The 72,089-nt window shown below is 45.1% G+C and overlaps 1 protein-coding gene and 1 long non-coding RNA gene across 3 annotated transcripts; one reads left to right on the top strand and one right to left on the bottom strand.

The window, feature by feature from the left end:
* Positions 1-15,525: 15,525 nt before the first annotated feature.
* On the bottom strand, positions 15,526-42,781 carry MINPP1 (multiple inositol-polyphosphate phosphatase 1). Of its 2 annotated transcripts, XM_020974965.2 has the most exons (5): positions 42,139-42,765; positions 35,188-35,385; positions 29,608-29,705; positions 27,530-27,663; positions 15,526-19,895 (listed from the first exon to the last, which is right to left on the bottom strand). In XM_020974965.2, the coding sequence occupies exons 1-5, from the start codon at positions 42,737-42,739 to the stop codon at positions 19,499-19,501; spliced, it is 1,428 nt and encodes a 475-aa protein (XP_020830624.1). In that variant the 5' UTR covers positions 42,740-42,765; the 3' UTR covers positions 15,526-19,498. The 2 variants fall into 2 exon arrangements, with proteins under 2 accessions (XP_020830624.1, XP_078006837.1); XM_078150711.1 differs by lacking the exons at positions 27,530-27,663; positions 29,608-29,705 and having other exon boundaries at positions 19,678-19,895; positions 42,139-42,781.
* A 195-nt stretch (positions 42,782-42,976) lies between these two features.
* LOC110199941 (uncharacterized) lies at positions 42,977-48,181 on the top strand. Its single transcript, XR_002322102.2, has 3 exons — positions 42,977-44,423; positions 45,304-45,575; positions 46,598-48,181. It is a non-coding gene; the product is annotated as an uncharacterized LOC110199941 (long non-coding RNA).
* Positions 48,182-72,089: the final 23,908 nt, after the last annotated feature.

Raw genomic sequence — 72,089 nt, forward strand, 5'->3', positions numbered from 1 at the left:
TAAATAGCTAGAGGAGAAGGAGGGAAAAGGCAAGAAGTCATTAAATCACCTCTGTCAACACTCACTCTTCTACCCTTAGGACTCTCGGCAAAATTCAAACCGTTGATTGGATGAATTTATAGCTGAAACACCAAGTAAACTCAGATGCCGTTCTGGTGGACGCTTTGGCGGACAGTCTAAGGCACGTGCTGAAAACGTCCTGTTTGCAATTGTTTTTGTAGCATTTCATGTTAAATTATTACCCTCTAGCGTTTAAAGATGCTTTGTCGTACTTTCCTCATCTTGAGACAGGGCCCATGCAAGAAACACATTAAATAGAAATGTGGGGCTGTTGAACTTTGGTGACCCTGCTCCACCCTGGACGAAAGTCGAGTTTTAGCCTCGGCCAGGTGTCACTTCACCTGGAAGAACAGCATTTTACTCAGTCTTTCTGGCCTTAAAACAGCCCAAGGGGCAGCTAGGTGGTGCAGTGAATAGAGTGAATAGGCCTTGGAGTCAGAAGGACCTGAGTTCAAATCCAGCCTCAGACACTTAATACTTACTAGCTGGGTGACCTTGGGCAAGTCACTTAACCCTGATCGCCTCACCAAAAAAAGCAAAAAAAAAAAACAAAACAAAACCCAAAACCAAAAAACCCAGCCCCAAACACCTTCTCACCACCTCTGAATTCATCAGTGGTTCCATTCAAAGATGAGGGTATGAAACAATCCTGGAATATTGCTGGTCACTCAGGTCAGTCGTGTTCAACTCTTTGTGACCCCATTGAGGGTTTTCTTGGCAGAGATACAAGAGTGGTTTGCCATTTCCTTCTCCAGCTCATCTTATAGATGAGGAAACTGAGGCAAACAGGGTTAAGTGACTTGCCCAGGGTCGTATAGCTATTGTCTGAGGCCAGATTTGAACTCAGGAAGATGAATCTTTCTAACTCCAGACTCAGAGCTCCATCCACTATGCCATCTAGCTGTCCAATCTTGGAGTGGGCACACTGAATCCCAAATGGTAATTACACTTAATCACGGGATTTTTAACCAGAAGGGAACTTCAAGGTCCTCCTGTCCAGACCCCTCATTTTACAAATTATGGAACTGAAACTGAGACTTGCCCAAGGTCACACAGAGAGGGGAAGGGCAGAGTTAGGATTCCAATCCAGCTCCTCTGTGCTGCCCTTGCTTTTAGAGAGGACAACACTCAACGGAGAGGGTCTGTGGTCGGACAGCCAGGTTGGTGAAGGGACTCAGATTGATGGCCAGCCAGGAAAAGAGGAGGTTCAAGGCAGTGGACAGATGAGGGCTATCTCCAAGTATCTGAGGACCTGTCATGGAGAAAGGCTCAGACAGCCTCTGGTGGGTCCAAGAGCCATGAGCGGAAGCTGCAGAGGCAGACTGAGGCTTAATGTCAGCAAAAGTCATCTACCTGGGAGAGCTGTGCGGGAACAGAGGAGGCAGCCACACGCTGTGGGCTTCCCCTGAGCACAGAGGCTAGATAACTACTCTGAGAGAATCCTATAGGGATGCATGAACCAACCCATATCATGCTCTCTCCCACTCTCCCTCCCTCCCTTCCTCCGTCTCTCTTTCTCTCTGTGTCTCTGTCTCTGTTTCTCTCTCTCTCTCTCCCACCCCACCCCCGGCTCAGAGGAGTCCTCAACTCTCAGGGATCACAATATTGGGGCCAGACTTTGTGTGAACACCAGCTGGCCCTACCGTACTTCAGAACTCCCAAACTCCAGGGATCCATTAACCCAAGCCTCCCCAGCAGCAGGACTTCAGGTGGCCACCACCATGCCTGGCCACAGAACCATTCTTGAAATTATCTTACATAATACAGTCTTTGGCTACAGGAGAACAGAAATGGCATCCACCACCCAGCTGGCAACACTCCCACTGTGCTCTGCCTGGGTAACGCCTGCAGAGCCGTTCTTCGTTCTGGCTGATACATTTTAGGAATGACATTGATGAGCTAGACCATGTCCAGAAATGAGCAGCCAGGATGGTGCGAAGGCTGGGGACAGGGGCATAGAAGGAATGGTTGAAGGGACACAGGATGTTTAGCTTGAAGAGAAGACTTAGGGGAGACGTGATGACTAAATGCAAATATCTGAAGGTCTCTTAGAGGGAGACAAGATTCGATTTGTTCATTTGGGCCCCAGACAACAGAACCAGGCACAAGGGGTGGGATCTGCAAAGAGGCACGCAGCCTTGATGGACGGAGGAAACTGCTGGCGATCAGAGCGATGCCAAAGCTGAACAGGATCTTCCAGAAGTGGCGGGTTCCCTCTCCTCAGAGGGCTTCAAGCAGCTGCTGACATGTTGTGAAGGGAATTCTCATTCAATAGTTAAGGGTTGGACTAAATGATCTAAGGGCCCCTCCAACTCTGAGATCCTGTTACTGTCCGATGGAAGCATCATGGTCCACAGGGGGATGAGTAAGCCTACAGCACTGGCGCTGGCCATCAGTTGATGAAGCTTGCCCATGACAGATGAGGCAATAACTGTGTCTCCCTCCTCCTCTATGAAACATCGTGATAGAGACACCATGTTCCAGCTTGGCCCCATCTGCATCACATCCCTCAGGTAGTACCAGCAATGAGCGAGGATGCCAGTGTGTGGGACAAGCGCAAGCTGAGAGGCGCTTCAAGAATAGGTGAGGAGGTGGCACACGCTGATCCTACCACAGATGCAAGAATAAACGGAAAGAACGAGCCCTTCTCTCAGGGGCCAGGAAGCCAATTGGGCATGTACAATGAATCTCAACTCTAACTGTGGGATAATGCTAATTTGCAAAGAGCATACAAAGGATAACTTAAACATTAAGTGTACTACTTCCTTAGCTTCTTCAGGGACATCTGAGGGTACTCCCTGTACCAACACCAATCACAGGCCTTCCACACCTTAGTCTTCCTGAGATGAGGGAAGATTAATCCAAAATTAGCTGTCTAGGATTTTATAGATAATACAATGAACTTAAGGTGTGCAGACGAACAGAGGTAGGGGGCTAGTCAAAATAATTCCTTGACTGGGCAGGTCAGCCCAGAGCCTATAAGTTTAAACCAGCTGAACCAGGGAGGAAACACAGCAGGTAGACACAAATACCCATTGCCCCGACCGTCAATAATATGAGATATGCACCCTTTGCAGGCGATATGATGGTATATGTAGAGAATCCTACAAAATCAAGTAAAAAACTACTTGAAATAATAAGCAACTTTAGCAAAGTTGCAGATTATAAAATAAACCCACATAAATCATTTGTATATATTACCAACAAAGCCCAACAGCAAGAGATAGAAAGAGAAATTCTATTTAAAGCTATTGGAGGCATTATAAAATATTTAGGAGTCTACCTCCCAAAACAAACCCAGGAACTATGTGAACACAATTACAAAACACTTCTCACACAAGTAAAGTCAGATCTAAATAACTGGAAAAACATCAGTTGCTCATGGGTAGGCCGAGCTAATATAATACAAATGACAATTCTACCTAAGCTAATTTACTTATTCAGTGCCATACCAATCAACCTACCAAAAAATTATTTTATACAGTTAGAAAAAATAATAACAAGATTCATTTGGAAGAACAAAAGGTCCAGAATATCAAGGGAAATAATGAAAGAAATGCAAGGGAAGGTGGCCTAGCAATTCCAGATCTTAAATTGTATTATAAAGCAGCAATCATCAAAACTGCTTGGTACTGGCTAAGAAATAGAGTGGATCAGTGGAATAGATTAGGTATGCAAGACACAGTAGTTAATGACCACAGTAATCTATTTGATAAACCCAAAGACCCCAGCTTCTGAGATAAGAACTCACTATTTGACAACAACTGCTGGGAAAACTGGAAAAGAACATGGCAGAAACTAGGCATAGACCAAAATCTCATATCATATACCAAAATAAAGCCAAAATAGGTTCATGATTTAGGTATAAAGGCTGATACTATAAGCAAATTGGGAGAGTAAGGAATAGTTCACCTGTCGAATTTATGGGGGAACAGAAGAATTCATGACCAAACAGGAGATAGAGAACATTATGAAATGCAAAATGGATAATTTTGATTATATCAAATTGAAAAGTTTTTGCACAAACAAAGCCAATGCAACCAAGATCAGGAAGGAAGCAGAAAAGCAGGAAAGAATTTTTACAACCAGTGTCTAATGAGTTATATAAATAACTAAGTCTAATTTATAAGAATACAAGTCATTCTCCAATTGATAAATGGTCAAGGGAAATGAACAGGCAGTTTTCAGATGAAGAAATAAAAGCCATCCATAGTCATATGAAAAAATGCTCTAAATCACTATTGATTAGAGAAACGCAAATCAAAACAACTCTGAGGTACCACATCACACCTATCAGATTGGCCAACATGACAAAACAGGAAAATGATAAATGTTGGAGAAGTTGTGGGAAAATTGAAACACTAATGCATTGTTGGTGGAGTTATGAAATGATCCAACCAGTTTGAAGAACAATTTGGAGCTATGCCCAAAAGGCTATAAAAATGTGCAAACCCTTTGACCCAGCAATAGCACTCCTAGGGCTGTATCCCAAAGAGATCATACAAATTGGAAAAGGACCCACATGCACAAAAATATTCATAGCAGCTCTCTGTGTGGTGGCCAAGAATTGGAAATATAGGGGATGCCCATCAACTGGGGAATGGCTAAGCAAGTTGTGGTATATGAATGTAATGGAATACTCTTGTGCTATAAGAAATGATGAGCAGGCAGACTTCAGAAAAACCTGGAAAGACTCGTATGGTCTGATGCTGAGTGAAGTGAGCAGAACCAGGAGAATGTTGTACACTGTAACAGACACATTATGTGATGACTAATATTGATAGACTTAACCCTTCCCAGCAATACAAGGATCGAAGACATCTCCAAAAGTCTCATGATGGAAAATGCTATCCACATCCAAAGAAAGAACTATGGAGCTTGAATGCAGATCAAAGCATACTATTTGCTATTTTTTTTTCTGTTTTGTTTTGTTTCCTCTTTCTTGTGGTTCCTCCTATTGGTTCCAATTCTTCCTTACCACATCACTAATGTGAAAATATGTTTAATAGGAATGTGTATGTATAGCCTATATCAGATTGTGCACCATCTTGTGGAGGGAGGTGGTGAGGGAGGGGAAGAAAAATTTTAAACTCAAAAGCTTATGGAAATGATTGTTGATAAATCAAAATAAATTAATTAAAAAAAGAAAAAACTTAATATGAGATATGGAATTAAAGCTGCACAAGGGCAGGCTAATGGCCCACAAGAAATAACAACAGGTGGGAAAACAAAGGAAAGGATTTCTAGGCTTTTGCAATGGCTCTGAAATCAGAGGGCCTTGGGTCCTGTCACTTACTACTGATATGACCTCAGCAAAGTCAGTGTCTATGGGCCCCAGTTTCCTCCTCTGTAAAATGGGGCCATTGGACAAGATGGCCTCTGAGGTCCCCTACATCTCACAGCTCTGAGGACTGTATGAAATAGAACTCCTCAAAAAGAAGGTCCACCATTCCTGACCAAATGAGGAACTACGGAGACTAGGATGAGTTTGAAATTTTCTTCCACAAATCCATCTGGGTCATGAAGTCTCTTATGGCGACCACGACGATCTCCATTTTGAAACTCCCTCCCTCCAGCCACCACCTCCTTATGCTTTACTCTTTCCATTGTCCTAAAAGCATTCTTTGTCTTCACTGTGACCTACAGGGTCTCTCCCCCTCCCTTCCTCCCAGGCCATCTACCCTGCCCTGTTCTCCCTCCCCTTTGGTCTGGGAGTTCAAAGGGACCTCAGGGGTGATGAAGTCCAGCTGTCTGTTAGACATGGCCAATAAGTGGCCGCCCTGCCTTGGTGGACAGAAGACCTCCAAGGAGAGGGAAGCCCTCCACCTCTCAAGGTGGCCCGTTCCAACTCTGCAGAGCTGGAGGTTCTGGAAAATGAAGCTTTTCTGGACACCATGCCTGAGCTTTCCTTTTTTTGGCCACCTTGTCCCATTGTTCCGGGTGGTACTCCCCGAGGCTAAACAGAACAGGTCCAGCCTCCTCCATGTGACAGCCTTAACACAGCCCTCTTCAGTTTGCTCTTCTCCAGGCTAACCAACCCCAGCTACTTCGACTGGTCACTCAGTGACCTAGAATGATCCCGGTTACGCTCCTCTGGACCCTCTCCATCTCATCCACAGCCTTCTTCAGCCACATTTCCCAGAAGTGACCGTGACAGTCCAGATGAGATCTCAGGAGGGCAGAGGACAAGGAAGACTACCACATCCCTCGGCCTAGAAGGAACGCCCCTTACAATGCAGCCCAAGATCCTATGAGCTTTTTGGCCACCATATCATACTGCTGACTTATACTGAGCTTGCAGTCCACTGAAAACCCTAGATCTTTTTCAGAACCACTGGTGTCTAGCCATCTCCTCAGACATCATTTAGAGGAATAAATTCTGCAGAGAAAGGGCCTACCACCCTCATGACCACCAACACTTAAGCATTTCAAGCTACCTGCTTCACATGAGTATCTTCCAACAAACCCCACTTTTCCTCCTCACCAGAGCTGCTCTCCTGTGCATCTTTGGCATTTCATTCTTGAACATGTCCCATCCCGGCTGGAATGACTTGCCCTGAAGCATTTTACTCTCTGACATCCTACCCACCTTTCCCCTGAACCCTTTGAAATACACTTGCCCAGAATCTAGGGGATTTATCATCCTAGTTCTGAATTTCTCCTCCTCTATCATGACTCTACATCACTTCCTCTGAGGGCTCTTATCATTTCCACTTTAGAAAGAAATTCCTCCCCATGGGTGAGGACCAGATCCACTGACTCCTCCAACCTTATGAAGGATGAAATTATACTACAATAAGTCAAGAAGACATTCTGCTTTTTGCAGATGAAGGACTCCAGCATCTGCCTGGATGCCCGAAGCCCTTTCTCACTACCGTACCCCATCCGGCTTGTGATGGGTTTCCCAAGCCCCTCCCCTATCCTTTCTTTCTGTGCACGTGGTCTGTAGCACATGTTCCAATGACAAAATCGCTTCTGTTTCTCCATCCTTTAATCTTCACCCCAATACTCTCCATCATGCTCCCCCCAACTCCTGTTCCTGGATTTTCTCATGTAAGCATCTTTTTGGGGTCTTGCCCATAGGTGTTTTGGCACTGTTGTCCTCTTCTGAGTTTGCGTCTTGGTCTTCCCTGTCACCATAATAACTTTCTATGGTCAGATTCTTTTTCTGTTGTTTTCTGCTCACCTCCCCCCCACACACACACTTTTTTTGGCCTTTTTCCTTTCTTTTAAATTTGAGCCCTGTGCCTGGGGTGGAACGGGCACTGTCTCCAGCTACTTGTGCTAGTGGCTGCAGGCCCTGGCTGTTTACCTGGTGTGGCACTGATGTTGCCCTGCGGCCTACAGGGGACCCTGTGTCTGGTGCTGCGCTGTGGGGGTGGGGTGGGGGTTGGCTGCTGCTGCTGGAGGTTGTAGGGCCTGGCAGCTTACCTGGTGCTGAGCTGGGGTCCTGGTGGTGGTGTCTGGCAGGTGCCGAGGCCTGGTGAGGTTTTTCTGCATTCCCCAGGGGCTACACTGAAACACGTGGAGATCTGGCTCCTGGAGGATGCACATTTGCCCTGGGCTGTGCTAAAGCACCTGGATGCCCCAGTGCTGGAGGACACCTGCCTGCCCAGAGCTGTGCTCAGAGTGTGGAGGTCCAACGGCTGTAGGAGCCCACTGCGGCAGTGAGGTCTGGCCACTGCAGGACGCTTGCCCTCCAGGGGCTGCACCAAAGCGTGTGGTGGTCCTCAGAGCTGGAGTCTCCCGGCTATGCTAAGGCACATGGGGGTCCTGGTGTTGGCATCTGCCTGCTCCACCACACTGGGGCTCAGGATCTCCCGCTGATTTGCTGAGGTGGGGCTTGCTGCTGGCTTGCTGGGGTGCTTCCTGTCCTGGACCGCACTCCCCTTTTTCCTGAGTGAAATGGACATTTTTTGCCAATCCTGGAGGTCTCCCGGGCTAAAAGATGGCTCCACACCGTCCTTCTGCTGGCTCCGCTATTCCAGGATTTGTTCTGGGGGCGCCATTTCATGATTGTTTGGAGATGAATACGGGAGAGCTACAAGTGATTTCCTGCTTACTCTGCCATCTTACAAGCGCATCTTTTTAATAAATAAGGGCTCCTTCTGGAAGCCACTTGTGCCCACGTGAATCACCAGACCTGAGCGGCTGGCATGATTGGGATGTCTGGGCAGGTTCTCTGTTACATCTTGGAGACACACAGGACCCAGAAAGTACCAGACCCCTCGGTGCAATTATCAGGCAGGCAGACAGCTTCCTCGGCACCTCCTAAGTGAGGAATCACCAGCCACCAGGACTCCTCTTTTCCTCTGACCCTCAATGGGTGAAGCTTCAGTGGCTCAATGAAGTCATTCTCAGGAGGACCAGAAGTTTCTTCCCCCAGGAAGCCTCTCCAACCTATTTTCAAGCTCTCTCTAGTTACACCTTCCTTTTCTCTCTCCATTCTTTATCATCCCCACAGGAGCCAACTGTCCCTTCCTCGCCCTTAGATTGCAGTTGTGACCACTGTAGCCTCACACAGGTTTCCTTTGGGAACACTGCCTTCTCCCTAACAACGTGGGCGTCCTTTCAAGTCCCTTCACCTTCTCCACTAGAAGGAAGATTAGCCTATACATGGAAAACAGATGAGTCACCTAGCTAGAACAGAAACACTAACATTGCATAACACACAAATCAATACTCGTCTTAATAGTAGAGATTTTTAGCCTCTCATCCACTTCTGCCTACTAACACCTCAACTATAAGCACTTCTTAGAACTTTTAAAGCAAATTTTCATCTCTCACTAACTTGGCAACCCGATTCTAATTCCTATGCTTTGTATCAAAAGCTCCCCCAAAATGTTACCTTTCAGCACCAGTCTCTCTCCTTAATTTCCCTTCTTTCAATTTGTTTAACTCTTGTATTTGTTCCACTTACCTTTTCTGACTTACCTTGCCTTGTCTGGCCAAGCACCCTCTCCTTGGTGAGTCTTCTTTTAGGTTCTATTCCCCCCTCCCCAATCTTCCAAATTGTCCTTCTCTCTACACTTCCTTCAACATGGCAGCAGATTCATTCCTTCTGGCACCAGCGGTCTGGATACTGTTCTTCAAAATTTTCTCAATTTGTCCCAAATTCTGTCAAATATCTTCTCTCTAAATTCAACCTTCAGCTACTTCACTAGTTGAAACCTCTCCAAGTTACTACCTACATATGACTTCCTTTTCTCTCTTCTTTGGCTTATATCCTTCTTCTCCCTCAAAAGTCAGAAGTAGACGAAATCTTAACCCTGTGGTTAGGTAGTTCATCCACACACTATCGGCTCCCTTTGAATACCCTACCCTTTATGTCAATGCCAGCAACATCTTGCCAAACCCCTAGCCTGGGGTACCCCCACAATCTAACTGTACCATTCCTGCTTATCTCTGAGTGAATATTCAAAGGGGCGTGGCTCTGATGCACTGAATAAGCTCACTATACATTAATGTTATGTAATCTCAATGAGCCCTCTTCATGTCAGGAGAACTCTGCCTTAATTAACTCCCCAAAACAGCTATTCTAAACCTTCTCAATCCTCAAACCCTCCTATACCACCTCTTGCTCCCTCCTTTTCTTTCATTTTTTTTTCATTCTATGTAACTTTTGAAAAATGTTTTTCCCTCCCCTTCTCTACTCCCTGTCTCTGATATGATAAGCAATCTGATATAGGCTATACATGTGCAATCATGTAAACATATTTCCACAGTAGTCATTTTGTGGAAGAAAGGAAAGGAAGGAAGGAAGGAAGGAAGGAAGGAAGGAAGGAAGGAAGGAAGGAAGGAAGGAAGGAAGGGAGGGAGGGAGGGAGGGAGGAAGAGAGGGAGGAAGAAGGGAGGGAGGGAGGAAGGAAGGGAGGGAGGGAGGAGGGAAGGAAAAACAGGCATGCTTCAGTTTGCATTCATACTCCATCAATTCTTTCTCTGGATCTGAGTAGCATTTTTCATCATGAATCCTTTGGGATTGTTTTGGAGCTTTGTATTGCTGAGAACAGCAAAGTCACTCACAATTGATCATTGTACAATGTTGTTTTTAACATGAATGATGTTCTCCTGGTTCTGCTCACTTCACTTTGCATCAGTTTATATAAGTCTTTCCAGGTTTTTCTGAAATCATCCTGCTCATCATATAACACAATACGATTTCATTACAATCACATACAGCTTCAGCCATTCTTCAATTGTTAGACATCCCTTCAATTTCCAATTCTTTGCCACCATAAAAAGAGCTGCTATAAATACCCTTGTATAAATAGGTCGTTTCCTTAACTTTCCCCCTTATCTCTCTGGGATATAGACCTAGTAGTGGTATTGCTGGAGCAAAGGGTATGCACAGTTTTAACACTTTATGCCCTTTGGGCATAGTTCCAAATTGCTCTCCAGAATGGTTTGATCAGTTCACAACTCCACCAACAATGCATTAGTGTTCCAATTTTCCCACATCCCCTCTAATATTTATTGATTCCCTTTTCTGTCATATCAGCTAATCTGACAGGTATGAGATGGTACCTCAGAGTTGTTTTAATTTGAATTTCTCTAATCAACAGTGATTTAGAACATTTCTTTCACATAACTATAGATGGCTTTGATTCGTCTGAAAACTGTTTATATACCCTTTGACCATTTATCAATTGGGGAATGACTTATAGTCTTATAAATGACTCAGTTCTCTACATATTTGAGAAATGAGGCCTTTATCAGAGATACTTGCTGTAAATTTTCCCACTTTTCTGCTTTCCTTCTAATTTTGGTCATATTGGGGTTTTTTTGTTTTGTTTTGGTTTGGCTTTTTTGGCAATTGGAGTTAAATGACTTGCCCAGGGTCACACAGCTTGTAAGTATGTCAAGTGTTTGGTCGGCAGCCGGATTTGAACTCAGGTCTTCCTGACTTCAGGGCCGGTGCTCTATCCACTGCGCCACCTAGCTGCCCCCATATTGGTTTTCTTTATGCAAAACCTTTTTAATATAATCAAAATTATCTATTTTATATCCCATAGTGCTCTTCCTCTTGTCTGGTCCTAAATTCTTCCCTTATCCATAGATCTGACAGGTAAACTAGTTCATGCTCCCCTAATCTCCTTATGGTATCACCCTTGATGTCTAAGTCACCTTTTATTTTGACCTTATCTTGGTGAACCGTGTGTGAGAGATTTTCTGCCAAAGTGTTTTCCAGTTTTCCCGGCAGTTTTTGTCAAACAGTGAATTCTTGTCCTAAAAGCTTTGATCTTCAGGTTTATCAAACACTAGATTACTGTGGTAATCTACTGCTGCGTCTTGTATATCTCATCTGTCCCACTGATCCACCACTTTGTTTCTTAGCCAGTACTAGACCGTTCTGATTACTTCTTTATACTACAGTTTGAGATCTAGGCTACCTTCCTTCACATTTTTTTTTTCCATTTGTTCTTTTTGTTTGTTTGTTTGTTGTTTTTGGTTTTTTTGTTTTAGGCAATTGGGGTTAAGTGACTTGCCCCGGGTCACACAGCTAGTAAGTGTCAAGTGTTTGGTCTGAGGCCGGATTTGAATTCTGGTCCTTCTGACTTCAGGGCCGGTGCTCTATCCACCACCTAGCTGCCCCTTGACCTTTCATTCTTCCAGATGAATTTTGCTATTATTTTTTCTAGCTCTATAAAATTATTTTTTGATAGTTTTTTTATGGCATTGAATAAGTAGACTAATTTAAGTAAAACTGTCATTTGTATTGTACTGGCTCAGCCTACCCATGAGCACCCCCTCCCTTTCAACAGAGGAACTGATTTTCTAACTTACTGAAAAAACAGAGGCCATGCTGCTTCTTCCCTACTCCTCAAAAATTCCCATTTTCCACTTTTGCTCTGATTTCACAGTGTTCAGAGGAAGATAGGTAGGATCCCATGGGCCAAAACTCTACAGGGAAAGTCTGCCCAGGAGAAATGGGAGATGCTCAAAGATGAAATTTTGAAAACACAAAGGGAAACAATTCCAATGAGGAAAAAAGAATTTCTCTAAAGAGACCAGGGAATGAATGAACCAACCTAGATTTTTAAAATAAATGTAGAGAAGATGGGAGCAAGGCTGGGTAACAGAGCACGAATATGAACCTGTGACACAGCCTTGAAACGAGTGTCAGAACGAGCTGAAGGTGGTGAGGGAGGATAGCAACAAAAAACTGTTTTGTTTTGACAGTGAATACAGAGTAATGGAATCCAACAGACTGAAGGGAGGGCTCCATCCTAATTCCGTTTCTGTTTTCTCTGTGAAGGAGAATGGTCTTTACACTGGGGGAAAACAGAACCAAAGATAACAGGCAGCTCATACTCAAGATGAGTGAGGAGAAAGTAAGGGGGCAGCTAGCTAGCCCCCCTCATCACTCCAAGTCACTTGGCCCAGATGGGTATGTAAGGGACCACTGGCTGAGCCATCGTCATTCCAAGTTGAGACATCATGACGATGGGCAAGCTCTCACAAGGCCGGATGGAGAAGGGCAAATGCTCCAATTTTCAAAAAAGAAAAAAAGGTCAGGATTCTCCTAACTCTGGGGCAGTGAGCCTAACTTCAATTCCTGGGAGAGTTCTAGAATATATCATTAAAAAGATGGTCATACACATATACTTACATATATATGTATATCTCCATCATGTATCTATCTCCCTACCTACCTATCTATCTAGTGGAGGGAATTTGCTTTTATTTATCTGTCACAATAATTTTTTTTCTTCTTTTCTTTGTCCTAATGGGATAAGGTAATGGAAAGGGAAAAAATATGGATTTCTTCTAATTTATCTTTTTTTTTAACAGAGACGGGCAGGGGATGTTTGCTATAGATGTGAAATGTGTGCACTTTCAGATGTAGTTACTGCATTATTAGTTTTACCTGATTGTTACAAGAAACATCTCACAAAGTAGGAGTCATCTGTAAATGTAATGTTAAAAAAAATCAATAAAACGTGGAAAAAAAGGAAACAACAACAAAAGCTGTTGGATGAACTGCTTTATGAAGAACTGGTCACGCCCAATAGCATCATTTCCCTTTTGGACAAGATCATGAAGCTGGTAGGTGAGGATGCTGCAGCTCTAGAGTACCCTGGTTTAGCAGAGCTTTTGGTGCATTATCTCTTATTAGTATTTGGGAGAAAATGAAGGTTGGGCCTAGATAATGGATGTCAGACTCAACTAGAAACAGAGGCCACTGCAAGGATCCCTGCGGGATGATACATACATATGTATATATACATATATATCATACATACACATATATACACACATACATACACACACACACACACACACACATATATATATATACATATATATACACATATAATATATACACATTGAGTTAGGAAACCATTTTTTATTTTTATTTACTTCATTATTATTTTAAAACACTTCCCGTTCTATTTTAATCCGGTTCAGGCTGTCCTTGGAAGTGCTGCGGGCCACACACCGTCTGTCCAAGGGCTACACATCTGATACCTCTGGACTTGATAACAGTAACAATAAGAACACTGATACAGTGCTTGCTATGTGTCAGGCGCTGTGCTTCACAATCATCTCCTTTGATCCTCACAACAATTCTGGGAGGGAGATGCTATTATTATCCTCATTTTACGTATGAAGAAACTGAAACACAGGTTATGTGACTTGGCCAGGGTCACGCAGCTGGAGTTGTCTGACTTCACATTTGAACTCAGGTCCTCCTGACTCCAGGCCTAGCACTTTCTACTGTGCCACTTAGAGCTGACTTGGTCTTCATCAAAAAAAGAAAGGATCTTGCACATATATAACCTACATCAAATCACTCACCATTTGTGGAAGAGGGGAGGGAAGGAAGGAGAAAAATTTGGAACTCAGAATCTTATAAGTTGTCTTTACATGTAATTGGGGAAAAATACCATGAAAAATAAATGAAACCAGGGCAGAGGGTGGAAATCTACCAAAGAAAACAATCCCTTTGAAGCATCACCAGAGGCAAAGGTGTCAGACTTGGAAGTCTTTCTGTCACCATTCAGGTGTGTTCCAAGAGCTCATTTCTCTCTATGTCAGCAGCCTTCAGCCTTGGGTCTAGATCCAAATCTAGCTATTTTCACCCATGACCTGTGACATTTGCTCCTAAATCTTCTCTCAGATCCTCCCTCTGGGCAAGCAGCTACATTCTTCTTTCAGCCACCTGGGCAGTTTTGCTTATAACCCCAAATTAAAGGCAGAGGAAATCGGCTGATTTTCACCACTCAGCTTTCCCCATCTTTGCCATTCCAGAAATGCCATAAAAGCCGCACTTACAAACTACTCTGGCCCAAGGTGAAGCACTTTCACCGGTATACGTGTGCTCCAAATTCCATTTCACAACACAACAGCAGCAGAGAACCAGACTTAAAATGTCCAAAAACAAGAGTAGCAATTGCATCTCTTCTACCTGTGTCCAGGGAAGTAACCATCTTTTTCCCCCTTTAACTTTCTTTTTGTGAAGGGAAGGACCAGCGTGTGCCTTCGTAAGCAGACCCTCTCCCCACATCCATACGTGCAGATGCACACCCACAAACTAGGTCTTTATAAGCAAGCAGAGTATACTCTCTCAAAAGCAGATATTGATTCTTGGCAGGGCTTGTTCCAGTGTTTGAAAGGCAGGAGAATACACAGGGTGTATTTTCTCCCTACACAGGGTGTAGGGAGAAAAGTTCAGAGGCAAGTAACAGGTAAACCATTCCATGCTCCCCTAATTTGTTTACGACACACCCTTTATATTGAAATCACGTACTCATTTTGCCTTTATCTTGGTGGACAGTGTGTATGAGATGTTAGTCTGTACCTAATTCCCACCAAACTGCCTTCCAGTTTTCCAAGCTTTTCTCAGATAGTGAATTCTCGTCCCAAAAGCTCTGATCTTTGGGTTTATCAAATGCTATATTACTAAGGCCTTTACCTACTGTATAGCGTGTACCTACTCTATTCCACTGATCCTCCACTCTCTTCCTTAGCCAGGACCAGATTGCTTTGGTGATTACTGCCTTATAATACAGTTGGAGATCCAGTATGGCTAGGCCACCTTCCTTCATATTTTTTTCATTCATTTCCTTGATATTCTTGACCAGATGAATTGTTATTAATTTTTCTAGCTCTATAAATAATTTCTGGTAGCTTGATTGGTATGGCACCGAATAAGTAGGTAGAACTGTCATTTGTATTATACTGGCTCAGCCTACCCATGAGCATCCCCTCCCTTTCAACAGAGGAACTGATTTCCTAATTTACTGAAAAAAGAGAGGCCATGCTGCTTCTTCCCTACTCCTCAAAAATTCCCATTTTTCACTTTTGCTCTGATTTCAAAGTGTTCAGAGGAAGACAGGTAGGATCCCATGGATCAAAATTTTACAGGGAAAGTCTGCCCAAGAGAAATGGGAAACGCTCAAGGATGAAATTCTGAAGACACAAAGGGAAACAACTCCAATGAGGAAAAAAAAAACCCAACAGTCCAACATGAAACATTTATTTTCAAGCTTACACAATATAAAAGGCTGTAAATTCTAACCACTACAAATTACATACAAATAACAGCAAGTGCTCTAAAACCTTCCAGGTCTATAAGGTGATTTGGACCTCTGCAAAGTCCCAAATACTAAATTGGTCTAAAAATACAGACTTTCATTTTATTTTGAAGGCTAAACTTAAAGCTTAAACACAGAGTAAACGTCAAACAATTGTTATCTGCACAACAAATTCAAAGTATTAAACATGTGAAAAACAAAACAAGCCAAGCTTTGCTTTTTTGGTAAACAGTACATTGTATCCACTGTACATGACTCCAGCTCATTCCCAATCTTGCATTAGACAGAGATGAGGATAAATGACTACAAGGCATTGAGAGTACCAATGTCGTTTCCAAAAGCACAATGGTGAGTTTGCACTGTCATACTCAGGTCACTCTGATGCAGCGAGGCAATGGCATGCCTTCTTACAACCCCAGAGGTCACACTGATTTATCACCATTGATTTTCATCACAAAATTCTTTCATTTCAGTCATTTCCAACAGGAGGGAGAAATAGCACCACAGCCTAGAATCCCCCAAGTTTGCTACAACAGGAGCAGCTTCAGTAACAGCTATCATCTCACTGTTCCCCACCAAATATCTCAAGTGCTAACGAATGCAAGCACGCTATGTCATCCTACTGGATCCTCAGGTCAGACAACCTGTACAAAAATTTTACATTTTTTTTAACTCATTCTCTAAAAAGTAAGCATTTCTAAATTCACTTTAAAGATTTGAGACTGATTCAATTCAATACTCCCACCTAGTCAAGATCAGTGTAAAGCCCCAACTTCATACTTGGTCCAAGGATTTTTGGAAAAGCCAGAAGATCTGGAAAAGTTCCATTAAATAAAATCCCATTGGATCCCAAGTTGTCCATTTATTCTAAGACAAAATTACATTCATCCCCCCTTTCAGCATTTCTCCACTTGATTAAATTTACTGGCCAGTACAAAATTCACTGGATTTTTAATCATCCCTCCTAATCACAAAACATGCACCTCAGATGAAGTGGATTATTCTCATGAGTATTTTGGACCATCACCCTTCAGAAAAATCTCAGCTCCTGCCTGAAAATGCCATCCTTAGGACCTACTTCATCCATCATTTCTAAGCTGCACCAAGGCCTGCCGGCCTGGAAGCATTTCAGATTAGTGCATCAACAATCCACGGCCACTACTGGCTTTTCTATCGACCTTTAATGGCTGCACAGTGCTTCCACCATAACAGCCATGCGAGGAGGTAGGTGGTAGAACGCCCCTCAGCGAAGCTCATAGGACAGCCGTGACCCACCCGGAGTCACACAGACAAGGGTCAGAGCCAGCACCCAGACCTAGGGCCTCCCGTCTTGAGGTGCAATGCTCTTACACCACCAAGATGCTTCACTGAATAGTTCTATCGTTTGTTTACTTTGGAAAGTTAGAAAATACAGCATTTTCTTCTGAAACTCTTAATTTTTTTTTTAAAAAGCAGTTAGCACCCAAGTAAATAAAAACCCACCTCTCATCAGAATGTGTTTTAAGAGGTGCTGCTAACCACAAGGACATAAAAGTCGATGCAGGAGCAGATGTAGAAAGAGCTTTTAATTCTTTAACTTTCCCTGTTCCCCAAGCCAATACTAATAAAACTCCCTTTGAACAGAATTTTTGCTTTGGCCCTTGCTACGGGAAATATTACTGCTTACCCGAGTAATAGGTACTTTAACCTAACAAGCCTTCTCAATGGCTGAGGCTGCTCCCCTGCCCCAAATCCTGAGCCTCCATCAGCCCTGAGCACTCTGATGAATATGCAGCTGCAAGAGGCAGGGAAGGCATGCCCCGACCCAGGATGTGTGTGGGAAGCTGGGCGCAGAGAGCTCACACACACATACACAACACCCCACCTCACGGTCCACGGGCAAGTCTCAGTATTTTCCCAGAGGTAAACTGAGCTAATGCATGGAAAGGTAAACTCCATGTGCTCAGCACCGAGTAGGCATCAAATGCATGTGGAATTGACTTGACATGGCTCAACAGGTGACACACATGTGTACACACATTCGTGTACACACACATGGTCTGAATGTAGCGCAGGATTTTTATTTCATTAGAATAGGGAAGACTGTGTGGAAATACCCTCCATGAAGGCAAATCCACAGCTCTCTTTCAACATGCTCCCCCATCAGAATGTAAGTTCATTCTACGGAGGGGCAGTTTCCCTCTCCACTTGCATCTCTAGCCTGGCAGATTCTGGCTTTCCAAGACTTGACTAGAGCACTGAGAGGTCAGGTGACTTGTCCCGGGCCAGTATCAGGGCAAGGACTTCCAGACTCCAGGGCCAGCCGTCTAGAGCCCATGGCCCCGATTTCTCATCGAGAAGGACGCCAGACTGCAGGGAGAGAAGGCATGGGTGTGAGCGCACGTACACGTGTGTGTACTTGCATATCGACAAGACGGATTTCTTTGGATTTGTTCCCTCTCTTCTTAAAAACTAAAGATTTTCATTAACTGCCAGTTTAAATCAATCACGGTTTTCTGTACCAAACCAAGAATATTAACAAAATGTTCACAAAAAGCTGTTTCTCACTTGAAAAGCGTTTGTCAATAACGCGATGAAAAACATTTTTTTTAGCATGTAAGATATAATACCATTTAAGAAAACTGATCTTACGATATAGCGTCTGGTGTCTGACTCTTACTTCACCATTCCTCAACTATCTTCCTCCTTCCACCCCTTCAGTGTACAGACCAAAGAAGAGGAACACTGGCAAACGGACAGCCAAAAATCACACAGAATTCAGGGGACTTGATAATTCTTCACTTGACGTGAGTCATTATTGGCATCATTATTATTATCATAATCATCACTGCTGGGGCAGCTAGGTGGCGCAGTGGATAGAGCACCAACCCTGGATTCAGGAGGACCTGAGTTCAAATCTGGCCTCAGACACATGACACTTACTAGCCATGTGACCCTGGACAAGTCACTTAATCCCACTGCCTAGCCAAAAAAACCAAAACAAAACACAATCATCACCATTATTATCATTCTTACAAACACTTTCTCGGCACTTAGCACAGAGTTATAAATTCCAATACTAGTTCAAATGAAAGAAGCTGGGCTAGGCAAAAATATAGCCTTAATTTAAAATAAATTATTTCTGTCAATGAAAATCATGATGATAACAATGATAAATACTTTTTTGAGAGATGCAAAATAAAGAATAGAAGCAAAAAAGCTAATCAAAAGATTGAGGAGACTCATTCTGACCATCCTCTGCCTTCATTACTATAAATGTAAAACTAGCATCACATTAAAGGCCACAAAGCATTTCATTTCCAAAGCATCAACACACCATAGGGATACTAATAACAAACAATGCTTATTCCTAATTTTATGCAGGCCAAATGTCGTCTTAAATGATACATAAAATAAATGTTTAACATTTTAACGGCTCTGGATTGGAGAACAGTTAGCTGTCTTCCACAGAAAGTCGTAATTCCAGTTGACTGATTTTTTTTTCTGATTAAAGGCCTACTTACAGCAGGATGATTTTCCCTGCTTAAGACATGAGAGCACATCAGCAAATTCAGAGGAGCTGAGTTCCTGGAATGAATTGATTACTTTGGCATTTTCAAGTATCATTCTGAAATCAAATTTATAAGCCAGCACTGGATTACTAATAAAATTTGAAGTTATTTGTGTAAACATTTTCAGCATCAGATGTGGCCTAAGCCAAAAATTATGATTTTTTTTAAAAAACATTTTCATTGAGCTACCTTGGTACAAAATTATTTTCCACACACACACAAATTCCAGGTCCATAATAAAATTCTCTATGAAGTCAGAAATACTCAGGCTTTCTTGTCAGTAGGGTAGTGCCCGGCGACCCGGTCGTGCCAACATGGAATCCTTCCCTCTAGAACCAGGACAGTCACTCAGAGCTCATCAGACGTGATGTTGATATTTGGTAAGACACACTCTTGGTCCGAGTGGCAGCTCTGCAAGACGTCTTTATAGTGGTCCTTCAGCTCCTGATACACAGCGACAGTTCCTGGCGAGTGAACAAAAGGCAGTGGCTCTTCGTTCAGCAGCAGCTGCACCTGGTACTCCCTGGCAGGCGTCTCGGCATGCTCACAATGGTAAAGCACAAATATGAGATTGGCCGCGTAGGGTACAATGTGGCCGCTCCGGAACTGACGGTTCATTTGCTCCTTGTAATTGTAGGCAGTGAGGGGTTCTTTGTCCTTAAAATAGCCCATGAGAGAAAGCAGTGGCAGCAGCGTCTCTGCGTGTCCAAAGTGGAAGATGACTGGAGAAGAGATGGGCTGAGACCTGGAGAAAACAACATGAAAAATGATCAAGACCCTAAGGCCAGGAACAGTAATCAGCAGTTCCTGGTGTCTTTTCTCTTAATCCTACTTCAGACTCCCTGACCACTGACATTCAGCCACATGTGGAATATGGCAGTGACCAAATCCAAGTTGGACAGGAATTCAAAGGCTGCTACCCCAGCCAATGACAATAAGAATTCCTCCAATGATGTGCCAACAAATGGCTAGCCAGCCTTGGCAGGAAGACGTCCAGGGACCTCACTCACCCCCTCAGAGATAGCTCTGAGTGTCAGGAATCGATTCCTTCTCTCTCTCTAACTTCCAGCCACTACAGCTACTTCTTTCCTCTGGTGCCACAGAAAAGGAGAGCTTCCGCTGGGAGGCAGAGAGCTTGGCTTTGACTCTCACCTCACACAAATAATAGCTGTGGGGCCTTGGGCCTCAGTTTTCTCATCTATAAAAAGAAGAGATGGACCTAACGCCCTACAGAGGTGCTTTCCAGCTCTAAAGCTCTGAATCCTATAGCCCCAAGCCTTCTAGTCCAAGTCAAACAATCCTTGGACTTAGCAGTCTTGGCCCCGTCCCTTGGTACACTGGCTAGCTTACCAATATCTCTCCTAAAATGCCTCAAATTAACCAATATGACCAGTCTAGTAATCATGTCCATGTAACTGTGACTGTTCATTACATCACATTATATCCCTTTAACCATTAATTCTATAATCTTGTTAGAAACTGTTCAGGTCCGCTGTCCTATTGCAGAACAAAATATCAGGGGCACAGCTGCCTTTCTCCAGCCTACAACACCCCTCTTATCTTTCAAGGCCCTTCCACAAGTTCTGAGAGAAGGGCTCAGCAATCACACCTGCCAGCTCTCCCAGTACCTTTGGAGGCTCTTGATCAGGGCCTAGTGACAAACTTGAATGTGAGCTAAATGTTCTATTATTTCCTTGCTGATTTTCAGTTGGGCAACTCAGCTTGTCCTGTACTCTCCTCTCCTCTCACTGGACAGTGTTCTGCCCAAAGGAAGATAAATTTTGATGGCCGAAAACTATCTAGCTAACTTGGGGTTCACTGGCTAGATTTCTTTCTCAAAGACCGAGCCCTAAACCCTATTCACTCAGGATATCACAGATTAGATAACAATAGCTCCCGGCCCAAGCACTACTTCATGGTTATTTTTTGGGACCTCCTGGCTCAGAGTGAACATAAATAGTAACTGTTTCTCTTCTGGCCAGCAACCCTGAGGGTCTTCCCCTACCAGTTTAATTTTTTTTTTTTAAATTAAAGAGACCATCCCTTGACTCACTTCTTAAAGAGTCCTATTCACTGACTGGGCATTGCCTCATTCAGAATGAGAACTTGAAAAGACCTTAGCTTAAAAAGGCCAAGGTCTCTCACTGCAACCCAGGCCATCTCCAGTCGTCCTGATCGATATCTAGCCATCAGACCCAGATGGCTCTGGAGGAGAAAGTGAGGCTGGTGACCTTACACAGCCCTCCCTCACTCAAATCAAAGTCAGTTGCAAGTCATGTTATCATCTCCCTGACATCATGGTCCTCTTCGAGAACAAAGGACAAACCACCACAATTTTCAGCTACAGCTCCCCCTGTTGGCCATTTTTGTTCCAGACTTTCCAGTCCAAATTCCCTGTCTTTGCACTGGCTCTTGTCTAGGTCCAGAGTGCCCTCCCTCCTCAGCCACCCTCAGAGTCCCTCTCTTCCTTCCAAAAGTAGCTTGAAGCCTTTCCAGACGTGCCAATTGCTAATGCTGCCCCCTCCAAACTACCTTGTATTTTAACTTCTTTGTGTATAAGTTTATATTTATGTTGTCTCTCCAATAGAATGTAAGCTCCATGTAAGTAAAGGCTGTTTCATTCTTTGTAACTGTATCCCCAGAACAACAGTTTCCTCACCAGCCTTGCTTCATTCTGTTTGACATGATCCTCCACATAAGTCAATATGTATCTTGATACTCAGTCACTGAACACAAGTATGGGCATAAAAGCAAGATGGTGAAAACACTGGGAGACATGGTTAGGGACCAAGAAAGGGAAAAACCCACAAGTCTGCAGACTACTTGGATTCTTCACAACTGAATAAAAAGAAAACTGAGGAGAAACCAGACACTACTCAACCATAAATACCCCAACACTACTTCTGTTCCAAACCCTTCCAAAGCTCCTTGAATCCCTGTGACCCAGAAACATCCCCGTAAGGCACGTTCCTCAAGGAGATCGGACACAAAGTACCATAACATGCCAAGAGGCTCATGGAAGCTCCATCTGATAGCCAAGTACTAGAAGCAAAGTAGATGCCCACTATCTGGAAGAAGGCTAAGCAAATCAGGGCACGAGTGTAATGGCACATTACTGCAACCGAAGAAGGCAAAGACTGAAGAGTACAGAGAAGCAAAGGAAGGCAGGTGTGTCCCTAGGGATGCAGTATCCTGCATACACTGTCCTTTCTTACACTCTGTTACAAAAATAGCTTGCAGAGTGGTGGAGAAGTTAAGGATATATTTGGAAATGAAGGTGTTGTCAAAGCAAGATATCAATTAATAGAAAGATCCAGTTTTATTCCCCACAGAATAAAGCTCACATTCCTTGGCCATGCATTCCAAAGCATTCCTACCTCTATAAAATTAAGAATGGTCTTGGCACACATCAACAGGTGGCCATGACTTTGAAAGGAAGTATAGTGTCCAGGTTTTCTACAGATCCCACCTGCTGAGTCACACCTTCCGACTCCAAGGCTGGTCCTGAGGTCTGCTACAGCACACTGACCCTGCTACCAAAACACCTGCTCAAGCTGGAAGGGGCCTCCCACACACTCACGAGAGAGGAGGACACTGACAGCCAAGAAGTTCAGTGAGCATAGCAGTGTCAGACCCTGGGAGCGCAGGAGCCGTGCTTTCCACTGCTGATGCTCACAACAGATGAGGAAGCCCAGGCCATGAAGCTCCTTCCCTGCTGACTCTCCTGATGATGCTTGTTTGCCCCTCCCCTGGAGGGACCACTCCCACGGCTTGAACGCTCATCCCACAGGCCTCACATCTGCCTGGCGCTCTGCCCTTCAGACCCCCGCATTGCCATCTAACTGCTGCAATCTGCTCAGAACTCAGTGGGCCTTTTTAGTCTGTCCTTCAGCTGCATTCTCCTATGTAAGTCATCTCTAATCAGAAATGTGAGCAGAGATGGTGTGAGCAGGACACAGCTAAGCACGCATCAGCTATGTGATACAAGAAAAAATGAAGCCTTTCCAGGGTGTGGCCTGAGTAACTGAAAGGATCAGCTCCAAGTGGACATGGCTTCTCCAACAATCACAAACACTTATGTCCACCACACTTTCCAGGCTAAAGGCCATCTTTGGTGATACAATGGGACCAGCCCCTACAAGCCAGACAGCCCGCCCTTCCTTCAGCTCTCACAGCTAGAAATTTCAGAATAGCTTTGGTGGAGCTGAGACAGAATAGCAACCCTGTCTGGATTCAGACTACATGTGCCTGGAGCACAGGCCGGCCAAGTGCCTGAGGGGTAAACTCTCTGAGGGGGGGCTGCCTCTGTCTCCCTTCCCCCTCCCCCAGGAGGCCATGTGACCTCCCAAAGGGTGGAAGATTCTAGGCTTGCCATGGGGGAACAGAAGGTTATACCAGGCCTGAGGCGACCTTCACAAGAATCACAATAATAATAGTGGCATTTACACAGCAGTTTAAGGTTTGCAATGTGCCTGACATGTTACCTGTTTTGATAGAGGAGCCCGCAAAAGGACCACACATACGCTCTGTACATTTAAGTCCACCTTTCCCTGGATTCTCGATGCACTCATGGCTTGAAAGCATATTTGTTCTTTCTTCAAGTTTACTGCTGTGTTCGTGCCACACAAAGATGGAAAGATCACCGCCACTTTCTGAGGTCTCTTGTAACAAAGTGAAAGAGTTAAGTAAAACTACCAATCGCCTCATCCTGAAGGGCAGCAGTACTCCACATCAGCAGCCTCTCCTCGCTATTTGGTCAATTAACAGAATCTATTTTCTCTCCCTTTCACCCCTCACCACACGGAAAGGAAAAGAAAAAACATCTTCTTGCAAAAAATACACAGAGCCAAGCAAAACAAATCTGGCAGCTGGGGACACCACAGTGCCCAAACCACCAGGCCTGGAGCCAGGAAGACCTGAGTTCAAACCAGCCTCAGAGACTTACTAGCTGTGTGATCCTGGTAACCTGTCTGCCTCAGTTTCCTTATCTGTGAAATGAGAATAATAATAGCACCTACCTCCCAGGATTGTTGTAAGGATAGAAAGAGGTATCCATTAAAACACTAGCACAGAACCAGGCCCAGAGTAAGCAATTCTCCTCCCACACTGATGGTATACAAAACTATCTGTCTCCTCCTGCACCCTAAAGCCAGCACCTCTCTGCCATGGATAATAGTCCAGTGGAATCATGGTCAGTAGACTGATTTTTATACCCCTGTTACAGCTTTCAAGCTTTCTTGTTTTCCCAGTGCTGTTGCTACTGCATAAACTATTCTCCTGGTTCTGCTCATTTCGTTATTCATTAGGTTATAAAAGTCCTTAAAACTGTTCATTTTGGGATACTGATGTCACAATGTAAACTGGTCTTCTGGTTCTGTTGACTTCATGGGGTGGTCACCACACAGCCTACCCTACTCAAGTGTGGTAAAATGGTGCCCTAGAATGTGGTTTGGGGTATAAACTGTGAAATCTCAGACTTAAAATCTTAACACAATTTCCACAGGAGACGATTACTTCATCACAAAAGCTCTCTACTAGATTATTAAAAATTTGACTAAGAATGCTCTCCTAACCCTCCCAAGTCTCACGCATCAGGTGACTCCAGTGCCTGTAAGTTGGTCATATGCAAACCCACAGACAAGAAGGCGGTTTTCCCCTCCCGCCTTCCCTCCCCAAGAAGGATCCGGCCTGTCTTCCAGCCCGCTTCGGACAAGTCACCACAGCTGGTTCCTCTCTGCAGGCCCCATTTTCACTGTCAGTGCAGAGGAAGGCTCAGGCCAGAATCTCTGAGCAGCCAAAATGTGCCTTTGCCAACAACCCCCCCCACCCAACCACCCTTTACCCCCCACGATCCTTCCCACTTCCTGGAGCTCCAGTAAATGTTTGTGGAGTGAACGATCAGCCCCTTCATCACTAGCACCATTCTGTCTCCTGAAAGGGCCAAGTCCCTCCGCCACTCCACACCGACCGCATCGAGCGTCCACCCGGGAGGGCCTCATGCTCAGGTGCTCTGTGTTCCAAAGTCACCTCTCATTCACCTGAATCAAACCTCCTGCCCTATTAAATAATAAATTCTATAATGAAAAACAGCTGTTTTGAACCTTACAGTTCATCGCATCTGCCCCGCTCCCTCATCCTAATGCTGTTTTCTTGCATCTCAGTGCCTTACAATCTTTACAAATCAAACATATTACAAGTGACAATGGAGGCAGGCTTTTCTCATTGCTATAGCTCTTAGCAGACAGAAAAAAAAATTACCTGTCACCTCAGCACAGAGCAAAAGAGCACTGGGTTTGGCGCCAGAGGAACTAGATTCAAATCGTGGAGCTCTGTGTGACCTTAGGCGAACCTGGCCTCCCCGGGGCTGCGCTTCCTCATCTGTGAAAGGACAGGCCTGCAGGGGAAGAGCCTGGAGGCTGCCCAGGATTACACTCTTCCATGGAACGGCAGCTGCCTCTGGTTTCTTTCACGTCCCAGATAAAATGCCTCTTTCCTAATCCTCCTTCATGGGAGTGCCTTCCCAAACTCCCTCCTCCACAGAGCTCTCAGTAGCCCCAGGCAACCCACCTAAAGCACTAAACGGTAGAATACAGTAGTCCCTGACCTGCACTGCCAGAGGAGCTACCTGGACCGACAAAATCGATAACTGTTTTTAAAGCCCCTACTACGCACCAGACACAATGGATGCCTCATAAAGCCCAATCCTATAGGACGACAGGCTTGGACCTGGCAGGGCCTTACATTGTACAGATGAGGAAACTGAGCCCCAGGCAGGCTAACTATGGTGTTATGGCACTTCTGACCATTTTAAACTATTTTTCCAAGAAGCATTCCTGTTGAGCTAAAAAGTTAAGTGTCTTTTCATTTCACATGCATGTACATATTTTGTACATTTTTAAATAGCAGTGATGAAACACATCATCTTAGGTTTTAAGCCATTGTCCATGTAAAAAATTTAGCCTACAAAATGTGCCAATGGGATTCCATCCACCTAACTTCACTAAGCAACTTCAATGTGGGTCACTCGTATCTTTATTTCAACAAACTACACAAAAAAATCAAAGGCTCGCACACTATTTGCAAATCAAATTGCTCCTTCTTTGAGCACTCTGATGAGGCCATGTTTATTTACTCACTGCTCAAAGGCACAGGGCTTCATTGCTAGGTCACTGACAGATGGAGCTTTTGTACCAAACGTTGATTACATATGGTCTCTGGATTCAATCAGTCAATCCCCCATGACACAACAAAGAACACTGAAGCCGAAGCTGGGCCTGGACAGTGGGCACTGGTACAAGGAGGGCAAAGAGGTCAGTTTGGAGGCAGAGACAGCAAGGACCGTGGCCACCAGCACAATACACAGTTGGACAGGGAGGAGAATGGCAACGAAAGACTTCTCCACCTGTTTCAAGGCCCTCCTAAGAAGGGACAAAAGAGCGGGGACCCTCATCCACCAAAGCCTGGGCAAGCCACATTACTTTGTCTGTAAAATCTTCAGTCTCCTTAGCAGAAGGTTATTTTCTAAAAACATGACAGGGAGGAGACAGGGAAATGTGTTTTTCCCCTGTTTCTACAAGGCCAGAGGTTCTTTAAAAACAATCTTAAAAGGGGGCAGCTAGGTGGCACAGTGGGTAGAGTTCTGGCCTTGGAGTCAGGACGACATGAGTTCAAATACAGTCTCAGACACATGACACTTACTAGCTCTGTGACCCTGGGCAAGTCACTTAACCCCGACTGCCTCACCAAAAAGCAAATAATAACAATAATAATAATAATAATAATAATTAATAATAATTTTAAAAGAAAGGAAAAAATGAGTCAGAGGCCCCAGAACTGAATACTTCCTTAGCTACTCGCTCTCTGTGTGATTTTGGGCCACATCATTTAATATCTCTAGGACCTGATGACCTCTTGGAGTCCCTCCCAGCTCTAAGCCTGTGAGTGTGGGGTCTCTCATGTCTGTCTGTCTGTGTCTTTCTCTCTGTCTCTCCCTCCCTTCCTCTCCTTCTCCCCCCAGCTCCGCCATCTGTCTCTGTTCTCTCTCTGTCTCTCTGTATCAAACTCTGTCTCTATCTCTGTCTCTGTCCCTCTGGCTTCACAGTCTGAACTTGCTACCGACTGCTGTTAGTATGTGACCACCTAATAACCCCTAGGGGAGGAGCACGCATTTCATTTACACTGATCCCACAGGATTACCTAAGAAACTTCAAAGGTATCTAAATTTAAAATAAGAGGTCACAAATGCACATGGTTAAGGCTCGTTGTGACAGACACTTCAAAAAAAAAAAATCCCAAACATGAAACAAAAATAATCTCATCATAACGCCAGAGAAAGACTGACAATTACTGAGGCATTCCTTGTCTTTCAAATGGACTTACCTTTGTCTCTGTTCAACAGCTTCGTCCAAATGATGAAATATGTCCTGGAACAGGCTGCAGCTGGACCGACTGTTGATTGCATAGCCGTGTCCCCTTTTCCAATACTGCTTCAGGTCATTCAGGTATTCCAGCACCTGGAAGTGTACATTTTAAAAAGCTCTGCTCTATTTTTCAAGGTCGCAGTAACTCACTCCCCTCACAGAAGAGCCGCTAGCAGGCTCCTGAGTGGCACATCCACGTGACATGGCTAAGCTGCAGAGGCGTACTGAGGACAGGAGCTGCTGCCTCCCAAGGGGGGTCAAGGCTCTTTTCAAGACCCTCCTGGTAAGGGGCAGCTCCGTTCTGTTTCCCCTCAGGCCTGACTGCCAACCATGCTCTTTAAGGAGAACAATGATAGATCACATGAATTACAGTTATGGAATTAAATTGGACTTAGGATCGAAACAATATTAAAGTAACTACCACTAAGCCATGCCCGTCCAATTTGAGGTCAATAATTTAGCAAAATCCAGTGTGTAGCATGTCCCATCCTGAAACTCTCCAGTAAATTAGGTCAGCTGCCCCCAGGAGGATACTTCAGCACTCTACAATCATCTCTGGCACAGCCTGGAGTACAGAGAGGTGACAACCATTTGCAAAGCCAGACTCACAGAAACCAGCACGACAAAGAACATGCTGCTAGACATCACCAGCATGGGAAAGTAGGGAACACCAGAAAAACCTATTGATTTTGCAGTTAGAAAACTATCCACATGTTAGCTGCTGCTTCTGGCTTGGCCTTGCTCATCTCCCTTCTGTGCTAGTGACTTCTCTTCCTGCCTGAGGCAGGTGTGACTTGCCTGAAGCTGTTATATTCATAGCTAAGATCTAAATGCAAAGTAGTTACCTTATTCTTCCTTGAGAAGGGAACCTGTGATTTCATCAGCATAAGGTTCTTCTCAATGAGTAAACTCCTCCCACTGACACAGGAGAGCAGATTCTCGCAGCTCCTCACCTCAGGTCTCCCTGCCTCCCTGGCAAGCTCTCTGTCCACTCCCCGATGCTGCCTCTCACTTCTATAGTCTCCTAATGCAATCCAGCTATATTTGCTTTTAATATTTCAAAGCTCCCTGCTACTCACAGAAACCAAAATCCTCCAAAACCCGTAACAGACTACCTTCATGAATTGCTGTGGCCAAAAACAATCCGCCACCTGGTGGTGAACCAGTAAAGTTATACTATAGGTTACATGGGCTTTCATGGGCTGCCTTGAAAAACCACACATCCCTTTCTTATCCGTTGTTTCTGTGGGAAACTATGTTTTGAGTCCCAAATAACCATTTTACATATGAACAAAGGAAAAGGATCCACATGCACAAACATATTTATAGTAGCTCCTCTTGTGGTGGTAACTTAGGAGGAAGGGGGAGGGGTGTTTGTCCATCAATTGGGGAATGGTTGAACAAATCGTGGCAGGTGAGTGTAACAGAATACTCTTGTGCCATAAGAACTGATGAAAGAGGCAGTTTCAAAATAACTTGGGAAGACACAGATGAACTAATGCAGAAAAAAATGAGGAGTACAATTTATACAATAACAACATTGTAAAGATAAAAAAACTTGGAAAGATTAAGAATGTTGATCAACATAATGACCAAGATGATGAAGGCTGCTGCTCACCGCCTAACACTGAGGTGAAGCACTCACTGTAGAATGTGACAGATTTTGGGGACATGGCAAATGGGGTATGTTTTGCCTGACTATGCATATTAGTTACAAGGGGTTTGATTTTCTTCAATGGAGACATGAAAAAGAAAATAGATTTCTATTAATTTTTTAAAATGAACTCAAAGTTTTATTTAATAATTAATTTATCCAATTGTCAAGAGTAAGTCACATATTACTTTCATTTTAATCCCTATTTAGGAGATCCATTCAATCCTTCATGGAAAAGAAGCAGAAACACGCAGTTTTCTTTACCGGGACCCTGGGTTCCAAGCTCCCCAGCACTAAGTCATGCTTTCCCACAATGTCTCTCCTTTTAGAAGCTGTGCCTGATTGAATGCTGAGCGGCTAACACAGCTGCACTCTGCACTTACCTGAGCATCCTCTGTGTCAAAGACATCGCACCAGGGGGACTGAATGTCTCTAATAGCCAAGTCAAATGAGCAGGAAAAAAAGGCGACTTGGATTAAATCTGGTGAAAGAAAGCAAAATGTTCCAAGTTATAATTTCTATTAAAAAAAATAGCAGAAGGTCAATAGTCCTTTGTAAAATAAAGGTTGGATTTGGTCACTAAGGCTCCTTTCCTTCCAGTTCTGAAATTCTATGATTCTGTGAGTTGCACTAAAGCAAGACTTTTTTTTTTCTACCAGGGGTCAATAAAAAAATGAAAAGTTATTTTAAGGTCAAATTCAAGGCTAAAAACAAAAACACACCCAGCTTAATTTGGCTAATATTTAGGGTTTTAGTTTTTAATTATAATTATATACATACACACATATATGGGGGGGTGGGGAAGAGAAAGGAGAGAAAGGGGAGAGAGAGAGGGGGGAGAGAGGGGAGGAGGGAGGGAGAGAGGAGGAGAAGGTGGGGAGACCAGCTGGGAGGCTATTACAACAGGTCAAGTTTAGGTGAGGACCTTTATCAAGATGGTATCTGCAAAAATAGATATTTAGAAGATGGATCTGCCACTCCTCAAAGGAAGAAGGAGGAAGGATGATGGGAGAAGAAGGAACCCAATAACCAAGGTGAGGAGCAAGGGTGATTAAGAAAATGATGAAACAGCCATCAGGAATGAAAGTAAAAAAAAAAATTCAATTACTTAGTGTTCAATTACTAAGGAAGTTATAATACTGAAGATTTGCACCCTTTTCTGGCTTTTTTTTGGTTTGTTTCTAAGTTGTTGATCTACTGACAACTTATTTAGCATAATATGTGTATAATATATAGTTTAGGAGGAAAAAGAGCAACACTCAAGTTAACAGATTGTGCTATATGAGGTTTTTATTGTATGTGCTTACATTCCGGAAAAATAAAATCTAAGTACCAACATAGACATATCTATGCTATTCAGAATTATGGTGGAATGCCCCTGTATCTGGAACCTATTCTCTGGGCAAATTGCAACATTTCTGGACTTCAGGTTGCTCATTTCTAAATGGATTCTGGGAAGACCTGAAGTAGATATGCATTTATTGCACCCTAACTAGAGTTATTTCACTCATATTTACCAAATCCTCTTCACTTAAAGACTAAAGCAAAGGGAACGAATTCCCTCCACCATTTCTACGGATGATTCTAGTTCTCAAATTCTATGACCAGTGAAGATGTAGAATCATGTCTGGTATTTCTTCATACAATAAAGGTTTTTATTCATCCAGCTGGTACTGGATTAAATTCAACCTCAAGGGAGAAAATGTCACCAAGGCACTTATTAATTGCCTTACAGCAATTTACAGATGTGTCAGCTCTTGCAAATGCTCTTTTTATAGTTAACAATGATCCTTTCTCTCAAAAACATGACCGTTTTTATATTTACAATGGGTTCTTTATATATCCAGGTAGAATTCCATTTAAAGAACAAAATGATAACCTAGAGCTCTATGTAATAAAGATCTCTTGGGGCAGCTAGGTGGCGCAGTGGATAGAGCGCTGGCCCTGGAGTCAGGAGGACCTAAGTTCAAATCCATCCTCAGACACATAACACTCACTAGCCGTGTGACTCTGAGCAAGTCACTTAATCCCTACTGCCTCGCCAAAAAAAAAAAAAGGATCTCTCCATTCACAAGGTCATAGTTAAAATTAATGCTACTTTGCTATGATTTTTAAAAGAAAAATTCTGTGTAAGAAGCTCTTCCCCATATAGTAGTCAATCTCTTCAATAACGATATTGCACTTTCAACATATTGCCATATTTCAATTCCTAAACAACAGTTAAACTTTGAAAAAAATTTCAGAGGGCTATAGAGGAGAGAGGGATGGTGTCTTCCTGTTCTGAGAGGGCAAAGAGTGCTCCCTTCTGGGAAAGGGGAGCTAAAGAATATCATGCGCATCGGCAGTGTTCAGCTCAAATAGAAACAGAGGGATACATAAATAAGCATCCAATCTGTGGCCCCCTGTTTTCTTAAGAAATCACACATTAACACTGTCTGTGTTCAACTGCATTATTACTTACTTAATTAAGCATTTCTCAATCCCACTGAGACCCGGTTCAGGCGCACTGCAAGCTGAGGGGTCGTAAGCCCTGATGAAGACAACAGGGTTCTGCCAGCGCTACACGTAGCGGGCATTAGTGGATGATGGCCTTCTGTATCTGAAATGCTGTTTCTAGGCCAGAGAGCATCGTGCCACCTGCTGCTGTGGCCAGAAGAGCTCCTCTTTTGATGAACCAGGTTAGTCAGACTGTCCACAGACTGTCCTGGGGATGCTATCTGTGCTTCTCAAAGTGTGGAGGCCTTGCGGGGGTGGTTCAGGCCCTCCTAGCACAGGCTCGGAGACTCCCAGGCTGCTGCATCACAACGAGGGAGGCTCTGGAGCATGACTTTAATGGAGAACTGTCACAACTATCATCTCATTACTGGAGGGATTGCCCACTCCAATGAGACCATATAATAAATAACAGGGCTTCGGGTTTGGGTTTTGTATTTTGACCCTTGTGATGATTTCATCAGTACAGAGAAATTCCAGTGAAGAAATCCCCTGGACTAGGGCCAGCTGGCACCCACTGTGCAATTTATACCCTCAGAGAGCAGCCTGAGGCACTAAGAGGATGACCGTCCAGCGTCACATGCCAGTCTGGGGCAGTCGACAGAAAGCTTCCTGGAAGTCGGAGAGACATCCGGGCTGAGTGACACTGCGTAGGAATAAGAGTAATAAATAATAACAGCTCACACGCTGAAAGACCACCAACCTCGGAATTGATTCCAGTGAGATTTTAGGAAGGTCCCAAGGTCTTAGGAGAGTACAAAATTTAACGGAAGGGAAGGGGCAAGAGGATTAGGAACGAGGAGAGGGAGTTCTCAGAACTAGGGGGTGCTGGTGGTGAGGAAGGATGGCACACACAACTCCAGGACATTCTAAGCACAGGAGCAAGCAGCAGCTAACGAGGGGGAACTAGGCCCTCCGAAATTCCTTTACTGAACTGCTCAGTAAGAATCATATCAATGATGCGCAAATGAGTGCCTCATCAAAGTGATTTCCAAATATTTTATTTTCTTAAGGGCAAAGAGATCCCTCCTACTTTTTTTTTATACCCTTTGCTTAGCAAACCTAAAATTTCACCCTTGTAACAAATTCCAAATTAGATGAGAATAATTACACTGACTGCCAAGCACTTGTTTGTAGTTGGGAATTCATTTGTCCCTCAGAGAGAACACCAGTTTCCTCATGTTACTCTTCAGGACTCCAGAGTCATGACAGAAAAGCCCTAAGAGGCAAACTTCAGCAAACAGTCCAAACCTGACTCTCCTCTATTTCTCCCCAAAGCAGCCGCACAGGTGACCTACGCCGAGTTCAAATCCAATAACCTTTTACTGGGCTCTCACCCTCCTCGTCTTTTCTGAAGCGACTGACTGTGCTGACCGCTGCCCTTTCTTTGATCCTCTCCATTTCCTTCCTTCCCAGAGTCTTCACTCTTTGACCTATTTCTACACCTTTGCTGACTCTGCTCTCCTCCACCCCCTTCAAGGGTCTGCACCTATCCCAGCTCCCCTCTGCTTTTTCTCTTGGAGACCTCATCTACTCATGTGGACTGAATTATCACCTACATACAAATCTATGTCTCCTGCTACAGCTACAGTCAGATAGCTCTCTTGGCAGGTCCCACTGGCATCTCAAACAAACTGGGCCAACAGTGAACTCCTCTGGCCTCCTGACCCATACCTGCTCCTCCCCCAAGCTCCAGCTCATCTCCAAATCAGTCACTACCATTTCTACTTCCCAAACCTCTCTCACCCATGCCCTCTCCCTTTCACTTCTCTAGCCACGCCCAGTGCAGATCCTCTTCACTGCTCACTCCGCTCATCTTATCACTGCCTAACCACTCTTCCTGCCTCTGGTTCCCCCTCCCCCAACCCATACTGTCCCCTCCTGCTCAAATCACTGTTTTAATCTACCACTCTGCTCAGAATATTTCTCTACTCCACAACATGTGGTGAGGTCTCACTGCCAATCACGCTATGAACACCTTTTAAACAGCCAACTTTTCTGGCCTACCTTCATGGGCTCCCGCCATCTTCCATGCCTGGCATGGACCATCCTCCCCATGTCTAACTAGTGCAATCTTTCCTTTCCTCCAAGGCCTGGCTCAGGTGCCACCACCTCCAGGCAGCCTTCCCACATTCCCCTGGCTGAAAGTACATCTCTCTCTCCTCATTTTTCTCACAGCATTTTATCTGGACCTCACCTGTGCACTTAGCATAAACCCTCCCCCCATCAATGATGGCCCTAACATTTAGCTATTCATACCTGCCCATAACCTTGTCATCTCCAACTTCTCCCTCTGCTCTAATCCATCTGACCAATCAATTACCAAATTCCATTTCCCAAGTCACTCGTGAAGACCCTCGCTCTTCCCACCTCTGGCTTTGGGGACCCACAAATATCACCACAGCCCAAATGCTAAGCTCCTCCCACCTGTGCTATTTTGAAAGCCTCTTAACAGACATCACTGCCTCTAGTCTCTTCTCGCATTAACCTATCCAACATACCATAGCAAATCAGGTGGTCTGATATGTATTGCTTACAAAAGACCCAACTGCTTAATGTGGCACTCACAGACTTCAATCTTCTCTCCTACTACTCCCCCTTATATACTCTAACTGGATCACTACCCATACCCCAACCATCCCACCCTTTCCTGTCTCCACAGCCTTACAAAGGCACTTTCTCACATGAGCGTACCCATTCTGCACTCCCCTCCCCCATCACTCCCTCCCTGTAGCCTCATCCCATTTCATATTCTCCATGTCCATTTGTAACATCCTAACCCTCTGTGCTGCACTTACATGTATCCATGTCTCCTTGATAGAATTTACCCTCCTTAGGCAAGGACTATCTTATTTATCTTTGTATCTCCCTGGGCACCCACAACAGTGGACTGCATAAATAAGGGTTCAATAGATGTTTGTTAAGTGAATGGAAAAATGCTCTTTCCCAAGGCTACTTGCTGTCAAAAAGTACCTTCCATAAATATAAATGTCCACAAAAATTAAGATCTAAGATTCTAAATATGAGGTACATAACTGAACCTCTAGGGCACAAAATATATTTACTTTCAGGTTCTTTAGCAGGATCAATCCTGAATCCCACCTGTAGTCCCAGGTACCAAGGAAGCTCAGGCTAAAGGATCTCTTGACCTTTGGAGTTCTGAGCCAGAGTGGGTCACACCAATGCAGACAGGACAAAGTTCAGCAGCTTAACATTAATATAGTGAGGGGCCAGGGGCAGAGGGAAGTTGCTCAGGGTGAAAATAGACCAACTCCTGCGACAATCAGTTCTGAAATCTCTGGTGAGTAGCTCCTGAACTTCCAGCCTAGGAAAGATCCAAAAATCCAGTCTTCTAAAATGAATGAGTGAATGAAAAAAATAGGATTAACACCGTAGGTTTCCTTGCTCATTACAAGGAAGTAACATTATTCGCTATTTAAAATACAAATAAATATAAAAAGGTACCTTACCTGCATTTAAATCACTTATTGGCACCTGCAAAATAGCTGCAACTTTTTTAATAATTTTCTGCATTTCTGGTCCATTTTTGAAGGCTTCTACCTGATGAAGAGCTGAATCATTCTTTTCCACCTCAGCTAGGAACTTTTCACAATGATCAAAAAACCTCATAAGTTTATCATTTATCTCAGGTGGCCCAAACTCCACATCTGAAAGAGAAAATAAAAAAAAAAGTTTTACAGCAAGGTACTGACACTTGAAATAATAATTTGGGAAACATTACTCAAATAATATTTAGTCTCAGTGCAGACAGTAAAAGCCAATAACTTATTAATTTGAATACCTGTATTAAGTATTCACTGATGATAGTAGAGCCCAAGAAGGCTCAGAAACCTAACTGTCCCTCCATTTGTCATCACTGTGATTTATTTATTCATCTGGTACAAAAGACAGAAAAAAGTGTAGTGTTTCTGGAGTGCACTGAGATCGCATAAGATGTGCTCTCTTTCAAGAGACAGACAGACAGTCCCATACAAATCTTATCTTGGTGTCTCAGCACGGCATAGAGATGAAGTTCTGAAGAGTGTGACAGGCTATCTGAGCAGGCAGGGCCTGCTGTTCTAGTGTGGCACTCCAGATGGGGCACCATCACCAGAGATGACTCACTTTTCCCAGTTGCCAGAAATTCTAAGGCAGTGACTGGCTATTACTGATAGCCTCAAAGACAAAGATGATATAAAAATATTAATTCATTCCAGCTAAAATTAATATTAACTTCATTTCTGACAACAAGGAAAGATCTCAAACCTTTAACTGGCTACAAGGATGCTGAGTAGTTCTCAAGAAATAACAGATTTCTTTCAATAAAAATAACAAAATTTTCCTTAAAATGATTTCTTTTTCTATCAAGGTTAAGGGGGGAAAGAAAGATAGCCTAGCCATCCAGATCTCAAAATGTATCATAAAGGGGTAATCACCAAAACAATCTGGTCCTGGCTAGGAAATAAAGTGAAGAATAAGTGGAATAGATTAGGTACCCAATGGCCATAGTAAAATAGTGTTTGATAAACCCAAACATCAAAGCTTTTGGAAAAAGAACCCAATATCTGACAACTGCTAGAAAAAATGGAAGATATTACGGCATAAACTAGGTATAGACCAACATCTCACACAAACCACCCACCAAGATAAGGTCAAAATGGACACAAGCTTTAGACATAAAGGTGATACCATAAATAAATTAGGGGATCATGGACTAGTTTACTGTCAGATCAATAAATAAGGGAAGGATTTATGACCAAAAAAGAGATAGCATTACATGGTGTAAAATGGATAATTTTGATTACATTAAATTACAAAAGCTTTGTACAAACAAAACCAATGCAATCAAGATTAGAAGGAAAGCAGAAGACTGGGGGAAATTTTTTACAGCAAGTGTCTCTGATAAAGGTCTCATTTCTCAAATATATAGAGAAATGAGTCAAATTTATAAGAATACAAGTCATTCCCCAACCGAAAAATGGTCAATGGATAGCAGTTTTCAGATGAAGAAATCAAAACTACCCGTAGTCATATGAAAAAATGCTCTATATCACTATTGACTAGAGAAATACAAACAAAAACAACTCTGAGGTACCATTTCACACCTTTCAGATTGACTAATATGATAGAAATAGAAAATGATAAATGTTGGAGAGGATGGGGGGAAACTGGGACATTAATGCACTGTTGGCAGAGTTGTGAATTGATCCAACCATTCTAGAGAACAACCTGGAACTATGCCCAAAGGTGTAAAAAACCCTTTGACCCAGCAATACCACTACTAAGTCTGCATCGCAAAGAGATTTTTAAAAAAGAAAGAAAGAAAAGGACCTATTTGTACAAGGGTATTTGTAGCAGCTCTTTTTGTGGTGGCAAAGAATTGAAAACCGAAAGGATGGCCATCAGTTGGGAATCACTGAAAAAGTTGTGGTATATTGACTGTGATGAAATACCCTGTGCTATAAGAAATGATGAGCAGGATGCTCGTGAAACCCAAAAGACTTACATGAACTGATGCAAAGTGAAGTAAGCAGAACCAAGAGAATACTATCCATAGTAACAGCAATGTTGTATGACCATCAATTGGGAATGACTTAGCTATTACCAGCTATACAAAGATCCAAGACAATTCTGAAGGGCCTGTGATGAAAAATGCTATCCACCTCGAGAGAAATAACTGGTGGAATGTAAATACAGATTGAAGCATGTTGTTTTGTTTTTACCTTATTTTTCTTGCTGTTTTTTTATCTGTGTTTTCTTTTGCAACATGAGTAATATGGCAATATGTTTTACACGACTGCACATGAATAACCTTTATCAAAGTTCTTGCCTCCTGAATGAGGGGGGAGGGGAAGATTCAAGAGAACCTGGAACCAAAATTTTAAAAAATGAATGTTAAAAATTGTTTTTGGGGCAGCTAGGTGGCACAGTGAATCGAGCTCTGGCCTTGGAATCAAGAGGACCTGAGTTCAAATCCAGCCTCAGACATTTAACACTTACTGTGTGACCCTGGGCAGGTCACTTAACCTTGATGGCCTCACCAAAAAAAGAAAAAGAAAGAAAAAAATTGTTTTTACATGTAATTGGAAAAAAATTTTTTAAAGAAATCTGGGGAAAAAAAGCTTTCTTTTTCTATGTTCACGAGACTGGATTTCCCATGAAAATTATATTGAAACTTTAATAGTATAAATAAATGAAAGAAAAAGCACCTTAAAGCACTTACAAGGTACAGGTACAAAAATATAAAAGCAAGACTCCCCAGCTCTGAAAGAGCTTCCAGCCTCTAGCGGAATGGGGGCCAGGAAAGGGTGAGCAAAAGGAAGGCTAGTGGGTGGATCATAGGTCCAAAGCATTATGGATTTAGTGCTGGAAGGTGCCTTAGAAGCCATCAAGTACAACATTCTCCCTCTACAGATAGCAAATTAACTCCTAGAGACCATCAGTTAATAAACGCTTTTTATGTGCCAGGCACTATGCTAAGCTCCAATGACATAAAGATAAGCAAAAAGAATAAATTTAGTGACTTGAGTCCTTGCCCTCCTGCCTTGTCAAACTCTTTCTTGTGGAAATCCAGTAAGCCAACTGACTCCATCTTCGGACTCAACTCTGGAGCTAGCTCAGTTCCCTTTCTATTCAATTATAGGTCTAGTCCAACTTCCGTTTTGTGAGAAAACTTTATTCAATTATAGGAGCTGTGAGAAAACTTTATTGCATTCTTTGAACTCAGCCCTGCATGGTTAGAAAGCTGGACTAGAAACCTGGTAAGATCCAAAGACTGTTGTAATGAGTTCTCTAACAACAGTACATCTCAAGCAATCCCTATGTCTTATCTGAAAATCTGCCTGTACTGGTCAATCAGTCACTGTTTTCGTGTTCCTCTGATTGTTCACAAACACTTGGGGGCTCAGAATACCTCTCCTCCTCCCGACTTGTAAAGTCCCTAATCTTTCCTCCAATTAGAAGTCAGATGACTTAGTCTTGCATCCTGCTTTCTAAGTGTTCTGTCCTCCCCTGTCTTTGGTGTCCAGTGCCAAGCTGAGGAGGCCTGGTTCCAATTTGTTTGGCAATTGGCACACATTGCAATAAAGTGATACACTCTGAAGCTCAAACCTTTGTTTCCTCAATTATTTCAGATTTCATCTTAGGTGACTCCCAGCCTTCCCACATCCTCCACCTTTCCTCCTATTCACATGCTGGAGAAAATCACAAAACCATCTGCTCTGGGCCTCTGAAGCAGCACTATCCCACTCCCCACCAAATCTTGTCATCTCCCTGCCCCGCCCCCTCAGCAGAGGGCCTCATAACCACCAAAATATCCTGAGACCTTTGGATGACAACTCACTCTTTGTCCCTTCTCCTTGCCAAGGAAAACCCCTCTCCATGCATCCTTGATCCCATCCCATCCTGTCTTCTATCGTTCCTCCACAAAACAGCAATGTCTTCCTATCCTGCAACCTACAACACGTCCATGGCTTCGCCAACTTTATAAAAGCCTCTGGATCTGACCACTGCCTTCTTCTACCTCCTCTCCTCTCCATAACTCCTTGAGAGGGCCTTCAGTGCCTCCACATCTTTTCCTCACTTTCTTAGCTCTCAGCAGTCTGGCTTCCAACCATATCATTCAACTGAAACTGCTTTCCCAAAGTTACTGCCAAGCACTGTGCTAAACACCAGAATTATAAAGAACAGCCAAAAACATTCAGGGCTTAGTTTAACTGGAGAGACAACATGCAAACAACTGTGTCCACACAAGAGAGATAACTGCACAAACTGGACATAATCAACAGAGGGATGGCACTAAGCTTGAGTAAGGCTTCTTGCAGAGGGTGGGACCTCGTGTGAATCTTAAAGGAAGCCAGGAGGTGGCAACAAGAGAGTTCCACGGAGGGGGGACAACTACCGAAAATGCCTGGAGCTTCGGGATGGAGTGTCTTGTGTGAGGAACAAGGGGGCCAGGGTCACTGGATCACAGAATGGGTGTGAGGGGTGGGAGTGGAAAATGGGAAGAGGTATGAAGAGAAAAGTAGGAAAGACTCAGGTTGTGAAAGCTTTAAAGGCCAGAGGATTTTTTATTTAACCCTGGAAGTAACAGGGAGCCACTGAAATGTATTGAATAGTAGGGTGACATGTTGAGACCTGAAGTTCAGGAAGATCACTTTGACAGCTAAGTGGATAATGGACCACAGGGGGAGATCACTGAGACAGAGATCAATCAGAAAGTCATTGCAGAGGTGTACAGGAATCTACCCTGACCTACCGGAAGACAGAAGGGGAAGAGGATAAGAGAAGGGGGTGACGACTGAGGGGAGGCAGATTAGGGAAAGGGATATTCATAATGCACACTGTCTTGGGGTGGGGGAGGGGTGGGATGGGGAGAAAATTTGGAACTCAAAATCTTATGGAAATGAATGTTGAAAACTAAAATAATTAATTTAGAAATTTTTTTTTAAAAAGTCATTGCAGGAGGTAATAAGGGCAGGCACCAGTGTGGCAGCTGAGTGGAGAAAGGGATGTGTAAGAAACAGAAGAAGAAAGGATGAGGACCTTTCAGCAGAAGGCTGAACCCATGACCCTGGCCTCACAGTCCATTAGCTTACTGAGCTAGCCAGCTGAAACCACAAAAACGGCAGTTTTTCAAGGCAATGGCAGTTTCTAAATCTACAGGGTGGAGGACCAAACATTGGAACAGCATGATAAGACACATCATTCTCCATTCAGACCTCTTAGAGCCAATAAAATTAGCAAAGTATAAAGGCAGAACATGGTAGATAAGGTAAAGAGGTGAACTGTAGTCGCTGCTGAAGTGTTAAGAGAACACCAAAAAAACACTAAAGAGTCAGGAGTAGGAATTAATATACATCCAGGAAAGATGAGGAAGGTGGTATAAGCATTAGCCACATAATGATTTGGTTCAAGTAAAATGACAAATGCACTGAAATTGGGTTTCCATCCCAGCTCCTCTACCTAATAATGGTGTGGCCTGAGGCAGGTGACTTCACACTTTGAGATTTAGTTTCTACATCTGTAAAATGAGGTTAACAGTAGCACTAAACTCTTCAGCCTTACATGAAGGCCCTCCATTCTGGCTCCAATATCCTTTCTCATGCTTATTCATGTCACTCTTGTCAGACCCCTCACCAGGAGAAGTACCTGGTGAAACAGTCCTCAAGGACTACATAACCATGCCATGATTACAACATACAAGCAGAGACCATCTTCCTGTAAGAAGTGGCGAGGAAACATGCAATGCTAAAAAGGCTGACCCAATAACAGAGTAAAATCGTTCATCACAAGTCCAAGATGCTCTATGAAGAATTTCTGGAACACTGACAAAATCTGAGAAGATCAAAATAGGTGGATGGGAAGTAGGCTATGTGTGTGTGATCGAGGCCTAGGTGGATGGGATCATAGATTTAAACTTTATTATCACTACTACTAATCAACTTCCCAAGCTTCAGCTTCCTCATCTGTAAAATGGAGATGACCACATCATTAACTAGGACCCAGGTGGGTGAGATCATAGGTCCAAAGTCTATAATTACTACCACTAATCTTCCTGAGCCTTGGTTTTCTCATCTGTAAAATGCAGGTGATCACATGAATAACTACTTATGGCACTGCCTTCTCAAAACAAGTTTATGAATCAGGCAGCATATTTTCACAGCATCATGTAAGTGAATTACCCTAAGTTTACAAAAGGATTAGAGGTTACTTAGCCAAGGTTACAAAGTGAATGTAAAGTCTTAAGCCCAGGCTCCACTTGCACACAGCCTCGCTCCCTCCACAGGGCCTGCTCTAGAGCTAAGGTTTTAATAACTGTTTTTAATAGGACTGCATTCTTGGTCATCCTACACGTTTTATTTTGTTCACTTAAAAATAGGATTCCAGGGGTCCTGGAGACTTCCTGAGCCCGCCAAAGGAGACAGACAGACAGACAGACAGACAGACAGACAGACAGACAGACACACACACACACACACACACACACACACACACACACGCCGTGATCTAGAGAGCTGGAAAGCACCTCCGAGCTCCTCAATTCCCCCAACTTCACGTCGGACACCGGAGACCGGCGGGGGAGGGCGACACCGGTCAGTGACAGCCCAGGGGCGGGAAGGTCGCTGTGAAGCGCAGGCCTGGGCGGACCTTAGCTAGAGCCCCGGAGAACCGCGGGCAAGGCCAGGACCGGGCCGGTGCCCGTGTCCGCGTCTGTCCCGGCCAGCCCGGCGTCCTCGGCACACGAGCCCTCAGTGGCCGGTCCCGGCCTCGCTCGGCCCTCGGTGAACTGAAGCATCTCCCGGCCGGCGCGAGGGTCTGAGGAAGCCGGCCACCCCGGATGCCCCGCCGCCGGTCCCGGGGCCGCCGTCCCCCCGCCCAAGGTCGCGGAGGGGGAGGGGAGGGAGGAGCGGCCGCCCTACCTGCCGGCTCGGGCTCCGGGCGGCCCGGGTGCAGCTGCGCCCAGAGGCCCCGTGCGAAGGCCACGGCGCTGTCCACGCAGCGCGGCTTGGAGCTGGACACGAGGCGCACGCGGGCCAGGCCGGCGCGGCCCAGCAGCGGCGGGAAGCGCGCGGCCAGGCGGGCGGCCAGCTGGCGCATGTCGCGCCGGCCCTTGTCCACCAGCTGCCCGTCCATCCAGTCCTCGTAGGCCAGCGGCCAGCGCGCCAGCGCGCCCGCCAGGCCCGGCCCCGGCGGCCCGGCGCGGAGCAGCAGCCCGTGCAGCGCCCGCAGGCGGCCCACCTGCTTGGCCGTGGGGTAGCGGGTGCCGTGGCGCACCAGGGCCACGAGCTGCAGCGGCGCGCACGACCCCGCGGGGCCCAGCCCCGGCCCCGGCCGCGGCCTCGCCACATCCTCGTAGCGGCTCTTGGTGCCGAAGTACGCGCTCAGCGCCGACGCGCGGCCCGCGGGCGCCCGCTCCGCCAGGGCGCAGGCCGCCACGCAGGCGAGCAGGACGGCGGCGCCCGGGACCCCGAGCCCCCAGCGCAGCAGCAGCCGCCGCTGCCGCCGCCTCAGGGGGAGCATCGCGACCGGCCTCGATCCGCCGCACCGCCACTTCCGCGGGGCGGGGCGGGCCTTCCGGGCCCGGGGCCAACCGGCTCCGCCTTGGGCTACACAGGCGCGGCTGCTGGCGCAGGCGCAGAGGCGGACGCGGGCGGCCCGAGATCTGCGGCGTTAGCCCCGCCCCCCGAGAGCAGCAGCGTTGGCCCCCCCCCCGTGCCCGCCCCCCCCAGCTCTGCAGCATCAGCCCCGTCCCCGCCTCGCGCAGGCTCTTTTAGGTGGGACGGGCCGGGGGCCCCCGCTGTGTTCTCTGTCTAGGACTCTTTCCCTCTCTCCCCCCCACTCCCCACTCACACATAAGCTCTTGGAACCAAAGCCCGTCGAGTCTGTCTTTGGAGCTCCGTGGCTGGCTACAGTGCCTGGCACAGAGCAGTGTTTGCTGAATGAATGACCCCGAGGGAAGTCCTGGGATTTAGAGCAGCAGGAAGTCCCAGGGAGCCGGCGAGGATGGCTGGTGCCTCGTCTGCTTCATCGCACTGGATTCTCCCGATTCTGGGATGGAGCTTCGTTGTTCTTGTTGACGACCGAGCCTGTGGTTTCGTCCCTGTGGGCAGCACCCGGGGAGGAACACCCCTGACCCTTGAAGACCCGCACCTGCTCTGCAGTTTCATCTCAGAGAACTGCAGGTAACATCATCATCGCCATTTTACAGATGAGGAAACTGAGGTTCAAAGAAGGGACCCAACCGTCTCCTTATAGCTGTCTGTGGCAGATTCAAACACAGGCCTTCCTGACTCCAAGTTTGCCACTCACCGTCTCGCCGTACCAACTTACCTGGTACAGGCATACTTTGCCTCATTTTATTCATGGGCAAAGGTCAGAGGAACACCACATTGCAACATAAAGCACTCTGAAATCAGGAGTCAGGGAACCTGGGTTCAAATCCTAGCTTTGCTACTTGTATGACCTCCTCCCGCAAGATCCTTCGTGCCTCTGGGCCTCTGTGTCCTGTGTCAAATGAAGAGGTTGGATTGTATATCCTCTGAGATCCTTTCAGGATTTAAAATCTACGAACTCTGCAAGGTTATACCACTACTAAAAGAGAGTATCTGAATTTGAATCCAAGTTTCCTGGCTCCAAATCCGCTTGGGATCTAGATCAGGAAGGGAGCTTAGAGACCGCTACCCCAATCATTTCAGAGGTGAAGCTGAGACCCATTGAGAGAAGCATGGCAAGTTAGCAAGCATGTGCCGCACACAGTACTAAGTCCTGGAAATACAAACCGAAGCAGAAAGAATGAGAAGCCTGCGTTCTGAGGGAAAAAGACAACGTGTGTACACACGCACAAAAGGAAATGGGGTTACCCACCCCAGGTCATGGCAGAGAAAGTCTGGGGACTCAGGAGTGCAGGCTAGACTGGAATGAAGAGCTGGCTAGTCTGGATATCTTCCTCAAAGGGAGGATCTGGGAAGAACCAGCCGTTCACAGCTTGGAAGAGGCCACAAGGCCAAGATGGTCCTGTTTGATTTGTAAAGAAGTTGCTGTGGCGGGGAAAAGTCTGGACAGTTAGGGGTGCAGCCTGCAGTGGCTGGAACCCAGGCTGTGGAATCAGAGACACTCATTCAGATCTTGATTGCCATACTGAGTCTGTGGCCATGGCCAAGTCACCTTTCCTCTCTGGGCCTCAGCTTCCTCATCTGTGAAATGGGTAGGTTGGATTTCATGATCTCTGAGGTTCCTTTCAGCTGTAAAGCTATGATCCTCTGGACTGTGCAGGGTAATCTGGGAGTAAGTGGCAGGATGGCTCACTGTACTCTGCCTCTCATAATCCAACCCACATGATAGAGACTTGGCTGTAGATTAGTGTGGGAACCAGCCGAAAATGTAACTGGAAAATATTCAACAAAATACATGAAAATACAACAAAACACAGATCACATTAATATATGGTTTTCCAAGTCATTATGTACCCTCAGGGATCTTTGAACAGCCCATTTCTATTTGAATTTGACACCACTGCTCTAGAGCAACCTTGCCTTATTGTAAGACCATTAAACAAGTTGCCACTAGTGAGGTCTAAGATTTATCCCATCTTCTGGTTTTTAGCACAAGACAAATGTCTGAATATCTCTGTGCTATGAAGCTAGATGAAACATGAATCTGCATGCCATGGGGACAGAGCAGGCAGGCAGATGTTGGGAGTGAGCCCACTGCATTGGCACATGGACGGTGAGGCGGGGGATACAGTGGAGAGAGCCTTACTCACTTCTTTCCTCGACAGTCTCCCTGTAACAAGCCAAAGTGAGACAGTATACATTTGTTATTATGGTGAGGCTCACTGGGAACAAGAAGCTGTGGAAACAACGTTGGTGGGACATTGGTTACTTTGACATCCAAGTCTTCACTATTACAGAGGGTTAAGCTGGAAGTACTGAAGGAAACAGGGAGGGGACAGGCCCTGAGAACAGCCTCAGGCTTTTAATAGCAAGTGATTTGAAATATACTATTACATATGTTATATGAAAAATCTCAGGTTTTCTAACTGTCTGCTCATGCACAATGTGAGTACCTTTTTTATCTTGTCACAGATTAAAGGAACAAAAGGTTTTGAGCTGAACGTGAACCCCAGAGAGCAGCTGGGTCTAGAGAAGATCCTAGAGAGATGACTGGCTGTCATTTAACACAGCCCTGTCGGTCTATGGATCAGGAAACAGAGACTCAGAGACAGGAAATGAACTCTCCAGGGTTGTTCAGGCCTGTTCAACTCTTCATGACCCCCATTTGGGGTTCAGATACTGGAGTGGTTTGCCATTTCCTTCTCCAGTTCATTTTACAGAGAAGGAAACTGAGTCAAACAGAGGTAAGTGATTTTCCCAGGGTCACACTGCTAGTAAGCATCTGAGGCCATACTTGGACTCAGGTTTTCCTAACTCCAGGCTAGGAACTCCATCCACCAAGCCACCTAGCTGCCCAACGTTACATACCTAATAATGATACAGATCAGAACCCTGATCTTCTAAGGAAAAGACTCCTGTTCTTTCCAAAGCATTGCCCTGAGCTGTTATGGCTTTTTTTTTTTTAGGCAATTGGGGTTAAGTGACTTGCCCAGAGTCACACAGCTAGTAAGTGTCAAGTGTTTGGTCTGAGGCAGGATTTGAACTCAGGTCCTCTTGACTTCAGGGCTGGTGCTCTAGCCACTTCACCACCTAGCTGCTCCCCTGCCGTGGTTTTTTTGTGACTGCTTCAAACTAAAACCAATAGTTTTGTCTCACAGACCAACCCCTGGACCCCATGCCATCAAATGACCTAGGGCACAAAACCACTTAACTAACAAGTAACAATGTTTCCTCAATTTAATACCGTTTATATAACAAAGGCGGATTTGATTTGGTTTTAGCTGGGAAGGAGGATTTTAAGTAATGTACTAACTCAGATTCAAATATAGGGACTGACTTTGAAGAGATAGTGCACCAATCCTGCATCCCACTACGTCATTAAGTTAACATCTGTTCATCTCTTCCTCTAGGACCTAATCTAGCTGCCTGCTTTCTTCATTAACTACCTTATCACTGTATCCTAGACATTACCAAAACTAAAGCAGTGTGCCAATACAATGTTCCAGTTCCAACATGGTTAGTGCCAATTCCAAGCATTTTCTTGGTTGAGAATCATTTCAAATTGGGCTCTAAACAAATAGGCCCTTCAGAGCCCTTTATGTTGAAGACTGCTATTGCCCAGGTAGTCAGAGTGATTTCCCTGGAGCCTTTTCCAAACTCGTCCTTCCTCAGCCACCCATTCCTTACCTTTACACTCTATAGACTAACAGCCATGATAGGATTCTCCACATTTTGCAGCTACTTCTAAGTGTTTCCTCCTTGATAGCTCCAGCTCCAGTCCCTTGAAATCCCTAAGAGACACCAAGTGCTCCCAGATACTCACATGATGACAAACCACCTTCAGACACAACCATTCTCTGCTTCCTGGTTGCAAAAAAGGCAGCAGAGTGCCCAGATGAGGGCATGGACATGGAGAGGTTTATGGAGGTGAGTTCTTCACTCATTTCAGAGGGCATTCTCCATTGGGATCAAAGGCAAGATTACATTTAGAGCTTTCTATACAGGGCCCCATTTTCTCTATAGAATGTCTCACTTGATGATCTCATCAGCCCCATGGATTCAATGACTGGCTCTATGCAAATGTTTCCCAGCTCTCCATCCACATCCAGGCATGATCTCCCTCCTAAACATCAGTTCCATATTACCAGCGGCCCTCTGGACATCATGATCTGGTCCCAGGGACATCTCAAACCCAACATGGCCAGAGCAGAGCTCCTTCACTTTCCCACAAAACTCTTCCCTCTCTCTGTCTTTCCCATTACTGTCAAGGGCCCCAGTGTTCCTCCAGTCCCCAGAGCTCCTCACTCCAGCTCACCCCACCAATCCCATTCATTGGCCAATCATGTTTCTACCTTCACAACATCTCTCATATACCCCCTCTCTCCTTCGACATTGCCGTCCCTCTAGGGCAGGCCATCATCGCCTCAAACCTGAACCACTGCAGCAGCCACTTTAAGCCATCTGCTACCCAACTGCCAAAATGATTTACCTAAACCACAGATCTGACCATGTCCCCTCCCTTACTCAGAAAACTCCAGTGACTCCCTATTACCTCCAGTATCCACCAAATATAAAGTCATCTAGAATTTGAATCAATCAATCAATAAACATTTATTGAGTACCTACTATGTGCAAGGCACTGTGCTAAATGCTGGGGATACAAAAAGAGGCAAAAATAGTCTCTGTCCTCAAGGAGCTTACAATCTTCACTACTCAGCCCCCTCCGATTTTTTGTTTAGCCTTTTCTTCCCTCCATATCTTGCCGTTTCTTGAAAACCAGCACCATCTCCCACCTCTTCAACTTTGTCCTGGCTGTCTCTCATGCCTAGAATGTACCCCCCTCACCTCCAACACCAACTTTCCCGGGCTTCCTCAGATCCCACCTTCTGCCAGAGGCATTTCCTTCTCTCTTTGAAAGCTCTCAGCCTCATTCGAAGGTGAGCTCCTTCCTTGGGGACACCTGGTATTTTGGCCTTTTTTGGTGTCCCCAGCGAGTAGCACAGTGTCAGGTACTCATTCACTGGCTAACTTGCCTGTTTGGGATTCCTTTGTCTCATTAAGTATGTGCCCTTAGGGTGCTGTAAGGCTGACGTTTCCCATTTTTATATACACACTGCCCCACTCGACGTTTATTAAGCACCTATGTGTATGAGAGGCTAGATAATGTAATGAATGGAGGCCTGACCTTCAAGTTGGCAAGATTTGCTTTCACTTCTTGCCTCTTCCCCATTACTTCATGGCTCTGGGCAATCTCTTGGTGTTCCAAGGAATTCTCAGTGACTGCAAGTTACAGAACTGTTCTGGGCTTCACTGGGGGGGAAAGAGAAGGGGAAGTTTCCTAAAGCATTCAAATCACAGGTCTAGGCCAAGTGTATGTGTGTATATGTGTGTGTGAATGTGTACATATATATATATATATATATATATATATATATATATATAATATATATATATATATATACATATATATATATATATATATATATACATATATATATATATATATATACATATATATATATATAATATATATATATACACACACACACATACACACACATATACACACATATATGTGTGTGTATGTGTGTGTGAATGTGTCCATATATACATATATACATACACACATATATATACACACATATATGTGTGTGTATATGTATGTATATCTGCATTTATGTATATATAATGTTTATCATACTGTATATTATAACGATATATAACATATCGTTATAATATATACTATACTATATACTATATATTATATATAATATATACTATTATATATATGTATATATATATAAATGATACAGAGACAAAAACTCAAACGATCCCTGCCCTCAAGGCACTTACATTCGGCCCTATATCCTTTTTTGTACATGTCCCGTCTTTCCAGGATCAAGATTGGGAATTATTCTCCCATCCTATCATTGTGTCTGACAGTGGGTCATAGTGGCATTACACATTCCTTATGTACTGACCTAAGCTACTTATTGGCATCCTCCATCACTCTACTGCCTCCGTCCATGGCACATCAACACAAATTGAGCTAACTAATAGCTTTCCAGGGTCCTGTGGTGACCTATTGGGAGCATTTAATATAGTCTACACACAGCTTTATGTCCTGAAAGACCTAGCCTAGATAACAGGCAAAGTCCAGGGAGCTCCAGAGAACAGATTCCTGAATAGAGCAATAGAACACTCTCTCTTTTAGTCCAGACTCAGAGGCTGAGGTGGATTTTGGCCTGACTAAGGCTAATTATGTGACACATGACTTTGATCCTATTGATGCCTATCTCCCTTGGGCTATGGCTTCATCCACAGTGTCCTCCCTCCCTGTTGTGGTATTTTTATTTTCAGCCTCTAATTACATAATTAAGAGTTTAGGGGGAAATTGCTCACAGGAGAAGAGGAGGAGAAAAAAGGGCAAGAAGCAATGACCTATAGGAAGAAGAGTAGGTGCTGTATGTCTACCTCATATGTTTTTCATTATCCCACATTTCTGTTCAGGTTGAAAATGGGCAGTAAAGTGAATGACTAACAAGTGATGCAGATTCTCAGATTTTTTTTAATGTGGTTATCTTAATATCCCAAGCCTCTTTCACAATTTTTCCATCATGCCAAGTTTGAAATAGTGAACCTGGATGGGATCACCTTTTTTTCTGCATGTACATTTTTAAATAGGTTCAGAGTTTGAGGAGCCGGGAATGGGGCTATGGTCCCCACCTCAGGATACATTTCTGTTTCTGCTTTCAAAACTACAAACATGAATCGATGCTAGAAAAACATCTGAATTGGTCTGTGTCATGGGAAATTTGGCACAGAGCCTTCTTCATTGTCTCACTGCAGCCACATGAGGCAATCAGCTGTGCCGATGCCAAGGAGCAGGGAGGCTCTCTCTCTGCCTGCCCCACTAGTCTCCTGGTATTGCCAGGTGGGAAGTAGGTCCATGCAAGCAGAAATTTGGGTCATTAGATAATAAGCCAAGATGTTGTTGGCTCCTGGCTCATCGATCTGGAAGGGACCTATGTCAAGGCTGAATTCCATATGTTACAGATGAGGAAATTGAGGTCAAGGGAAGATTAGATTTCTCCTCCAGATGCTGCCATGGTGGTGAAAACCCTGTGTCTAGGCATGGATGAGATCCCTACCTGCCCAGAAGCCCTTTCTATGATGTTTGTATGAAAAAGCTTCCCACTATTTGTGGGGCCCCTCCATGTTAGCCCTTCTTGCCAGAGCGCCTGGTGGAATTCCAGTCTTGCACAGATCTATGGTAGGCCAGGAAATGGTGCTTCAGTGTGTCTTCAGGATGGTGCTTCTGAGCTGTCCTGTTCCTGGGCATTCTTCATCTAGGTCTTGCCAGGAGAGGAGTGTGGTAAGTGGCATGCAGCAGGAAGAGCCCTGAGCATCAAGTCAAGGGGGCCCGGGCTTCAGATCTCACCTTGAAACTTACTACCTTTGCAGCCAATGGGATTGGGCAAGGACTTCTTCAGCATCTGCTATCCTCCAGGCACTGGACTGGTCCTTGGAAGAGGCCTGAGCAGCTCCACCAACCCCATCCACCAACGGATCAATCCCCACTGTAACCAGCCTGATAAGAAGTGAACCAGCTTGTCATCGGAGACTTCTCTGGCCTCTCAAATCAGCAGCGGATTCTACTTCAGGCAGCTTTCACTAGAAGATGGTGCCTGCCATCAAGCCTAAGTTTTCCTCTTTATAACTGCTACCCACGGCCTTCCTGCTTCTGCCCTCTGGAGTCAAATAGAACCTGGCTAATCCTTCCCCCACATAACACCCCTTCACATATTAGAAAACAGAAGCCTTCTCCCCTCCGGTATAACCATGCACACTCCCAGCCTTCTTTTGGACAGCCATCATTTCCCTCTTCTTCAGTGTCCTGAAGGGCCATGACCAGACTCGGTTGTTCAGCAAGCCTAGAACAAGCTCCTCCCAAGTGCCAGGCACTGGGAGTACCAAGACAAAAATAAAATAGTCCCTGCCCTCAAGGAGCTTACGTTTTATTATTTTGTAACACCATATACTGAACCTAGGACTCTCACAGACACCTGTGTGTTCAGATAGCTCTGCTATTACTAAACCGGGTTGCTGCCTCTTTTGCTATTAATATTCACTAAGAAGCTTAGTTCACAATTGAATCCATCGGCTCAGCATGATGCCACAGGGTCATTTCCCCACGTTTCCACACCTCTCCTCTCCTATACCCTACACTGCCTTGTCTAATTCTCTTTCTCAAGAGATTAAACATCTGCAATTAAATTATACACATCCAGAAGATGATGAACTTCTGGGGGCTAGGTAGGGATGCAGTTTTGTACAACTTTGTATGTCCTATAGTACTCAACACAGTGCCTCACCCATATTAAATGTTTAAAAATGTGTTGGAATAAAGGAATCAAAATTGGTGAGTAGGCAGGTGCTTTATCTTCATAGCAATCTTTACATTCAAAGTTCTCTGCTATCAATTACCTCATCTTTTCCTTCCAAGCATTCTATGAAGTATGTAGGGCAAGTATCATTAGCCTAATTTACACAGGTGGAAATTGGGTTTCAGAGACATTCACTGTCTTGCACAAAGTAAAACAGCAAGTCACTGGAGGAACCAGATTAAAGGAGGAGAGCTTGGGATGATAGTTGGGCTCGGTCCCCTCCCAGAATCATAGAATAAGGAGGAACTTTGGAGGCTCTACAACTGACCCAAAATGATAATAACTCCTATGTATTTGGTTCTTTAAATGCAAAATGCCTTTATATAGATCGCCTCATTTCCACCTCTCAACAAACTTCAGTTGTTATCATAGGATTATAGATTTTAGAACTGAAAGACCCTTAGAATCCATAGTTCAACCTTCTGACTTTACAGTTGAAAACACTGAGCCTCAGAGGGGCTAAGTGACTCAACCGAGGTCATACGGGTAATAAGCAGCAGCGGTAGAATTTGAACCCTGTCCTCAGACTCCAAATCCAACTTTCTTTTGGTTGCACCCATGTTGCCTTTTGTTAAAGTAGGTACAGTGGACCTCGAATCCCATCACAACATCGGTTGGTGTCCAGCCTTTCCTTGAAGACCCCTAATGAAAGCTCAGTACCTCCTGAGATGCCCATTTCCCCTTTGAACAGCAGAAAGCTTCTCAGGAAGCTTTTCCTAACCCTAATTCTGTTTCTAAATAGAAATTTTCCTCTCTGCAACTTCTAATCCTGACCCTAGTTCAGCCTTCTAAGGCCAGGCAGAACACATCAATTAATCAACAAGTGCCTACTATGTGCTGGTACCACACTACGTGTTGTGGCTGTAGTACAAAGAATGCCATAAACCCTACTCCCAAGAAGGGTATATTGAAGGTTATATTCAAATGGAGGAGAAAGCAAGACCTATAGATAGCACAGATATAAATGGGATAAAGACAAATATGTGAGGAGCAGTTAAATAAAAGTTGGCTAATCTCTCTTCTTTGTGACGGTCCTTCACATACTTGAAGACACTATCACGGTCACACACACAACAGCTCCCCCTCAAACCCCCATACACACATATCCAGATTCTCCATTATCTCTCCCAACTTCTAACACCAAGGCCCAGTGAGTAACATGATCTTTCGACAATTCTACACGCTCAGTCTCCACCCCATATACCCTTTTATGACTTATTTACTCTCCATCACTATGAGCTGTTCATTTTTACCCTTACTTCCTCATTGTGGAAATGATGGAAGGAGAAAATACGTGGTAATATGCTCAACCAGCATCTCTGGTGATGACTGAATGTAAAAGGCCTGGGCAGACCAAGAACCAGGTAGGTAGGAAGCCCAGAATCCAGAATTATAGAGCCAATCCGTCAGGATCAATCCAACAGGCAAAATGGGGGCTTTAGGTTGCTTGGTTTGGGAATGGAGAATGGAATGGGAATACAGATGAGGGAGGATAGAATCTAGTTAGATCATTTTTCCCTTTGAAACAGTGTTGTAAATATTAGACAATGATCATTAGCTTCAAAGTCCACACAAGCCTATTTAATCCATTACATAACTGAAATATTAAATATTCAGTAGAATATATTAGCTAAGGGGAATCGTGGGGGTGCGGGTGGGAGGAGGGATGTTTACTAGGGATTCAATTTACTTCCCTTCATTGTTGTTCAATTGTATCTGACTCTTCACTATCCCACTTGGGGTTTTCTTGGCAAAGATACTGAAGAGGTTTGCCGTTTCTTTCTCCAACTCATTGTACAGATTTGGAAACTGAAGCACACAGGAGTAAGTGGCTTGTCTAGGGTCACACAGCTAGTAAGTGTCTGAGGCAGGATTTGGACTCAAAAAGATGAGTCTTCCTGACTCCAGGCCCAGCTCTCTATTGACTTCACCACCTAGCTTCAGATCACAGCTAATAAGAACCAAATCCTGCTATGGTTCAGATCAGACATAAGGATGGAAAAATTGCCTTCTGCCTTTCATATGGGTAAATTAATCCTACATTGTATTATGTTTATACATCTCTGACCGAGAAATCCTCAAATGGGGCAGTATGATGTGGAGGGGATAAAACGTTAACCTCTGTGATGTGCTTCCCAGATTCCCTCACTGCCTCTTTTGCACATCTCTCTAAGGACACAGGGCTAAACAGTCTTGTCCAAGCTGCCCCTCCAGCCACAATAACTGCCCAGAAAAATACTGGAAAGGTGAGAGAGCCTCGAACAGAATTCCAGAGTTGCAAGGAAACTCAGGGGAAAGGGACAGGATATTGCATTTGTTTAGTGCCTGCTACAGGCTAAGCACTTTACAAATAATATCTCATTTGATCTTCACACAACTACCCTGGGAGATAGGTGCTATCAGTATCCCCATTGAACAACTGAGGCAAATGGAAGTTAAGTGATTTGCCCAAGGTCACACAGCTACTAAGCAGCTCAGGCTGGATTTAAGTTCAGGTTTTCCTGACTTCAGGCCCAGGGTTCTATTTATACTGCAAAAAGATCTCCCACCCCCCCCCCCACCATTACATTACAATGGACAGGTATCACTCAGCCTTTTCTTGAAGGTTTCCAGTGAGGGGGAGAAGGAATAACCAAGGAATAACAACAACAACAGTAATAGCTAGGATTTATATTGGGCTTTAATGTTTGCACCGCACTGTCATTCCACTTAGAGAGAGCTCTAATTCTTAGGAAGTCTTTTCCTGGCATCAAGCCAGAATTTGTTTGCAACTTGCACCCACGGCCCTCGGCCAGTCCCCAGAGGCCAAACCGAGCAGACAGAATCCCTCTTCCACAGGCCAGCTTTTCGAGGGTTTGACCACAGTGGTGTCCTCTCCTCCTTCAGACTGATATCTCCTATACCTTCAATGGATCCTCCTCTGGCGCAGGCTCCAGGCCCTTCACCGTCCTGGTTTCTCGTTTCTGAACACTGCCCAGCTCATCAATGTCCTTCCTAAAACTGTGGCTCGCTGACCTGACCCTGATGCTGCGTATGGGACCTGGCCAAAGCCCAAGAGCACAGGCCCCTCTCCAAGCCATCCATTGTTGTCTCCACCATCCCATTGGCTTTGTCCACTGCCAGGTCATTCTGCTGATTCACCCTGGCCTTACAGTCCTCCACAACCCCAGGGTCTTTTCAGATAACATAGCGACCGGCACTTGGTAGATGCTGAATAAATGCTTGTTGACTGATTCTATATGAAAGGCTTTTGACATTTTTTAACATTAAATTTCATTATGATATAGCCAACTCAAGGCTGTGGCCTGTCTGGACTCTATTGGATGCACTCCCTGTCAATTCACGGTGCTGGCCCAGTCTCTCCGCTGTGAGTCACCTGCAACAGCGTTAAACATCGCACCCGTGCACTTGCAGAACAAGTAACCTAGGCAACAGAGGCAGAGCCAGTGGGGGCGGGGCATGTAACCGGTCAGGCTCCCAGCCTGGGGCATCGGCCTGCCTGTCATCTCTGGATTGGACAAAGACCAGGCTCAGAACAACTCGTCCCATCTCCATGGCGACCGTGACCGCCCCCTGCAGGACGGCGGCTGGCTAGGGTCAGCGCTGAGCAACCCAGAGAAAATTGATTACGGTGGCAGATTAGGACTGTCCCTTTAAGAGGTCACATGACACGCCCCTCCCGCTTCCACTGCAGTCTTTTTCTCCGCAGCCTCCACCCAGAGCCAGAGCAGTCGCCATCGCTGTTGGAGTCGGCCGCCGCCCCGGCAGCGCTCCGGCCGGAGCGCTGCCGGGGCGGCGGCCGGCCTTTCCGGGAGCCCGATGTCCATCCCTGCCCAGCTAGAGGTCCACGCCAGTGTCCAGCTGCTGCCCCTGACCAGACAGGACAAGACCGTGCTGCCGCGCCTGCTCCCGGGGCCGGAGGATTCCCGCGTCCGGGGTCCGGAGGGCGGCGGCCCCTCCTGCCCCTCTTCCCGCTCCTCCTCCACCATCCTGGGGCTGCTGCAGCCGGGGCCTGGGGCGCAGCTGTGCCCTTGACAGCTCCCGCCCTGCCCTCCGCCCCCGCCCCCGCGGCAGTGCCACCGGGTCCCTTAGCGGCGCCGGGCCTGGTGCTGAAGTTTGCTGGATGCAGAAGGAGCTCGCTGGGGCATCGTTTCAACGGCCGGTGGTCCGGGATGGGTGTGTAAGGCCCGGGGGTGCGGGAAGTCTGAGAGGGCGCTGCGGGGAAGCTGGGCCCCGCCCCTCATTGTCTTTGAGTGCGGCCGGCCCGAGCCCCCCCCTGCAGCGCTGCCTCCGCTGCACTCCTCCTCCTCTGTAACCCGCCCAGCTGCATCTCCCCTTCCTCTGTAAGCCCCGCTGCAGCGCGGCCCCAGCTGCAGCCCCTCCTCCTCTGCAGCGCCGCCCCAGCTGCAGCCCCCCTCTGTAACGCTGCCCCAGCTGCAGCACCCCCTCTCCTCTGCAGCGCCGCCCCAGCTGCAGCCCCCCCTCCTCTGCAGCGCCGCCCCAGCTGCAGCTCCCCCCTCTGCAGCGCCGCCCCAGCTGCAGCACCTCCTCTCCTTTGCAGCCCCACCCCAGCTGCAGCTTCCCCTCCTCTGCAGCGCCGCTCCGCTGCAGTAACCCTGGGGCCCCAAGTCCATCGCCGGGGCCCCTTGCTGGCCGCGCAGCAACCTCAGTCCGGTCAGTGGCTTGTGACCGTGGTCCGCCGAGGCGGGTCTGCCCTGGATGGGTCTGAAGATGTCACCTGCCTTCTCCAGCGCCTTGCCGGTGGCGTCTCCAGCCTCCGCTGCCGGTCTGGGAGCAGGGAGCCCACCCGGGGGCCTTCCGACGCCTCGCCCTGGCCCTGAACGCTCCAGGATTTCCAGACCCAGGCCGTCCACCTGCCTAGTGGAAGCTGCCCCTGTGCCGAGGCTGACGGACTGCACAGCCTCCTTTCTCCCCTGCCCTCGGGGTGGGGCAGGTCTCTTCTCTCTTCTTCTCTTTACCTTTTGTCTGCTTAGGGTCCTCAACATCAAGACCGTGGATTCTCAGAATGGACAAGGGGAGCATCCTCTCTGTGACCGCCAGGGAGTGACCCTGCCGATGGCGTAGATCTCTTTAGGTTTCTCTCCTTTCCCTCCTGCCCCTTCTCTGGGGGCTGCCGGGAGGCTCTTCTGTCTCTATCCTTCCTTAGTATTTAGAGTTCCCTACGTGTGTTATCTCCTCCCCCCTTTCCATTTAATTCAATTCAACAGGCATCTGTTAAGTGCTTCTTTATGTGCCAGGTGCTGGGGACACAAAAAACCTGAATCCCTCCAGCCCCCCAGGAGCTGGGGATTGTTTGGGTGCCCTTCGCTCCCACCTCCCCCATGGTGTTGAGAAAAACTGTAGGCAGAGATCCCAGATCTGGAGCTGGAGGGGCCCTTAGGCGACATCTAGTCTGACAAAGAACACTCTTTTTTTCCACCTAGACCCATAAAATGACACTCATTTTACAGGTGAGGAAACCGAGGCCCAAAGCAATTAAGTGATTTACCCGAAGTGATAAAGGTTTGGCAGTGATTGACAGGTGAAATTGGAATCCATCAATTAATTGATCTTCACCACAGTCCTTGCCCAAGGCGGCTTCTGCTAGAAGTCTAGGAGGTTTCAGGAGAATGTGAGAGTGGGATATTCTGGGGCTGCCTGTCCCTGCTGAGAGAGGGAGAGAGAGAGAGAGAGAGAGAGAGAGAGAGAGAGAGACAGAGACAGAGACAGAGACAGAGACAGTGAGTCTGACAGAAGGAGGTGGGCAGCTCAGCCCCGGAGCCGTCCTAAGAATGGTTTGTTTTTAAAAATCAAGATTGAAGAAATTGCTCGATTTCAATTAGAGGTTAGGAAAAGAAATGTGTAACTTTGTTTCCATCTAAATTAACTGTCACCTTATGGGTGCCATTAAGAACCCCTCATATGGGGGGAGGGCTCTCAAAACTCAAAACCCCTCTCCCCCAGCAGCTGCCGGCCCTTCTTGATTCCTTCCATAGTGAACCCCACCCTCAGCTGGGGCTGCTGTTCCCCTGACGTCCACCCAAGGCTGGATGGCCACTTGCCAGGCCAGCCTAGTATTTGGAATTCTTGTTCACCAAATGCTTTCCACTAGATGGTCTAGGTGCCCTTCAGCTCTAATGACCTTGCCCTTCCTAATTATCAGTAACCTGGTGTTTTGGGGGCAGGCAAGGATTCCTTTCAGCCACGTGGGAACTTCGGGACCTATTTCTGGCCAAATGGGAGTCCTCAGTCAGTGGCTTGCCCTGGTGATGGATCCTTCCCCCAGCCCTGTTGTCTAGAGTTGTATGAACTGGTATGTTGTTTTTTTTCCCTTTTTTGTATCCCCAGCACTCGGCACAGTACCTGGCACATAGTAAGCCCTTAGTAAATGCCTGTTGATTGAAAAAAGATCCCCCCTACTGGGCCACGAGAGCACAGTAGGTGTCAAAAGCAAGGGCTTTCTACCTCCCCAGCTGGCTATCACATAGACTGGTGCCAGCTGGTCCCCAGTGTTGGGTGGGAGGTGGGCATGCCCACCTCCCACCTGGCCCCCATGCAGCCATTTCAACGGCTGTCCCTGTCTGTGTGTGTCTGTTTGGTTTTATGATCTTAGATGAATGTTCATAGGTTTAGGTGACTATGTATCCCTTGACGCATGTATCGGGACTGGAGAGGCCTTGGGGATTCCCAATGGTCTGAAGATGTCGGAGGCCTGCCAGGACCATGGCTACAGTGGTCCAGAGCAGGGGAAGCTTCTGCAGTCCTGGCCACCACAAAGAGGCACAGCAGTGCCAGGAGTGCTTGGATGGGGGAGGGTTGAGATGAAAGGGGCAGGCAGTCGGGTGGACAAAGTCGGGCTGAGTCATTTCTGTTCTGTGGAGTTTTCAATATCACCTTCCTGATTGATGGATTGATTGTAACAGGAGTTGGTACGGAAGCCTGTTAATATTGTTAATGTCATTTCCTATGTGCTCCAATTCTAGCATTTCTGTGTGTAACTAAACTCCTCGTTTTGTCCCTGAAAAAGAACAGAGCAACATCTGACTGCCCTGCAGGATGCTTCCTTGGGTTCCTGATTGAGGAAGGAGAATTGGGTTGTGCTTTTTGTGTTTTCCTTTTTATTCTTGTGATGTGTTTGAAAACTTCGATTATTAAAGTAGTTTGAATTGGAATTTTGTGGTTTGGGAGTGCTTATTTTAAACACCAAAACCTTGAAACTTCCAAACTAAGGCAACTCTCAGCTTAGCCTGCAGTAATTGGGCTGGGTGCTCTTTGTTCAAGGGGCCTTTGACTAAACTCGTTTCCTAAAAGGGGCTGAAAAGAAAGAGAATCCTGCATAATGGCCTACTTAGAACCAGATTCTTTTTTCCAGTGGCCAAGCCTGCTCCCCCAACCTCCTTTAGAAGATAAAGAGGACATTTTGAGATAAGGAGAAGGTTCCCACTGATGCAAAGGGATTTTTAAAACAGGTGAGGTTGATGCTGGAAGCACTGTTTGGGAAAAGCTGTGTGGTTAACCGAGAAGGAAGGCATCGGGTGGTATGGTGAATAATACCGGAGCTGGAGGCAGAGCCGAATTCAAATCCTTCCTTGCTAGTATGACAAACCAGTCATTTAACCTCTGCCTCAGTTTCCTCACTGATAAAATGGGGTCAGGAACAGCACCTACTTCCCAGGGCTGTTGAATGTCAAGTAAGGTCATATTTGTAAAGCACTTTGTGCTAAATAGAGAAACCTTACCTACTTTGTCTTTAAAGATTGAGCAATTAGAAGTGGCTGTAAATGAGCTCCATTTTTAAAGCTGGAGCGCAGAAGCCAAATGGGCTTCAACCTAATGGGTTTGTTGATTACCAGGATAAGAGATCCCTCCTACATCAGGCCCTTTGGAATTGGAGGCAATAAACCAGGATTTCTGTTTGGAGCTAGGTGCCTGAGCCAGCTCTAACCAGAAGCAGCTTGTTAAATTTTCAGGGTGAACATTTGTACTTCAGAAACCGACAATCCTTCCAAATCAGGGATTGATTGTGTAATGTTAAGTGTTAATGATGGAGATTCAAAGGAGGTGCAGATATATGCCCCAGATGAGAAACATTTCTGAGCACACCCTGTGTTGTTCTAGAAACATTGCTTGAGCTCAGCTGGAGGAAAGCAGGAAATTCAGGGAATGAAGTCATAATCAGACTGGAGGCCTGGGGGCCAAAGGCTAATGATGAATAACAATGATGGAATTTATATTTGAGGTTTGGCAAAGGGCTTACGTTCATTATCTCATTTGAACCTCACATCACTCTGGCTCAAGTGTATCCCCTTATTCCCCATGGGACTACTTCACTGGGGAGGGAGAAGGTGGGTAAGCCTTTGATATGGAAAAAAAAAATTGTAAGATTGCAAGTGAAATGTAAACAAGTTAATGATACATTAGAATAATGACTAATCTGGGTAGCTAATTGGAGGTAGGGTAGCTAGATGGTGCAGCAGATAGAGTGCCAGGCCTGGAGTTAGGAAAACTCATCTTCCTGAGTTCAAATCTGGCCTCAAACACTTGCTAGTTGTGTGACCCTGGGCAAGTCACTTCACCCTGTTTTCCTCAGTTTCCTCATCTGTAAAATGAGCTGGATAATAGAATGGCCAACCACTCCTGTATCTCTGCCAAGAAAACCCCAGATGGGGTCAGATATGACGGAAATGACTGAACAAGTGATTAGAGGGGGTTTGGTGCCTGTCAACTTGTCAAACGTGTTTGTCAACTGCAGAAATCCGTCCATCTGCAGTAAGGAGAGCTTACAAGTGATTGGCTCTCACAAAATTAGTTGAATGAATTGGAGGCCTCGATGAGGCTCCCTCTTTATTCCTTCTCAGGTGGATAAAGTAGGGGTTGTTACTAGCCTCATAAAGCTGAATTCCCTTCATACCCAATTACGTGATGGGTACTGCGATGGGGGGCAGTCTGAAAGTTTTTAAAGAGACTAGTCCCTCCCCACAATCCCTTATGATCAGTCCACTTTGCAGAAATCCGTCCATCTGCAGTAAGGAGAGCTTACAAGTGATTGGCTCTCACAAAATTAGTTGAATGAATTGGAGGCCTCGATGAGGCTCCCTCTTTATTCCTTCTCAGGTGGATAAAGTAGGGGGTTGTTACTAGCCTCATAAAGCTGAATTCCCTTCATACCCAATTACGTGATGGGTACTGCGATGGGGGGCAGTCTGAAAGTTTTTAAAGAGACTAGTCCCTCCCCACAATCCCTTATGATCAGTCCACTTTGCGTCCAGGTAGATCATGCCTTCTGAGTAGAGTACCTACCTGTGGCTCTTCTCTGCCAGACCACCACACCAGCCTCAGCAGGTCAGTTGGTGAAAAGTGTATAATTAGGGCAGCATTAGTAAGAGTTCAGATAAACAGAACTGTTCACACATACAGGCACCCAGGAGATAGGATGCCTATTGATGCAAGGTGAGTAGAAAGTAATAATCCCCTTCCCCATAAGGAAGGTTGTTAGTAGTAGATAAGTAGGGTAAATAACCTATAAACATATTAACACATTGTATTGGATACCAGGGACCAGGATAATAAGAGTTCTTCAGCAGCACCAGTATTTTGGTGAATCTCTGAAAATTTCTATCCAACCTGTTCAATCCTCTGCTCCAAGTTGAGACTTGAGGGACCATTAGGATAATTCCCCCTGTGATGAAGCCAAGGTTCCCCCAGAGTTTGGGCTGTTTTAATATGCCTGAGCTACTGTGGTATGAAAAAAGGATGGGGGAGGGGATGCTGGATTCTGGCATCCATTGGACCCTGAATGACTTGTTAAGGATACCCCCCCATTTCTATTGAGGTTGGGGTGGGGGGCAAACCACTGAAGGAAAGATTGGTTTGGAGTAAAGGTGGGGAGGAGGAATATCCCTTGTCTGGGTCTCAGTTGTGGTGGCTAGTGGGGAGGGAGCCGGCTGGCCACTTAGTGTAGCTTGTCTGCCCATTACTGTGGGTAAAGTCAATTCAAGTCAGGAGAACTATCCCATCTAGTACATGTTAACAATGGGGGAGTGGTGGGGAGGGGAAATGTTCTTCCCAGTCATGGAAGGAAGCAGATGGTACCAGGTGATTAACAGTCGATTACCAGGGAGTTGAATAAAGTAAGCATGAAAATTGCTACAGCTGTCCCTAATCTTGCCAGCAAGGAAGCCCAAATATAATTTAGGCCCCAGATGAGTAGTATGGGGTTGTTCTCACCGAACATCCCCATCCCTTTAGCTGAGAGCAGTCGGGATCAGTTTGCTTTTATCTGGAAAGGAGTCCAGTCTTTGTTTACCACCCTTTTCCAGGCTCATCCCTTCATACTGCCAACATTTTAGTGAGCAGATGCCTGAAAGAGGCTTCATTGCCAGGGATCCCTAATGTCCACCGTCATATTAATGATGTAATGCTGGCTGGACCAGATGAGGCTGTGTGGGCAGACGCCTTAGATCAGATGGTGGATTGCTAGAGACAAGGGATGGGAGATCAAACCAAAGAGAATTCAGATGGTCTAGACCTGCGATGGGGACCAGCAACAATGTGAGACAGATCATCAATGTGGGGGACCTGGTGTTCCCAGTATTATTTTATTTCATTGCCCTCAATTTTAAGAACTCTCCAGATATCATTTTCCCATCATTTTAAACTGATTATTCATGTAATGTTACAGTTTTGTTTTAAATGCCTTACCTAGTTTTTAGGGTTGCTTTGAGATTTTTTTTGTGGTGAAATTTTCTTCAGAAAAAATTCTGGGATCTTTTCACCAAGGAATGGGAGCTTGGGTGGGCTAGTGGAGATTTTTATAACTATTGTAGCTACAACCAGTGATCCTCAGCTCAGTCCTACCTTGTGCTTTCAAGCCTAGTGATTTCTGGAGCTTTACTCAGTGCCTCGAACCTTCTCACCCTGGACCATCCATGTGCCATGCTGTTCCCTTTCTCCCATTGGCAAGTTCCTTCCAGGTCCTCCATTTTGGTTCTGATCCCAGGTTGGTCATGCTTCATTCCTCTCCAAGCTGTACTTCTGTTCCTCTGGACTTAGCCATCATGTCCTTCTTTCTGGATATCTTTTTCCCTTCACCTTTCAGCCATTTTTAGCTCCCTTTTATGTGTTATCTTCCTCTTTTAGAATATAAGGTCCCCGAGGGCAGAGACTGCTTTCTCTTTGCTAGTAATTTATATCCCCAGTGTTTAACATAGTACCTGGCACAGAGTAAATGCTTAATAAATACTAGTTACCTGCCTTCCTGGATTATAAAAGTGTTGGCCTACTGTAGAGGAAGGTCTTCAGAAATGTTTTTCTGGAGCTCAAGCTCCCTGTAGGATGTCCTTCAGTTCTTGACTGTGGAAGGAGACTTGTATTTTATATCCTTTTCATTCTTAGGTTATGTGTTTTTTAAACTTCAATTATTAAAGTAGTTTTAATTGGATATGTAGGGTTCATTAGTACCTATTGCATTTTTAACAATAACAATGACAAAAATTATTTAGGCTTAGCCACAACAACCTAGATTTGCATCCTGGGTATGCCACTTACTGCCTATACAATCTTGGGCCAGTTATTTATATTTCCTGGGCCTCAGTTTTGTTATGTGAAATAAGGGGTGTACAAATGAATTTGTAAATGAATATACTAACTACCTCCACCTCTCTGAGCTGTCCAATTATCCAGGTAACCAAGAATTGCTGTATGATGCCTGACTGTATTAACTAAGACACCATGTGGCTTGACATATCAACAATCATTTGCGGTGACCGAGAATAAACCCAGCTGGACATGCAGAAAATCAGCAACTCTGAAGCTAATTAAGCTCATACGAGCCTTAAAATAGATCCCCGACTCATTTGATGGTTTATGGACCTTTGAGAGACAGCCTTATCTCCAGAGACTCACATAACTGTGGTTTATGAGGCTCTCAGACACACCCTGTTTTATGGTTTTTGGATACTTCTCCTTATCGTATTGGTTGTGCACAATCCTTGAACTATCAAGATTGCTCACCAACAAGAATGTCTTCTGATTTGTGTAACAAAAGGCCCCCGCTGGGACTCCTGGAATTCCTCATTCCCCCTGTTTCCTGGATCTTCCCCTTCCTTTGCAAATAGGGCTCTCTGCCCTTCCTTCCTGGAACCAGCCTAATTCACCACCTCTTTCCCCCATTCCCTGCTTCTTGTTGAAAAGTATATATACCATCCTCACACACTACTTAGTTGAGCTGTTCAACATTAGGTTAACTGCTCCCACACCATGTCTTATTTCCCTGTTTAATAAAAATCTTTAATTTCACAGGCATCATCTTTCTCTGGGTTGCTTCCCTTTAGGGAAAAGGGAGATTTGGATCTTAAGAACTGGCCTTTGCATTCTCCAGTATCTTCCCCCTTTAGGAGAAAGGGAGCCACAAATTTCCCAGAGAAAGCATCTGTCTCAGTTTACAGGGGATTGGACTAGATGGCCAATCTAGGTCCCTTCCAGCCCTACTTCTATGATCCTAAATAAACTAGTCACAATAGAGCACAACAGTCCACAAAGGAATTATTTATGGGACTTCTGGCAAGTTGGCCACCTACATGGGAAGCAGGCGGTCCCACTCCTCTCCACCAACTCCATCAAAACCTTGAGTTTATACTGAATATTGATCAAGAAATCTAACAAGAAGGGGAAGGAAGAATCATTCATTAAGTGCCTACTATGTGACATGATCTGTGCAAAGTGCTTTTTTACAAATATTGCTGTTGAGGTTTAGGGGTGCTGGGACTCTGAAATCATGACACGTGGGTCCTGACTGAAAAAATTCAACCCAAGCCTTCTTTTAGCCAAAGACAAGGTTTATTAGAACATCCATCGTATTGGGCAGACTCTTAAGGAGTCTGAACAACTGTGAGCTATTGACTACATTGTAAAAATCTGAGCCCTTGGCTAGACTCTTAAACAATCTGAGCACCTTAATGGAGACAAGATGGACCTTATATACAGAAAGACTATGGGAGGGATCTAGGAATGGCCAAGTAGTTTGGGGTGATTGGAGGAGGGGTCTAAGAAGGATCTGGATGGGAGTGGCCAATAAGCTGGGGGTGAACAGAACTGCAGGGACTTGGACCACAGGGCCAAGGGAGAATGGAGTCTAGATAGGATTAATGGTGGAAATGGTCAGGTGCAACTGGGAGGTAACAGAATGGAATTGGGAGATTGGGGGTAGCCACAGTGAAAGGCCAGTTGATAGGGTTATAGCCTCTGGTGAACACCAGAGATTTGGCCAGATGGGAAAGTCTGGGGTTTTTCCTTTTTGGGGTCTAGATCCCAAAGACATAATCTTTTTTTTCTAGGGGTTCAGATCACATCCCCATCATTGCCTCACAGGATCCTCACAACATTGTTCATTGTTTGTCCTTTGTTTTCTAAGACGACCATGGCATCAGGAAGGTGATACCATGACTTACAAGTGAATTGGATTTAAGTGAGGCAGGGCCATGTAGAGTCACCAGTCTCACTATTTCCTCTGGATCCATCTGGGTCCAGTGGCCAGATATCGATCAGAACAACTGGAGAGGCCCTGGATGCAGTGGGAGACTTTGGTGGTAGGTACTATTATTATTATTCTCATTTTACAGTGAAAAAACAGAGGAAGACAAAGTTTAAGAGACTTGCCCAGAGTCACACAGCTAGTAAGTGTCTGAAGCTGGATTTGAACTCAGGTCTTACTGACTCAAGGCCCAGGGCTCTATCCACTATGCCACCTAGTTGCCCCATGTACTGAAACAACAGCAAATTACATGTTCTACCCCAGAACTACATAAAGAAGTTAGCCAGATGCCTACAGGCAAGAGGAAAGGGCCCGCCCCCATTGTATCGGTTCTGCCTCCTCTGAAAAGCCAGAGCCAGGACCTCACAGTGCAACTGAAATTGGAACAATGTAGCTTCAGTGTCCAGAGATAGCAAGAGGAGAGGGCTGCCTTGAGAAAGCCCCAGTGAGGACCTCAGAGCAGCAACAACCAGTAAAGAACTTCAGTGCCACAGTGCTCAGCCTGTGACAGCCAGGGCCCAGGGACTCTGGGTTTCCTAACACTCTGTCCTGAGATGCCAGAGAGGGTCCTGAACAGTCAGCATTCTGAACTTCAAAAATCCAGGAGTTAGGGAAATCCCCCACCTCCAAGGAGGTAGAGGTCAGTGCCAGAACCCAGGTGAAACAGGAGATAGAGCTAGGCACTGGACTAAAGCCCCAGTTCAGGAGCTGAAGCTGGAGAGAGGAGTAAATCAAAGTAGACTGTGACTAACCAGTGTAAAAAGTTATTGCACATCTAACACCATAACAACTGTGAGCAGGAACCGTAATTAAAAAGCGGACTTTCGGAAGGACTGTTTGAATGCCTTGAATAGATAAAGCAAGAGATAAAAAAAATGAAATACAAGCTCTGGATTAAAAAACTGGAAAGAGAATGAATAGCTTACTACAGAAGGTGGTAACCCTTACCCAAGAAATGAAATCCTTGAAAAGTAGAATGGACCGAACAGATACCAATGACTCTATAAGATATCAAGAAATATTAGAATAGGAGCAGCTAGGTGGTGCAGTGAATAGAGCTCTGGCCTTGGAGTCAGGAGGACTCGAGTTCAAATCCAGCCTTAGACACTTAATACTTACTAGCTGTGTGACTGTGGGCAAGTCACTTAACCCTGATCGCCTCACAAAAAGAATATATATATATATATATATATATATATATATATATATATATATATATATATATATATATGAACAGAAGTAATTTTTTTTTAAATAGGAGAAAAATTGGCTGATATAAAAAACAACTGACTTGGAAAAAAAAAGCCTAGGAAAGGCAATTTAAGAGTCATTGGACTTCCTGATCTGAATACAAACACAAGAGTCTAGAGAAACTTAGGTAAATTTATTTGAGCGACCGAAGGGAGCTATATAATGATGCAGTGCTAACATTCTAATATGAGGAGATGAAATAGGTGATTTCAGAGAGAACTTTAATGTTTTCAAAGGATATTGAGGGGGCTGAATAGTAAAAACAGAAGTCCTAGGGGTGGATTAGTTTTGTTTTGATGCTTTGAAGAGGGAAGGAAGGGTAAAAGAAGGAGTATACTCATGTAGGAAAGGGGCAGGGTGGCAAAGTTTAGCTGGTGTTTCTTATAATGGGATACATGCAAAAAGAAGAAGGGGTGAGACAGTGGTATCAAATGAACTTCACTTTAATCTGAAACATCACTGGAAGACTGAGCACACTCACAGATAAGTTTGGTTTAAAGGACATCAGACTCAACAGGGAAACAAGGAGAGATAAAGAGGATGGTGGCTGAGGATGAATAATATTGGGGAGGGAGTAATGGCAAGGGAAATAAACTTCCTCATCCTGAAAGGAGGAATAAAGGGGGTGGGAGAAGAAAAGAACTGGAATCTAAGGGAGTCTTAGATTGCCTCTTAGCTGGGGAATGGCTGAACAAACTATGGTATAGAAATGTTAGGGAATATTCTTGCACCATAAAAAAAATGTACGTATGAAAAAGATAACCAGAGAATCCTAAGAAGTAGGGACTGGTGCAGACAGGATTGAATAGAACCAAGAAGACCATTTATTCAAGGGCAACAACATGATAAAGAAAAACAACTCTGAAATACTTGTGAACTCTGATCCTAGCAATGACCAACCATGGCTCCAGAGACCTATAATAAAGCATGCCCTGTGCTTCCTGACCAAGGAGTGGTGGACACAAGGTTCAAAAAGAGGGGTCCATTTTTGGACATGGTCACTGTGCATATCCATTTTGCTTTATTATGTGTAGTGGTTACACATTTCCCCCCTTCTTTCTTGACATTAATTGGGGGATAGAAGTAGGGGTTAGAAATAGTGAAGTCCCTAGATACAGGTGGGAACCTGCAGCCTCAAGGCTAGATATGGCCCAGCAGGCTAGGACCTGGTGAGTTACTAAAAGTCCAGGAGTGGAGTCCAGGCTGTGTATTGCAACCAACCAGTGCAGCTTGGAGAATCTCTAAGGATCGAGAAGTGACCTTCAGCACCCACCTGAGCCAATTGTAGCTGAGACAGGGATTCAGCCAGCAGCCGTGTTGCATTTGGACATGAAGTTGGTGAGATGAAGTCTTCATGGAAGTCATGGGAAGCCTAAATCCAGCGATCCCAGAAACTAAGGTGGTCTAAGGGAGAGTAGACTCCGGAGGTGTCTGAGGACAGGCTTGTACTTCTGTTCTTGCTCTGCCTTTGAAGTAAATATCCCTTCTAAAAGTCAATTGTGTTAATTGGTTAAATGGAACCAGGTGCTACTCACTGCTGGCTAAAAGAAGATGGACCACACCAGAGTGGGGGAATTAGAAGAGATACCATCTTCAAATGAAATCAATTATATCTCCTTTTCAGGGTTCTAGGTGCACTCCATATTGGCCTCAGATGGAGAAGGCCCAGGGCCTCTGACCTCAACCTTGTGTCTCACCTGCAACAGAGCTGCCAGAGTGGATGAAGTTAAACCAAGAGAAGAGCTAAAGTCAACTAGTGACTTTTGAATCTCCTCTACTTCTGGTTGTGCAGCCCCAGCCAATCCAAAAGGGCTCCTATTCACTACATGGTTAGCAGACCAGAACCACTTAAGGAATCTCTACACATGCTCCAAAATCTCTGTAGGGCACTCACATTGCTCTTTACCAAGATTCTCTCAGAAGCTCCCCAGCCTCTTCCACAAAAGGAATTGAACCAGCTGAGCACACTGATGCCTCTTAGCAGGGCTAGGCTCATTGGCCATTACACATAATTAGCTACAAGGAAAGTCTCTGATAAAACATAGCATTCATTTGTTAAAAACATTCCAACAGAATAATAGAAGGCACTTCCTTTATTATGGTTTGAACAGGTATAAACCTGTAATTATATGCTACTATATACAATGGAGATGCACTGGTAACTATTCCTCAAGAAACAGATGTAAAATGGGGCTGTCCACTCTCTCTACTTTTATTTGTCATAGCCTTAAAAATGTTAGTTAAAGCAATAAATCAGTTTTTTAAAAAAACCAATTCCACAGACATTTATTTTGTAAAGCACTTTAGGTGCAGGGGACTCTAAGATTTTAAATCCCAAAGCAATCCCTTGCTCAAGGAGTTTGAGTTCTGCTGGGAGGAGCTTATAATCCTTCCAAGAAAGGAAGCAATCCTAGGAAAGCAAGTGAGTGGGGTCCACAGGTTTAAATGAAAGCCTGAGTCCTAGGAAGAAGATGCCAGCAGGTACAGCCAGGGATTGGAGGTCTTTAGGCACTTTCTTTTGTTTCCTAGTCCTCTCCTCTCCATCCGTAAGACAAATGGGGTGCTTCTATGAACTCGGACCTCATATAGTCCTGATATTAGCTTACCCTGAGGGCAGGGAGCTCCTCACTTTGGTCTGAGTCCTCCATACCTAGGATGGTCCATATGAACAGAACAGGAAATAACCCAATCTTAGAAATAAATAAACCTTTCTTAGAAAAAGAAATTGCACAAGTCATAAAAGAATTCCCAAAGGAAAAAAAAGAAAACCAGGACCTGATGGATTTACAAGTGAATTCTAGTGGTGGTTGTCCTTTGTTTTCAAAGAGAACCAAAATGGCATCACTATCGTAGAGTCAAGTTTTAGTGTGTCTGACTGTGGCTGATCAGGCCAATGTGAGCTCAGAATGCTCTACCACAGCTTGGGCACAAATAGTCCGTGTGAATCTTTGGGGTGTATTCTCTAAGTATTTGTGTATCTCGAGTTTCTTTTGAGGGGCTTCAATTCTGCTTTGCTTATAGAGCACAGTACCTTCTCTGATGTGGGCATGCCATGCAGAGTGGTCCTATGCCAGTGTATCCCATGTCACACAATCAATTCCAAAGACCTTGAGAGTGTCCTTGTGTCACTTCTTCTGACCACCCGGTGAATGCTTGCCCTGTGTGAGTTCTCCATAAAATAGTCTTTTTGGCAAGCCCATGTTTGGCATTCAGACAACTATGGCCAGCCCACTGGAATTGCGCTCTCTGCAGTAGAGTTTAAATGCTTGGCAGTTTAGCTCAAGAAAGGACCTCAGTGTCTGGTATCTTAACTTGCTAGGTGATCTTCAGGATCTTCCTCAGACAATTCAAATGGAAGCAATTCAGTTTCCGGGCATGGCGCTGGTATACTGTCCAGGTTTCCCAGACATACAACAATAAGGTCAGCACAGCAGCTCTGGAGACCTTCAGTTTGGTAGTCAATCCAATACCTCTTCTCTCCCACACCTTCCTTTAGAGCCTCCCAAACACTGAGCTAGTTCTGGCAATGCAGGTGTCAACCTCATCAGGTCACCTGGGAAATACGGACCTACCAATGGGCATCTTAGTGATGCTCCTGAATACATTATTGATGCCATATTTTATCACCATTTTCAGTGCCTGTGTTGACATTGACTTTGTCTTTGTTTGAGGCACAAATGAGACTTGACAGCCGATGGCTGCATGTCTCACATGACCTCACGGCCCTGTTGCTGACTTTCTGGACCTCACATCTGGCCGGGACTGCTGTCTCATCCTGCAGCTTCCCTCATTGCTGAGGCCTCTTCCCCCTGGAACTTCCTAGCATCCTTGCCACCTGCTCACCCTGGGCTAGCTCAATTCTTTTGTTGGTGAGTTCCGCCTGGAGCCTCCATTTGTGGAGGGGGCCGGGCCAGCCATGCTTCATTCCCCTCCAGCCCTGTTTGGAAAGCCCTTCCCCTCCCCTCCCCTCCCCTCCTCTCCTCTCCTTTCAGCTCCCTTTCATGTATTGTCTTATCCACTAGAATGTAAGCTCCTTGAGGGGAGAGACTGTCTCTTCTTGCTTGTATTTGTATCCCAACAGCTTAACACAATGCCTGGTTCTCAGTAGGTTCCTAATATGTGCTTTTTTTCTTTCTTCCTTCATTATTTGGGTTTCAGATAAACACAGTGGAAGTCCCTCCCGTTTAGAAATATATGATCCCAAATGGATACCAGAGAACCAGAAAAATAATCTTTGGTATTTAGGACACCCACTTTACACATATATTATTTGTCAGTCAGCTAATGTTCATTAAGCACCTACTATGTGCCAGGAGCTATGCTAAGCACTAAAGATACAAAGAAAGGCAAAAGACAGTCTATGCCCTTGAGGAGTTTACAGTCTAAAGGAAGAGAATACACAAATAGGCACAACCAGATCTTCACAATTTATATTGCAGCTGGTCTCAGGGGTAAGGCATGGGCATTAAGGGGGATTGGGAAAGGCATCTTGTAGAAGGTGAGATTTTTTTTTCTGACACTTGAAAGAAGCCATGAGGCAGGTGCAGGGACTGTAGGCAGGTGCAGAAACTGAGTCTCAGAAATGTAAAGTGACTTGCTCAGGGTCACATAGCCATGAGATGATTTTCAAACCAAGGACCCAAGTCCAGTCTGTTGTCCGTGGCCACATCTCTGCTCATGCCTCCACCTTGGCAATTACTTTCCATCTACTCTGTTATCTCCTAGATGTGCATGGTTGTTGAGGTGGGGGAAGGGCAGGGCAGGGGTCTCCCTTATTAGGCTATGAGCCCCTTCAGGAGCCTTTTTTGTTGTTTTCTCTGTCAGGTTTTATTTATTTTTTTAATTTTGGTTAGGCAATGGGGTTAAGTGACTTGCCCAGGGTCACACAGCTAATAAATGTTATATGTCTGAGGCTGGATTTGAACTCAGGTCCTCCTGAATCCAAGGCAGGTGCTCTATCTGATGCACTGCCTAGCTGCCCCACCAGATTTTTTTGTATCTTCAGTGCTCAGCACAGTACCTGGCACACAGCAAGCACTTAATAAATGTTTGTTGACTGACATATGGTTACTGTGTGATGGTCAAGCAGGGGATAGGGCACCACTCAGCCCTTCCCTTCCAATTAAGCTCTTTTCCTTGGATCTCTCCTTGGTCTAGACTTCTCTGCTTCAGTTTCCTCTCCTAGATGGTCAATCAGGGGATGGTTCCATGTTGGGTGCTGTTTCTTTAGGGTAGATGAGAGATGAAATGACTGAGGAAACAAAGGTTCAGGCTTCCAAGCATTCTGATTCATTAAGCAATGGATGCCAATGACCTAACAAATTGGGACTAGTCCCCTTCCTCAGCTTAGAGTTGGACCCCAAATACAGGACAGATAGACTTTTACACATTAGAAACAATCACTCGGGGCAGCTAGGTGGCACAGTGGATAGAGCACTGGAGTCGGGAGGACCTGAGTTCAAATCTGGCTTCAAACACTTACTAGCTGTGTGACTCTGGGTAAGACACTTAACCCCAATTGCCTCAACGACAACAATAATGAATAAAAAATTAATCAAGCAAGATCAGTGAATTAAAAGAACATAATTAACCTGGATACAAGATTAGGTCATCTTGTTTCTAATTGGAGGAAAGATTAGTGACTTTACAATTTTGAGAAGAGGAGAGTAACCAGGTACAATTCCCTGAAATCAGAAAAAGAGGTGTTCTCCTCCCCTCCAAGTGTCTATGAACACTTGGTTACTGGAAACAGTAACTGATTGATCAATATGGGGCCAGTTTTCAGATATGACATATGGATTGCTTGAGATATACAGTTGTGAAGAAACACCTTACAGCAATCTTTGGATATGACTAGGTTTCTGATCAGCATAATAAGGTACTTGGATAGGAATCTCTAAGCAGCAGGTAGAGGTGGTCCAGCTTCCTAGCCACACAGGGCTAGGTTCAAACAAGATAATCACATTTTCTCCTGATACCCACAGTTGAATAAAGTTTTCTCACAAGACTCATAACTGAATAGAAAGTAA

Source organism: Phascolarctos cinereus, unplaced genomic scaffold (assembly GCF_003287225.1).
Source record: "Phascolarctos cinereus isolate Bilbo 61053 unplaced genomic scaffold, phaCin_HiC Scaffold_3;HRSCAF=262, whole genome shotgun sequence".
NCBI classification, from domain to species: Eukaryota; Metazoa; Chordata; class Mammalia; order Diprotodontia; family Phascolarctidae; genus Phascolarctos; species Phascolarctos cinereus.

Bases quoted from the DNA above. Each gene is read 5' to 3' on its own strand.
- MINPP1 (XM_020974965.2), bottom strand. From the start codon at position 42,739: ATGCTCCCCCTGAGGCGGCGGCAGCGGCGGCTGCTGCTGCGCTGGGGG. The intron at 35,386-42,138 runs GTAGGGCGGCCG...TTTCTCTTTCAG, and splicing joins CCCGGAGCCCGAGCCGGCAG to ATGTGGAGTTTGGGCCACCT. The intron at 27,664-29,607 runs GTAAGTGCAGAG...GTACACTTCCAG, and splicing joins TTGACACAGAGGATGCTCAG to GTGCTGGAATACCTGAATGA.